At 31.0% G+C, this 57,742-nt stretch overlaps 7 protein-coding genes across 17 annotated transcripts in view; 4 read left to right on the top strand and 3 right to left on the bottom strand.

Annotated features, from left to right (window-relative positions):
• Nucleotides 1-2,537, bottom strand: part of LOC149516740 (F-box protein At3g44326-like) — a 3,873-nt gene extending 1,336 nt beyond the window's left edge. Inside the window, exons 1-2 of the mRNA XM_089765594.1 lie at nucleotides 2,085-2,537; nucleotides 1-1,443 (exon numbers count right to left, since the gene is read on the bottom strand). The exon at nucleotides 1-1,443 is cut by the window's left edge and continues 1,336 nt beyond it. The gene's annotated coding sequence lies outside the window, so the exon portion shown is untranslated. The remainder of the gene's footprint in view (nucleotides 1,444-2,084) is intronic.
• Nucleotides 2,538-11,546: 9,009 nt separating this feature from the next.
• Nucleotides 11,547-13,585, top strand: LOC111308185 (protein DMR6-LIKE OXYGENASE 2-like). The gene is made up of 4 exons (XM_022906507.2): nucleotides 11,547-11,804; nucleotides 11,894-12,141; nucleotides 12,242-12,563; nucleotides 13,223-13,585. The coding sequence occupies exons 1-4, from the start codon at nucleotides 11,586-11,588 to the stop codon at nucleotides 13,472-13,474; spliced, it is 1,041 nt and encodes a 346-aa protein (XP_022762242.2). The 5' UTR covers nucleotides 11,547-11,585; the 3' UTR covers nucleotides 13,475-13,585.
• A 1,336-nt stretch (nucleotides 13,586-14,921) lies between these two features.
• Nucleotides 14,922-18,180, bottom strand: LOC111308142 (metal tolerance protein A2-like). Of its 9 annotated transcripts, none has more exons than XM_089765590.1 (5): nucleotides 17,906-18,180; nucleotides 17,701-17,797; nucleotides 17,538-17,599; nucleotides 15,229-16,483; nucleotides 14,922-15,059 (listed from the first exon to the last, which is right to left on the bottom strand). In XM_089765590.1, the coding sequence occupies exon 4, from the start codon at nucleotides 16,481-16,483 to the stop codon at nucleotides 15,239-15,241; it is 1,245 nt and encodes a 414-aa protein (XP_089621716.1). In that variant the 5' UTR covers nucleotides 17,538-17,599; nucleotides 17,701-17,797; nucleotides 17,906-18,180; the 3' UTR covers nucleotides 14,922-15,059; nucleotides 15,229-15,238. The 9 variants fall into 9 exon arrangements, with proteins under 9 accessions (XP_089621716.1, XP_089621718.1, XP_089621712.1 ...); XM_089765592.1 differs by having other exon boundaries at nucleotides 17,761-17,797; XM_089765586.1 differs by having other exon boundaries at nucleotides 14,922-16,483.
• A 17,161-nt stretch (nucleotides 18,181-35,341) lies between these two features.
• On the top strand, nucleotides 35,342-39,750 carry LOC111308126 (beta-1,6-galactosyltransferase GALT31A-like). 3 transcript variants are annotated; one of them, XM_022906442.2, is made up of 11 exons: nucleotides 35,342-35,724; nucleotides 36,588-36,687; nucleotides 36,765-36,826; nucleotides 37,004-37,215; nucleotides 37,301-37,364; nucleotides 37,465-37,537; nucleotides 38,055-38,175; nucleotides 38,272-38,359; nucleotides 38,445-38,570; nucleotides 38,655-38,764; nucleotides 39,326-39,750. In XM_022906442.2, the coding sequence occupies exons 1-11, from the start codon at nucleotides 35,621-35,623 to the stop codon at nucleotides 39,472-39,474; spliced, it is 1,209 nt and encodes a 402-aa protein (XP_022762177.1). In that variant the 5' UTR covers nucleotides 35,342-35,620; the 3' UTR covers nucleotides 39,475-39,750. The 3 variants fall into 3 exon arrangements, with proteins under 3 accessions (XP_022762177.1, XP_022762180.1, XP_089621711.1); XM_022906445.2 differs by having other exon boundaries at nucleotides 35,376-35,724; nucleotides 38,696-38,764; XM_089765585.1 differs by having other exon boundaries at nucleotides 35,485-35,724; nucleotides 36,588-36,691; nucleotides 36,784-36,826.
• Nucleotides 39,751-43,507: 3,757 nt separating this feature from the next.
• Nucleotides 43,508-46,548, top strand: LOC111308116 (uncharacterized). The gene is made up of 6 exons (XM_022906439.2): nucleotides 43,508-44,092; nucleotides 44,350-44,512; nucleotides 44,606-44,782; nucleotides 44,870-44,953; nucleotides 45,500-45,581; nucleotides 45,829-46,548. The coding sequence occupies exons 1-6, from the start codon at nucleotides 43,740-43,742 to the stop codon at nucleotides 46,269-46,271; spliced, it is 1,302 nt and encodes a 433-aa protein (XP_022762174.1). The 5' UTR covers nucleotides 43,508-43,739; the 3' UTR covers nucleotides 46,272-46,548.
• Nucleotides 46,549-50,466: 3,918 nt separating this feature from the next.
• On the bottom strand, nucleotides 50,467-51,034 carry LOC149516739 (uncharacterized). Its single transcript, XM_089765583.1, has one exon. It carries the CDS (start codon nucleotides 50,899-50,901, stop codon nucleotides 50,653-50,655), a length of 249 nt encoding a protein of 82 aa, XP_089621709.1. The 5' UTR covers nucleotides 50,902-51,034; the 3' UTR covers nucleotides 50,467-50,652.
• Nucleotides 51,035-54,080: 3,046 nt separating this feature from the next.
• LOC149516738 (uncharacterized) lies at nucleotides 54,081-55,140 on the top strand. Its single transcript, XM_089765582.1, has 2 exons — nucleotides 54,081-54,343; nucleotides 54,846-55,140. Exons 1-2 carry the CDS (start codon nucleotides 54,227-54,229, stop codon nucleotides 54,954-54,956), a joined length of 228 nt encoding a protein of 75 aa, XP_089621708.1. The 5' UTR covers nucleotides 54,081-54,226; the 3' UTR covers nucleotides 54,957-55,140.
• The last annotated feature ends 2,602 nt before the right edge of the window (nucleotides 55,141-57,742 follow it).

Raw genomic sequence — 57,742 nt, 5'->3', positions numbered from 1 at the left:
TCTAACCTCTAAAATATAGTAGTTATTTCTCAAGTCTCAATATAGCAGCTGGGAACATATATGTGGTTGGTTGTTAAAGTACCAAATTTTTAATTTCAATGAGCTAAGTCAAGCACCAAAAAAACACACCTGGTAGCTTCGTTCTCTGAGAAAACTTGGTAGTTCCATCATGATATATATATATATATATATATATATGTATGTGTGTGTATATGCCCACATGCTTTGGCAGTAGGCGAAACAGCAGTTTGCTAGCTCTTTCCTCGCTACACAGTTCCATTAATTTATGTTATTAGGCTCGAGAGAATGGGAGAAGCTTACTTGATTAGAACTTAAACATTCCACAATTCTTCATCATTTATTCTATCATAGGCTAATTCACGTGGAATGGTATGGTATGAAGGTACATGCATGAAAGGGAAAGCTGCCTAACAATTGTATTAATTAATTAGAGAAAAGCGGAAAGTTTCCGCACTCGGTAGGCCTACCCCACCCCTTTTTTTTTCCTTTTTTGGGAATAACAGTTGTACATTTCCCTTTTTTAATCGTTAGCGGCACCACCATGGATGAAAAACGTGAAAGCAACGGCAAAAGTTCGTTGAAATCAGATCGCTACCGCCTCCCAGTGCCTAATGCATTAGTTTCATGTAGGATGGAGATGGGCCAAAAATTCTGCTAGATCCAATGGTGAACCTTTGAAATATTCTATCATGGTCAAGACTCAAGACAAGAGCAAAAGAATTTGGAACTCCCTAGTTTAATTTTAAGTAGTCCCTTGAAGAAAACAAAATTACAATAGGTCTCACAGCTCAATACTCTCATTGATTTTGCTTTATAAAATTGCAAACAGCTGTTTCCAATTAAACAGTGATGTTAACGAGCATGAGACCTATTCATCGATAAATCAAACATCAACTTTTTGGGTCTGGTTTGTCTTATATATATATAAATATATATATTTGTAAATATAATTCAATTGATTTATCATTGTACCATTCATGAGATTGATATCTCATTGGTGAATATCAGCACAGTTGAGCTTTGAATGTTTTCATGCTACAGATAGATTCAAGGTAAAACCCATCTCCAGTATGATTGTCATAGGTGTCAAAGAACCACCACAATAATATATCCAACGGTTGATCCCCCTGAATCTGAAATTTTGGACAGCTTAATAAATCCAATATGGTTGATGAAATGCAAAATGGAAAAAGTGAGATTGAAATTTGGATCACTAAACCAAAAGGATTTAACAAACCCAAAAAAGGCCCAAAGCAAATTAAACCACACGTGTGTCTAACTCGAATAAAAGTCGTCAAGGCATTATTTGAACATCTAAAACAAACCGATCCAAACCATAATCTCTACCTAACTGGCCTTGAAATTCATATCATCTACACTAGATGAATCACCTTGATCATGAGGTTTTGATCCTCGAGAACACTGGTACATGGACAACAGAAGTACATTCATTCGTCAGATCTTGAATGAAAATAAAAATGCGAGTACAAGATAACAATCGAAAAAAAGGTTCATGCATAGTGTCAAAAAATCGTGTTCATAATATATCCAAGCTTTCCTCTGCCCATGGTCCCTTGTTGAAACACTAGGACAACGTAAACTTTTGCTTTGTACATTGGGAAAGCCGATCGATACAAATCCCAAGGAAAAGCACCAAAAAGGAGAAAAATGGGAGGAAGAAAAAGAGATGGACCTACATGTCATTTTCATGCAATTGTAATATGCTCACAGAATGTACTATAGTTCAGAAAATTTTCAGACAATAATTATTGAAACTTGGAGCTCTTATTCCAACCAGCACCTTGTCCAGATACATTTCAAGAACATGAGATATCGATAAATTTGAGGCATTAAAAAAAAAAACCAGAATCATTAACATTACAGAATTGCACAAGGATGACAATAAATGCAAGCATAAACGTATGAAAACTTCCATTGTCTTAGAAATAAACAAAACAGGAATCATACAATTAAGTACCTAAAAAACATTGTTTTTGAAAAATATAATTTGCCTTGGAATCTAACAAAAGTATTAGCATCAAAAGTAAGATCCAAGGAGATACCATCAAGCGTGTCATAATCTTCGTCGTCGTCGTCGTCGTCATCGTTGTCTTGCTCCTTGATGAGTTGAGTTGTTGTTGATGGTCGTCTTCTTGGTCTGGCATTTTCTCTCTTTGCCGCCACTCCAACGATCTCAAAACCCTGAACCGTTTCGCACCCCTTTCTTTTTTGGTCTTTTTTTTTCCTTTTGCTGTGAGCTTTGGACTGGTGCTACGTGGACCGCCATGTCATCATACTCCAACAATAATCGTACCAAAGACACAGCGGGAGATTTGTTTTTCTTTTACTCTTTTCAAGAATTACGTGTGAAAGCAATAATGATTTTTTAAGTCCGCATAATGCTAAAGCGGGTCGATTCTCTTATCATGTCGGTGTGTCAATGTCACATGATTTAACAGTAATAGTACAGCTAAAATATTATGCAAAGTTGCAGAATCTGTCACGTAATTACTTCGAGTAAGATTCTTCTTTAGAATTACTACTAGTTTAACAAAATGAAATGGAGAAAGGCATCATGCTCTATTTTAGACTAGGAAGATGGCATTTTGGTTTTGTTTTTTCTTTATTACTAATAGTAAATAATCAATATTATGCACTGTCTAATCGGATCTGTAGAATTGAAAAAATATTGATTGAATCAAGTTAAATTATATAAAATTGATTAAATTATTTAAATAATATATTTTTTATTATTAATTAAATTTATTTAATATTAAAATTATATTTTTATTATAATTATTAAATAATCAATTAATAAATTAAAATATAATTAAATAATTAATTTCACAGGAAATAAAATTTAAATCTAAAATTTCAAAAAATTTTAATATTTTTTAAATAAAAAAAGTGAAATTGGAGTATAGTATTTAGGCCGGACTTGATAGTTTATATTCTTATATGTTGTACGACACCTGTTTTTAAGATTCAGACGCATCTTTATTTTTGTTAAGTGTGGGTCCAACCCGATGCGTTTTTATCAGGCCATGTGCCTTTACTGTTAATCGACATGAAGCCCTTGATAGTAAGGAGGTGGGGGCAGGTTTTTTGGCGTGAAGAAAAAGGGTATGGGCGCCGAAAAGAGGAAAAGGACGAACAGAAAAGAAAGAAAAAGGAGGATACAGAGTCGTCCACTAAACCGAAGTTTATCTGTGATTTTATCGAACTAAAATTTTATTAGTATATTTATGATTTTATGTTATATATTTTAAATGATGAAAATTGAGTTTAAAATTTTTTTAAAATAAAATTATAATATATGTATTAAGTTATTTATTTGATAAAATTATTTTAATTTTTTATTTAATTATTAATTAATTTTAATTTTAATTAAAAAATTATATATATTATTTAATAATGAAGTTTTTTTTGTGATATTTGATTTTTTTATATTAAAAAGTTTTTTTATGTAAATCTTGTTATATTTTATTTTTTTCATTATAAATTATTAATTGTTATTTATTTATTATAAATTTATTATGATATATTATTTTTATATTATTATATTTGTTACATCAAATCCAATAAATAATATCAAATTTATGATTATTTTTTAAATATCAATACGATAAAAATAAATTTTATCTCACATATTATTAAAAAATAAAATTAAAATATTATGTGTATATATAAATAATTTAAAATTTTAATAACTTAAACTTTTAAATTCACATTATAATCAACATATATATATAATATGATTTATCTCTTAATAATTTTCAATATCACAAAGAAAACATTGATGTACATGTTAACACTTAATTCTGGCCATTCATTAATTGTTGATAAGACGCTGGAAGACTAATAAATACTTACACATTTCTCATTCACCACTTTTTTTTAATTTTACTAACAAATATTTGAAGAGCATTTTTAAAAATTAATAGAAATATCTTCCTTGTAACATTGGAAGTCATGAACAAAAATATCAACTATTATTTTTAATATAAAATTATTATTATAAATAATAATTAATTAATTTTAAAAATACCCTATAAAATTCGTTAATAATTTTTTTTAAAATATTATTTGCGTTTCTTAACATTTGGATCAAAGATTATGTCAAAAAATAAAATTCATAATTTTCAAAATGCACTGGTACTCTAAGATATCTTTGATGAGACAGATAGTATAGATACAGATGTCAAGGCAATATTGTCACGAGTGATATAGGTTAGATATTGTGAGCGACGTCAGCATAGTGGCGTCACTAACGCTCAGGTTAAGGGTTTGATAAGAATAAGACAGATGGCACTGTCTCTGTGTTGTCATGATAAAGCCAAAGGGTCTACACTTACCGACTTAGGGGCAGATAGCGACGTCGAGTAAACAAATAACACGGAGTCCTACTTAGCTGCCATGTTCACACACCATAGTAGCTTAAGATTGAAGAAATCTTTACGTCTCATTACTCGAGGTCGACCTCCATAACTTTCATAAGGGTTTTCTAGGGGACCATAGAAGAGTTACAAATGAAAGGATTTTTGGATGCAATTATTGGTTTTGAGATATAAAAAAAAAATTTTATTATTGAAAAAGAAAATACTTCTTCTAAAAAAATCATTGGCTATAAATTTGTAAGTCTCAATTTTACATTAAATATTATAAAAATTCGTTATAATATTATATGTAAGAATTTATATTTATATTTATAAAATTCGTTTTAAAATGAAATTATGAAATTTTTATATAAAAACAAATAATATATCACATCAAATCTTTCCACCTCACCGACCGAAAATGAAATGACCATCACTCACACTAAAATTCAAAATGAGCTCTAAAGTCATTAATGTGAATAAACAAATCAAAGGTGATGAACCCTCTTCTTGTTTTTTAATGCTAAAAACAAATCATTTCACTGTTTTGCCATTGATTTTGTAAATAGCAGTGAAGAAAATTTTGATGACCTTATTTTGTCTTATGCTTATTCTATGTCATAGTGGACAAAATTTATATAAAATTATTTAAGTGAAGTTTATGAAAAAATTTTAAAATAATTTAATAAAAATTAATTAATTAATTAATAGAATTTGATGTAAAAATTAATAATATGTAAAAAAAATTAAAAATATTATTTATGATTTAAATTTGATTGATATTTATTTAATTATAAAAATTTTATTAATATTTTTATAAAAAATATCTATCTCAATATATATATCAAAATTTATTAAAAATTTTATACATTTAATTTATATAACAAAATTTATTAATATAATTAATTTTAATTTCTTATTTAATTATTTTTAATAAAAAATTTCACTAATTTTATCTAAAAAAAACTTCTGACAAATTTTATCTTGTTATAATTGCCAAAAGACAGTGGCAATATTATTTCTCTATAAAAAAATAGTTATACCGACATGACCTGATAAGGCCGAATGGATTGTTGATTTTGCCCTTTAAATATTTTATTAGAAAATATTGCTGTCTGATTTGCAGCGTTTTTTTAGGTCCATAATTCCCACTTCCAAATTCCAGTTAATAAGATATATTGAGCCGTACAAAATGAATGACAGTTCTCATTAGGATAATAATTTAAAATACATTTTTTAATCTCGATTCTCCTGGCACGGTGAACACTTTGTTCATTAATTGTTAAAATATCACACTAAAATCCCTAATTTCCTCCAGGCTTTCACCTCTTTTATTATATATAAATATAAAACATCACAAACAAATCGTTATAATCTTCATACACTACCGTAGTTCCTGATAGAGCAACATTAAAAAATTAAAATTACTACTTTCGATAAATTTAGAATCTTGAAAAAAAAAAAAAAAAGGCTCTAAAGCATATAATAGTATCAATTTTTTAAGATTTTATTTGTTTTTATTGTATTATTTATTTAGTATAATTATGTAAAAGGATTATAGATAATAAATTTTGAGAATATCATAAAGCTTAGTGACTAATTGTATTTTATATTAATGAAATTAATTTATCGAGTAATCATCAATTTATCACAAGATTACTGAACATTTATAAAAATTTTATGCAGCAAAATTTTTATAAAAGAAATCTGAAATTTGAAAAAAGAGAAAAAGATTCAATAATTATTTTTGAATATTTTTAGAAAAATAAAAAAGTTTTTTATAAACAAATAAGTATCTTTTTTGTAGATATAATTATTTATTTTAAATAGAAAAAAATTATTTATTTTTTAACAATTAAAACTATTCATTTTGAACAAATTTATCTCTCTATTTTAAATAGATTTAACTATCTATCTTTATTTTTTTTCTAAAGTGGGATTATTTCTCATATTTTATTTTGAGAATTTCTAACAATCCCTCACCATTTTCAAAATAATATAGATTTATAATGACCTTAGAAATCAATTATATAAATGAATGTATTTTCTGATTTGAACAGTCACTTAATGAAAATAAGTTAAAATTAATCGAAATCGTATGGTAGATTATAATTTAAATCAGTTAATCCATTTAGTTAACCGAACTTGTCTCACACAATGATTTCAACAGCTAATGAATGCTTGATATCCGATTACACATTTATGATCATGTATCTACATCCTATTTTCATAAGTACTGTTAGAGCCAAGCTCCTAAGCTCCTAGAAGTAGTCACACTTCACATTTACATAGGTAGCTCCCATCAAGAGTGTTTACATAACTATAACACTCTAACATATATATGTTATGAGTCTATTAAGAGTATATTGCTCATTTTTTTTTTACCATTACAAGTACCTAGCACTTTACCTGGGATGATATTAAACATTACTATAGTGCTAGCAATCACATACAAATTATGTACTTTATCTCATTGAACTCAAGATTTAACGTTATGTCAAGCATTAAGTCAAGTTTTTATTATGGGTGACTTTACTTCATGAGCTTAAGCTCCATCCCTATTAAGGTTTTTTTACCAACTTTCTAGCAAAACTTTTGATTAAAAGATCTGTCAAGTTTTCACTTAACCTCACATAATTTATAGTGATCACTCCATCTGAAATTAATTGTCGAACATATCTATATTTTAATCCAATATATCTAGACTTTCCGTTATAAACTTGTTTATATGCTTTTATTAGAGTTGTTTCACTATCACATCGGATAGAAATTAAGAAAATTGGTTTAGGCCATAAAGGTACTTCATATAATAAATTTTTTAGTCATTCAGCTTCTTTAGCTGTTACGGGTAATGCAATAAATTCAACTACCATGATAGAATCCATTATGCATGTTAATTTCTTGAAACCTTAAGAAATGGCACCCCTACCAAGTACAAAGATCCACTCGTATGTAGATGTATGATATCTCATATTAGTAATCCAACTAGCATCAGAATATCCTTCTATAACTGAAAAATATACACTATAACACAATCCATAATTGATTATTTTTTTCAAATATCTAAGTACTCTTTTAACTGCTTGCTAATGCAAGTTACTTGGATTACTTGTGTACTTACTTAACTTTTCAACAACAAATGATATGTCTAGCCTTGTACAAGTCATTGTTGCATTAGACAACAAATTACTCTTTCATATTACAACTGATCGATTATTCTACCAATATTATATGCTAATTTTAGTTGAAAATCCATGGGTGTAGATACTAAAATACAATTGAAAATATCAAACTTTTTAAGTATTTTTTCAAAATAATGTGATTGTGACAAGGTTATGCCACTATCATTCCAGATTATTCTAATTTCAAGAATAACATTTACTACACCTATATATTTCATTGAAAAGTTATTTGATAAAATTTTTTTTGTTTCCTTAACTTATTCTGAATCAATGCCAAATATTTGCATATCATCCATATATAAGCAAATTATGGCTAATTTGCCATCTTCAAATTTGCTATATATGCATTTATTTGACTCATTAATTCTAAAACCATTAGCAAGAATGATTTCATCAAACTTTTAGTGCCATTGTTTTGGTTCTTGTTTAAGTCCATACAAAGATTTTACAAGCTTACAAACTTTATGCTCTTGACCTAGAATGATAAATCCTTCTGGTTTTTTTCCATATATGCTTCATCTTCTAATTCACCATTAAAAAATACTATCTTTACATCCATTTGATATATAATCAAATTATAAATTGAGGCAAGTGAAATTAGAAGCCTAATTGTAGTAGTTCTAGCTACTGGAGCATAAGTATCAAAGTAGTCTATCCTTTACTTTTGTGTAAACCCCTTGGCTACCAACATTGCTTTAACTTTATCTATGGTTCCATCCGTATTTTTTTTTTTTTTTTGAAAATCTATTTACAGCCTATTGGATTAGAACCTAATGAAAGGTCAACTAAAATCCAAATGTTATTTCCCATTATTGAATTCATTTCATCATTTGTTGCTTCTCTCCAAAAAATAAAATTTTGATACTTCATTGCCTCTTCATATGTAACAAGATCATATGCCACATTAAAACAATAAAGAATTTATTGTTTATGCTTTCCCTAGTCCCTTCCACAAGGAATATAAAGAAATCTAATCCAAAATCTTTTACTTTCTAACCTTTTTACTTGTCTTTATTCTTGACAAGATTCATCACTAATTTCAGTTTGTTTTAATGGATTTGAAATTTCTTTTCCACTTATAGGATGAATTGCTTGCAGTTGTCTTGAAATAGATTTAAATCTATTTTCATCAAAAGTTGCATCTTTTAATTTAATAACAGTGTTAACTGAAATTGAATCATTTGGTTCAATAACTATGAACCTATATGCTTTACTATTTTGTGTATATCTTATAGATATGTACTCTATTACTCTTTCACCTAACTTTTTCTTTTGGGTTTTGAAATTTTAACTACAACTTTACATCTTCAAACCTCTAAATAATTAAGATCTAGTTTTTTGTTCTTTCATTGCTCATATAGGGTTATTTTTGCTTCTCTGTTAGGATTCTATTTAGTATATAACAAGTTGTTAATAAAGCTTTACAGTAAAATCCTTGTCTAAGATTAGAATATGATAATATTGCATTTACCATTTCTATTAAGACCTTATTCCTTCTTTCAACTACACCATTCTATTATGGTATATAAGGAGCAGTAACTTAGTGGATTATTCTAGTGGATTCGAGTAACTTGGACTATAATATTCCCTACCCCTATCCGACCTCAAGCACCCGATAACAGATTCACATTGAAGTTCAACTCCAAATTTATATATTTTAAACTTATCAAGTTTTCATTTTTGGAATATAACATATAAACGTAACAATATCTAGTATAATCTTCTATAAATGTGACAAAATATTTCTTTTAAAATAATGTAGGAGTGCTATGTATATTACAAACATCATTGTGAATTAACTCAAATAACTTTTTATTTGTTTTAACCTTAGGAAAATGACTTATGGTAATCTTAGTCAATATGCATGTATTATATTTTCTAATGTCTTAACTAAATTCAGGAATTAATAGAAGCTTGCTCATATCATGTAATTTTTTATAATTTAAATGACCTAATCTATAATGTTATAAGTATGAAGATTCAACTATGTAAGCAAAAATAACATTTTTATTTTTATTTTTATTAATAATATTGAGTTTGAACATTCCCTCATACATATACCTTTTTCCAACAAAAATTTCTTTCTCATACAGAATAAATTTATCTGTCTAAAATACAAGTTTAAAATCAAAATTGTTCAAGAGACTTTTAGACACTAAGTTCTTCCTAACTTCTGGTACATAATAAATATCATTCAATATTATAGTTTTTTTAGAAGTAAATTTAAGGTCAACAATCTCTTTGCTTTTGATTATTGCTATAAAAGAATTTTTCATGTAGAGGATACTACCATAATCACTTGGTTTGAATGTTGTAAACATGTTTTTGTCATTGCACACATGTTTTGTTGCCCTAGAATCAACCCACCAAGATTCATCATTTTCAAGCATGTTGATCTTGGAAATCATGGCAACAAATTTTTCAAAAGTATCCCCTTTTAAGGAATCATTTTTTTTCTGTAGCAACTGACATTCTTTCTTGAAATATCCTAGCTTACCATAATGGTAATATAAGCCTTTCTTATTCTTTTTGAATATGGGCCCATTAACAATCTGCATGGACTTGAATTTCTTTTTATCAAGCTTTGTAGTCTATATTTTCTCTAAAATATGAACTTTGGCATCACTAGAATTGGAATTCTATTCTTGCTTTTTGTATTCTTTTTCAATTCAAAGATGATTAACCAAAGTCTCAAGAGTGATTTTTTTTTTGTTTTATGTTTCAAACTTCTTTTAAAATCCTTTTATGATGGAGAAAGTTTATCTATTACAAAGGACACAATAATTGTTTCATCTATATTCATATTATATTGTTTAAACTAATTAAGCATTCTTTCAATTTTACGCAATTATTCAATCACAAAATGCTCATCAACCATATAATAATTATTGAAATAACTAATGAGAAATTTTTTACTTTTTGCATCATTGTCATATATTTGGTCTCCAATTTATCCCATAACTCTTTTGCAGTAGTCTCATTTTGGTATGTATCAAACATGCTATCAAATAGACCGTTTAGAATATGACCTTTACACATATAGTCTGCATTATCTCATTTCTACCTCTATCTTGTTGCAATAATAGATTCTTTTATTTTATTTTCTTTTAGCTTAGGAATAGTCGAAACATATACAACTTTCAAGGTTGAAAGCAGGAAATACATCTTTTTCTACCATCTTTATAAATTGCCACTAATAAAATGATCCAATTTGACAAAACTATAAGTCAATTACCTGAGCGTTGCTTCAATAGTTATTGTTGAACTGAATAAAACCTTAAGATTGTTAGAGCAACACTAAAAAACTTAAATTATTACTTCTGGTAAGTCTAAAATTTTAAGAAAAAGCTCCAAGACGTGTAATGATCCACTTTTTTTTAAGTTTTATTTGCCTCCGTCGTATTATTTATTTAGTATGTGTACAAAAAGGTTGTAAGCAATAAACCTTGAGGATATAATGAAGTCCAGTAACTTATTGCATTTTGTACTGACGAAATCAATCTACTGAACAATCCCTGATGTATTACAATATCACTGAACTTCTATAAAGATTTTCTGCAGCAAAACTTTTATAAAAGAAATTTAGAATTCAAAAAAAAAAAAAAAAGAGTTTCAAGAATTATTTCTGTATATTTTCAAAAAATTAGAGGAGCCTTTTATAAGCAGATAAATATAATTTTTTACAAACATGATTGTTTATTTTGAATAAATAAAAATTATTTATTTTTAAATAGTTAAAATTGTTCATTTTAAACTAATTTATCTTTTTATTTTAAATAGATTTAATTATCTATCTTTATTTTTTTTTAATATGTGATTATTTTTAATATTTTATTTTGAAAATCTCTATCAATTCCGAAATTAATAGATGATGTAAATCTAGTGATTTCAACTGGCAATGTTGTCCTCATCTAATTGTCATCAGCAAATGTAAGCATAAATAGGCGCAGAAACTCTAAAGTTCTGCAATGTAAGAAAACCAGTATCCCTGCATATTCCGTTTTCCATGGCCGGCAGCAAGCTATTACTGACAGACCTCGCATCTACAGTTAAACAGGTGCCTTACAATTACGTCAGACGAATTTCCGAGCGTCCAAATCTCTCTGATGTTCAGGTATCAGATGTTTCCATTCCTCTGATCGACCTGCAAGACCTCTACGGTCCCAACAGCTCCGATATTCTTAAACAGATTGCGCTGGCATGCCAACATGACGGTTTCTTTCAGGTACCGAAAAATTCCATTCTTTGTATTGATTGTAGTTATTTCTTGCTACCATTCTCGTTCTTACAGGTTTAGTTATTTACTCTTATCAGGTGAAGAACCATGTGATTTCAGAGGTTATGATCAATAACATGCTGCACTTAGCTAGAGAATTTTTTCAATTACCTGAAAGTGAGAGGTTGAAGAATTATTCTGACGACCCTTCCAAGGCTAACCGCTTGTCAACTAGTTTCAATGTTAGGACGGAGAAGGTTGCCAACTGGAGGGATTTTCTGAGACTCCATTGCTTCCCTCTCGAAGATCACGTGCATGAATGGCCTTCAAATCCGCCATCCTTCAGGTTAATAATCATAACAGACCATTTTGATTATACAGTGCATAAACCAATATTTTCATCGTTCTAACTATGATTGAATTTGTCAAATCTTTCTTTTTGACAGGGAGGATGTGGCTGAGTATTGCACTAGTGTTAGAGGTTTAGTGCTAAGACTGCTTGAGGCCATATCAGAGAGCTTAGGCCTGAAGAGGGATCATATAGAGAAGACATTAAGCAAGCATGGCCAACATATGGCTATAAACTACTATCCACCCTGTCCAGATCCAGAACTTACATATGGGTTGCCGGGCCATACTGATCCTAATTTAATAACTATTCTTCTTCAGGATGACGTGCCAGGATTACAGGTTTTAAGAAATGGCAAGTGGATTGCCGTCAATCCTATTCCCAACACCTTCATTGTCAACATCGGTGATCAAATACAGGTGAATTTTACATGCCTTGTTCATCGAAACAAAATATTCGCCAAAATTGGACTAAAAGTTAATGAAAATGGACTGGCTGAATTCTGATACATGTTAGACGGTGTCACTTAACATCCAGTTTAACAGCCCGGAAGTATACAAGTTTCCCTTTGATCTAGTATTTAACTCCATCATCCAAAAGATACATTCAAACTGCTCTAGTAAAAAGAAAAATCACATAACAGTTCCTACAATTAGGCATTTGGCAGAAGAGACTGGAGTACTCTCCAAAGAATGAAATCAAACCTCCTAAAACCACATGGTTGTTTGGCTTTTGGCCTAACGCAAAAAATCGTCCCGCTCTTGGAGAATATTATAGCTTGTGTGGTCAAATTTTTGTCATTCTTTTATAAAGATTCAAGTAAACAGAGTTCAACTTTGAATTTTGACACTTTTTTAAAGAGATACTACAAATCTACAATTAGCGCTAAATTAAATTCAAGCTATTTTCACCTTGGATTAAAAAAAAAAAAACCATATCTTGTTTGGTGGTCATAGCAGTGTAGGTAGATGCAGGACGTAAGGATTGAATTGTGACTCTGACTTTTCACCGAAACAACAGAGCGACCGCTGCCTTGGAAGGACATAAAGTAGTAATGATGTTCTTATTTTTACAACAGGTAATTAGCAATGATCGTTACAAAAGTGTGGTCCATCGAGCTGTTGTGAACTGCAATAAAGAACGAATATCCATCCCTACCTTCTACTGTCCATCACCTGATGCTCTGATAGGTCCGGCTACGGAGTTGGTCGACGATGAGCACCCTGCAGTCTATCGAAGTTTTACCTATGGTGAATACTATGAGAAATTTTGGAAGAGGGGACTTGCTACAGAATGCTGCCTAGACATGTTCAAAACTTCAATAACTTAAATCTGTTGTCAAGATTTCATATTTCACATTAAAGTTGAGATTCCAACAGGTTGTCTTAGTTGTATTTCGACTTTCAAAATATATTTTACTGAAGCATCTTTAATTAAGTTAGATTATGGCATTTCACCCTTTGGTATAAAATTCCATCTTTACAAAATGCAAACATCTTCAAACAGGAAAATGAATATTCGGATCCAATGAATTAGCGATAAGTAATTGATTAAAATATATCTAGATATACTCCTTGACAAAAACACCTTTGTTTAGAGAATAGTCAAGCAGTCAACCCGAACGTGGCCTTCAATTGACAATTTCACATTGAAACTGAACCAAATATTCATCATTTGTGTGCGGATGATGTCAATGCTCTGATGGTTAAAATTTAAGAATTTAAACAATCAAAGGTTGAATCTTCGTCTGTAAAGCAAATATTAAAACTCAAAACTGGATGCAAAAGGGTGTCAACTTCGGTCAGACAAGATCTTCAACTGACGTTTTCTTATCTTGTACTGCTTGAATTCAAGACATTATGAACTTCAAGGAAAGCCAACAAGCGAGAACCTCTACGGATGAAGAAGACAAACACGCCTGGCAGTATGCCATGAAACTGTGTAGCGCATCGGAGATGCTTATGGTGTTGAAGCAACTGTTCAACTTGGTGCATTTGAGATACGGAAGGCTGGTCCTGGTGTGTGTGCTTTCTCTTTTCCTGATTGCATCCCAACTTCCTTCTCAAAGTAATCAGTTTGCTCCTTTGATCCTTGATCATATCCACCGGCTTCTAGTCAGTCACTCTATCCTCACGTTCTCTCTCGAAACTAACCACCAGGAGGATGGCCGGATTGTTAGGCTATATAATTTGGCACCTGTTGCCAAATACTTCATTAGAGCCCAGATGGAGGACCTTGTCTCTTTGTTTATATCAGAACAAAGCCGTTATAGATATCTGGTAAAGCACTTCGATAATGCCTATTGCCTCCATTGTTTAAATAACCGTTTAACATGTCGTTGCTTCACTTTTCCAAAAACATCATGGTGTAATCGAACCAGGTACCCATTGAAAGATGCAGTCCAAGAGGGGGGGGGGGGGGGGGGGTGGATTCTATTTAAGAGGGCACTTATGGGTGAATGCCGTTGACGTTGGGTGTGTGGGCAAGTATACGAGATTTGGAGTAATCTTCAAGGGCTATGTGGAAGAGAAGTTGAAAAGCTACAAGCGTTTCGAGGACTTTAGTTCCCTGGCAGAGGGCAGTGGCAATGGTTCTATTCTCCACAGTCCACAGGATCGTTTCCGAGTGACATGCCTTTAAGGGTGTTAATTTTGATTTGCCCCGTATTATTGAGAAGTCACCCTCCCCTCCTGGTATGATCATGATACAAGTAACAAATAGTGAAATTCACATAGAGCAGATAATATTAACTGCTTTGCTTTCTTTGCACAGCTCTCTTCAAAACATTTAATAGAACCTTTAATTCATCATTTCCGCTGCTTACTCATATTTGCCACATCTATTTCCCTTAAACGGAGTCCGTGACTCCGGGCTGAGCTCCTTAAACAACTTCATTTATTTGGCTCTGATTCGAGCTACACGAATTAAAAGAAATAGGGAAAAAAACCAGAGTTTTCCCTCTACACATTTACATACTAGACTAAGATAAATCGGCAGAAGATACAGCTAATGCCATTTTTAATTGCCCATTAATCAATATCTTAAAACTAAAAAAGCAAACAACAGTACGCTTACAAAACTTACTGCAACGGATTTACTGGCGCTCTATCTGAATAGTCACATGACTTATATTGTATTCTCTCCTGATATAATCTATAACCTTGTTCAATACCATGTCAGCATCAGCTTCACGCTTAATTAAGACATGGCAAGCTAATAAAACCTTACCAACAGTTATGGCCCAAATGTGCAGTTCATGTACGGCAACAACCTCATCCATCTCACATAAACCCTTCTCAAGCCTTGTGGCATCAATTTCCCGGGGTGTGCTCTCCATAAGAACTTCCAAAATATTTCGCAGCATCCTGATGGTTGTTCCCAGCACAATAACAGAGAATACAAGGGTGCACATCAGATCAATATATTTCCACTCAGGCTTGTACCAAATAATCGCTCCACCGATCATCACTCCAAGACTCTGAATGGAATCCCCTAGGACATGAAGATAAGCTCCTTGAACATTGATGTTTCTTTCCTTCTTCTGAGGTGCTCCACTTTCTGATTTTTTTTCACAATCTGAGTAGGTCTTAAGCAGAGGCTCAGCATGGTCAGCTTCATGAGAATGATGATGCTCATCATCAAGTTTAGAGTTCGAGCCATGATGATGGTGAGAAGTTATACTTAGTCCATGATTATGTGGTTCACCGTCATGGCTATGACTGTTATCATGGTGGTCATGATCATTCTTGCCATGTGCATGATTATGGTCGTGGCCATGGTGATGGCCATGATCATGACCCAACAAAAGAGCCATAGCAATATTAACCACTAAACCAAATGCAGAAACCATGAACATCAGAAAGCCTTGAACTTCACCTGTACCATGGATAAGTCTAACTATGGCTTCATAAACGAGGATGCCAGCTAAAAGCCATATCATCTGAATGGAAACAAGGGCACCGAGGATTTCAATTCTGAAGAATCCATAAGATTGACGTGGAGTTGCCTCCCAGCCTGATGCCCAAAGAGAGAACAAGGAGATCGCAAATGCTGCAACATCTGACAAGAGATGAGCTGCATCAGTTAAGATTGCAAGACTGTTGGCTTTAATTCCTCCAGCTACTTCTACACTCATAAAGAGAATGCAGAGCACTACTGCCATCAAAAGCTTCCGCATAGAGGCTGTACGTTCTTTTGCATCTTTTGAACTGCTTTGAGCATCAGAAAACCCACATACTGCACCTCCACAGATTGTACTTCCACCCAGGTTTATCTCTGCAGCTGGCACATCTCCACATATTTCAATTATATGCCCTGGTTCAGAATTTTGCACTTCCATCTGAAAACAATATAAACAACCACAAGGAAGTATAATTTATCAAATTCACAAACAGTAGAACAAAAATACAAAATGAATTGAGTGAATCAACAAAGTAATTAAGACAGATTTAAAGTCTTGTGCCAACAAAATACTGCAATATTTTCACTATTACAAAACCTTGCCATATCCCTCGTCAACCCTTCCATTTTCTCTTAGCCTTCTCCTTTCCCACTCTTTCCCATCATATGATTAAATGGTACCTTGACCATATAGATGTTAAGTAAAAGTTTTCAGCACACATCCCAAAACAATTTCATTAAAAAGTGCCAAAAATTGCAATCCTACCCACAGATTTATGTATTAGAGGAATCAAAAAACAGTAAATCACCATCTTCAGCATCAAGTCATTGTAAATACTAAAGTTTGCAGGGAAAATTGCAGAGATGCAGGTGATAGGCAAAAGGGGTACCATTGATAGGAGAGTTGCACGTTGCAATGCAGATAATTTTTTATCATGGAGATTACTTTAAAGGGGCATTAGCCTGAATGCTTGACTTCCTTTAAAACTCTATCTGATTCAATGCATATTGCATTAGTGTTTCTCTTTCATTAAAAAGACAGCCATACATGTTTAGTCTTAAAACCCTTTTACTAAGACGGGGAAAAAAAGAGAAAAGACAGGCTTTATTGCAGTCTCTAGATTCTAGAATAATAAAGAATAACTTCTAAGAAACTCAGCAGCATGCATCACAATTGCAGTCCATACCTTATTTGGGTTAGCAAAAACTACACAAGACAATTTACTACACATTTTTACACACACGCATGCATGCATAGAAATGTACACCCACAAATATACTTGTATGTATACATGTAAACATATAGACGTATACTTATATTTATATATGATTGTAGCAGTTTTAAATTCTAGAATCAAACAAAGATAAGCAGAAATTCCAAAGGTGATTATTCAGAATCAATTGCAAGGGAAAAAAGTTACTTATTACTACATTAAAATTAAGGATTTTCAAAAGAATCAGTTGAGTAATTAAATAAAAGAAAATGGAATTACCTTCTGTATTTGCTGGTTCGTTCTCGCTTTCGATTACTGCAACCTACTCCGACGACTAAATCCTTAAACACAAGGTAAAAAAGGTTAAATTTTTGTCTTTTTTTTTTTCTTATTACAGAGATACGATAACGATGAGAATGAGAAACCGTTAAAAATTACTTACATAGTTTTACATCGCTGTTCTAAGAAAAACCGGTTTGTCCGGAGACTTTGAAAAACTTACCTTTAACACAATCGTTTTTTGTTCTTTTTTTAACGATCTGGGAAAAGTGGGAATTAAGGGGGAAAAAAAAACCAGATGCCAGACATATTCAACGGGAAAAGAAAAAACTTCAAAAAAAAAAAAAAAAAGAGAAAAAAGGAAGTACCTTTAATTGGAGGAATCGTTGAGGTTCTGAAAGAAGCAGTGGCGATGGCTCCACCAAATTGAGAGGTTAATTGCAATAAAAGTAAAAGGCAGACAGATGGAAGGAACAGTAAGTATTTTATTTTACAGATTGAAGAGCGGAGATTGGAGTAGACGTAGGTATCACAATCTTAGCTTCACAGATTTGCTGTCTCTTTCTCCGTCTTTAGGGTTCGACAAAAGAATTTGTATTGTTTTTTTTTTTTTGGGTTTTAATTTATTTTTCTTATCATGTTTACGATTTTGAGTATTGAATCCTTTTGTTTTATACTCATAACTCATTCATTGCCTATCATGAATTTTTCGGTTTTGTCCTTTTACCCCTCTCTTAGCCGCCTTTTCCTCTTGGGATTTTTTTGTAATTTATGTTGTAATATTTTTTTATTGCTAATTTTCTACGGTAATGTTCTTACTCTTACGATTACGATGACATAAGTTTTTAATTATAAAAAATTTTTAAAAATAATATTTAATAATTTTAAATTTTAAATTTTAATATACATTATTTTTTTTTTATTGTCAAGCCATAACCTTTTTGTAAAAATAAAATAAAATTTTAAAGATAGTTTTATCCTTTCTTTTTTTAAGAGAAATTTAGAAATTTAAATAAAATAAAATATAATTTCAACGTGATATCATAATAGAAAATTTCAAATTACAAGTTATTCAAATGACGAATTTCAAATTTACAAATAAGAAATTTTCTAAAACTCAATATAGGACCAAAGTATGTTTTGTATATTCATATTTCTTAAACTTTTATTTAAAAAAAAAAAAAAGGTAAAAGTTGTGCTCCTTTATCAAAAGAAGTAGTACTATTAATTAATAATAAGGTGGCTGAAATGTATCAATGTTGGTCAGAATAAAAATAGAAAATTTTTCAAGACCGGATAAGGAGAAATCGTGCAGAAAATTAAAGCAAACAAAATGACAAATTTGAAGCTTTTTCATTGATGGTGGCTGACACCAGTCATGTCATGCGGACTCCAATTTGGAAAATGGTCCAATTTTTTTTATATTCCGTCACATTTCCCATGTGTCTAAAGGTCAGTCAACAATGGTGAATCTGTCTTTGTCAATATGTATTAGCCACCTTGTGACGAGCTTCATATGAATGAAACTCCAAGTTTCTGCTCTCAACTTTCTTTTCATCTTATTTTGGCCTTACTCTTCTTCATAATTCTAATTTACATTTCAAATTTTACTGCTTACAATCCAATTAGTCTGTTACAGAGAAATGTTGGGGGGGGGGGGGGGGGTTTGAGGATAAGTTGATGGGTAAAGGAAAAAGGGAAGAGAAAAGTTAGGCGTTTGTCGATGTTTCTCGGACAAAGGCAAGACCTGAGATGATGGAAAGCGGATAAAAAGGATGCCATCGGGAGGGGGAGAAGAGGAAAGGAAGAGGATCAGAAAGAAAATTTTTGGATAAAACCCAGAATCCTAACCTCAAAGACTTCAATCCATCTTCAATTGGGCTTCAGTTTGAGTTGGAGTTGGAGCTAAATCATCAACGGTCTAGGCTTCACTCAAATCAAACTATCCTTTTGGGCTCAAGGCTGTTGAATTATCTTCAATTACAATTACGATACGTGTAATGAATGAAATAATTTCATTTATTTAATATGGATATATACATATAAATTAATTTTTTTAAAAAATTAATTTCAAATGTTCAAAATTTATAATATATAAAAAATTAATATATATTAATTTATCATAAAAATAAACATTTTGACCAAAAAAAAAAAGATATGTTTTCCTTTTAACTCATTTTTTTATAGTAATATTTATATACTTATAAAATTATATCAAATAAGAAAAATTATGTTTTTTTTAGAAAAAAAAATATATATTATTGAATGATGAATTAAATAATAAAAAGAGTATTAAATTACATTTATTTTGGTAATTTTGATAAAATTGTTGTACAAAATATAAAAAATATTAATAAATATGTGAAAAAAAAATTTAAAAATATTATTTTTCATAAGAAGGAAATTGTAATAGTAATAAAATATATCTTGAAAAGAAATTTTAAAACTCAAAAAATAAAATGCTATAGAAACAGAATATACCTAGGACAAAGTTACAAACGAAAAAAAAAATGATATAATACATTACATTTATAACTTTAAATTTGTTAAAAAACTCTTGAGTGACAATTAAGATGGAATAGATGATTGTCAAATTAAATTTTTTAATTTTAAAAGGGATAGAATAAGTGATTAAGATGACATAAAATTTTTTGCATATATTTAAAATATAAATTTAATAATTAGAGTTGAGATGGATATGATTTTTTTTATGATCTTATTATTTAAAAATTTAATATGAAAAGTTATTTGAATTTTCAACGCTCTAAAGTAAATTTTTGAACAGATAATTTTTATTGATTTAAATTAAGATAAAAAAAGTTGTTGAAAATTTTGAATAATCTTAATCTTTCTAATTTTTAAACATGTTAAAAGATTTTAATAATTAAATAATTTCTTAAATAATGTTATTTGATAAATAACTAAAATTATTTATTGTGAAGATAAAATCCATAATTTATATTTTTAATTTTAAAAAACATATCTCTAGATTGATTATATTTTCAATTATAATTTGAATAATTTTGATATTTGAATAAATTTAGAATTATCTCATTTGTAACTAAAAGAAGTTATCCTACTCTTTTAAAACATTATCTAGTGTCATTCAAAAAAATTGTTCACAAAAACGTCCATTTGTCGAATTTTATCGGATGTTTATATATGTTATAATATAATATACATATATATATATATATATATATGATTTGTTTTACCTTTTTTTATTGTTTTTATTTTATTTTCGTGAACATTTTGTCCGATAAGAGATTTTTATGCTTTATTCAATATATCCTTTTTCATTACTGCAAGTATATTTATTTATGTCGGATTTAATAAATTTATTAAAAAATATTTTCCCATAATGTTTCAACGACAAAACCAATCCAAAATTGATGGTTAAAGTTGAAAATTAGTCTTCCTATTATATCAATTTTAAAGATTTAATCTTTTTATCATAATTTTAATAAATTTAATTTTATATATTTTTATTAGATTCGATAATTTATATGTTTTATCATATTTATTTCATGTTATATATAGAATACGAAAATTATTATGTTAACATGAGAATATGAAATATATTTTTTAAATTTTATCAAATTTATATATGATTTTTGTCGTGTTATTTTTATTTCTTTATACTGTTTTTATGTCATCTATCATATCATGTCTAAATTTATCTGATGTAATTTTTATGAAGTATGAGATAGAAAATAATTGTTAACAGTGTGGATATCAATCCTTAAATTCAGTGCAGCATACCATATGGAGTTTTTCCTAACTGGAACCAATCTTAATCTTCAATCAAAAGGCACAGGCACCTACATCAGTATATCTCATCTTATTGTCTACAACCTAATTGGTTAGATTTTTATTTTTTTTCTTATAAAATAATTATTGGTTACATTTTTGGAATGGAACAGTTGGGTATACCAAAGCCAAGCTTAGTTCTCTATCTTATTCATTGAGTTATGCTTCTGTAGACACCCAATTGGGTCCGGCCCAGATCAATTGGGCCTGGCCCAAATGAGTAAGCTCAATTCAATTTTATCTTGTATTTTTTTTTCTTCTTTTCTTCTTCTTTTGTATTTTATGTATTGTATTATTTATTATTATTATGTATTAATATATGTATATATTTATTTATTTATTTTTTGTTAATATTTATGTGTATTTTATTATTTATGTATATATATATATTTTTTATCTTTTTTATTTAATTCATTTTTGTATTTTTACTTATCTAATTATATATCTGATATATTTTTTATTATTATTATTTTATTTATCCTATAATATCTGTTGATTTATCTTCTCTAATTATCTAGTTTTTTTTTATTATTATTTTGATTTTTATTTTGGAGGGTTAGGATTGAAAGTTGAAGAATCCCACTGGGAGTGAGAATTCAATCAGAAGAGTCCAGACTGGAGTCAAAGATTAAATTCCCGTCCAAAGGGGAATTGGGATTGATCAGAAACTCCTGATCAATCCCTATATAAAGCACCCCCTGGAACAGAATGAAACACACAGAAAACAGTAAACAAAGCTACTGATTTGAGAGAAAAAGAGGCGTATAGGAAGCTAGAAAAAGTTTAAGAGTGTTCTGAGAGTGAGAAAAATTTTTTAGAAATTTTTGGCGAAAATTTTTTCTGGAAATTTCTGGGAAATTTCCAGATTCCGACGAAAATTCCGGCGAAGTTTGAATTTTCCGGTGAAAATTTCGGCCAACCTTGAAGTTTCCGGCTACCTGCCCAGTTTTCGACGAAGAATCCTAGAAACCGGCGATCTTCCGGCCAACTTCCGACGAAATTTCTAGATTCCGGCGACATTTTCCAGAATTCGGCACCGGTGTTCTTTAGTTTTTAGAGAGAAGGGAGAGGAAAAGAGAAGAAGAGAGAGAGAGGGAGGAGCGGTCTGCCGAAAAAAATGAAGGGGATTGCCTTTTATACCCTCCCAAAACGACGTCGTTTTGGCCTTAAGTAACCAGAGGATCCGCGCGTTTTTCCGAACCCGACCCGAGCGTCGACCCGCTTTCCTGACCCGCGCGTGCTGCCCCTCCTCCGAGCCGAGCCGAGCCGCGCCAAGCCGCCAAGCCGCTCCCCCCGAGCCGTTTTCTCTTCCTTGAGTCGAGCCGAGCCGCGATCCGAGCCGCTCCAGGTTTTTTTTTTTTTTTCTTTCTTTCTTTGAATTTTTTTTATTTCTTTGTTTATTTTATTTTTTATTTATTAGATTAGGTTTATGTAATATTCTTTTTATTTATTTTTTATTATTTTATTTTCTTTAAATAAAAATAAAAAAATTTCAAAAAAAATATTTTTAGGGAAAAATTGAAAGTATCAATTTTCCTTAGAAATAAATTTCCAAAAAATATTTTTGGAGAAAAGTTGAAAGTATCAATTTTCCTCAGAAATAAATTTCGAAAAAAAATATTTTTAGGGAAAAGTTGAAAGTATCAATTTTCCTTAAAAGAAAAATAAATTTCCAAAAAAAATATATTTTTGGGGAAAAGTTAAAAGTATCAATTTTCCTTAAAAATCAAAATTTCAAAAAAAATATTTTTGGGAAAAAGTTGAAAGTATCAATTTTCCTTAAAAATCGAAATTTCCAAAAAATATTTTTAGGGAAAAGTTGAAAGTATCAATTTTCCCTATAAAAAAAAAAATCATTCTTTCCTTCCTTTCTATCTTAATTTTGATTTTGTTTTTTTCTTTAAATAATTCGACGACGGAGCCTCTGCAAGTGAAACAGTAGTTTTTCTTGCATACTCTTGAGGTGAGGAAATTTTCTCAATTTTCTGCTAAAAGTATTAGAGTCAATTGAGAATAATTTCCAATAATTAATTACTTGGTAAAATTTTAAGGCTTTTTGGATAACACAAATTTAAGCTGGTACCATTTTTTGATAGGCGTTGTGAGGGTGCTATAACCTTCCTCACACGTAACCAAACTCCCGAACCTTGTTCTGGTTAGCAGACCTGAACCTATTCTTTTAGGGACCCTTAAGCTTAGGTGTTCCCTGAAAGGACAGATTCTTTAGGTGGCCAATCGCACCTAGATAAAAAAAGATTGGTGGCGACTCCCTAAAGTCAATGTCTAGCGATAGATCCTCGGATCTAGACGTTATGACAGCTTCAATACGCAGGCACGGGGAAACTAGTTGTTTTACACTTTCTAATTTATATTTTCTCTTTAATCATTGTATTTGAAGTTTTTAACTCAATTGGAGTTCATCACATTACATCAAGCTTCTTTGGGTGAATGAAAATGCTTTAATTATCCAAAAAAATTACTAGAATGAAGAATCTTGGTGGAGGCTTTTGTTCAAGACTTTTTAAGGGGCGCTCGACACCTATCAGAAAATTTGATTGCCTGAATTAGCATCAAGCTTCAAGTAGAACCTTTTTTCAAATAGAATTTAGTACTGAACAAACAGAGTGGCAAGGGAAGGTTTGGGGATAATATTGAAGGAAGCACATGCTTATTCCCCAGTATATATATATATATATATATATATTAAAAAAAAACGAAGCCACATTGCCTGTATGTCTTTCAATTAAATCTAGTAATATATGTATATATGTCTATTTATTCTATATTAAATACGTATAAAATATAAAATTATCATATTACAGCCTGTATTGATAGGTTAAACATGAAAAATAATTTTTTTGTTAAATTTTTATATGATTTTTGTTAAAGTTTCAAATCGTATTATTTTTTTTTATTTCATTTTCCTATTGTCGTATGGTCTTAAAAATTTACGTATGTACTTTCATTTGGTAGCTTAACAATATCATTTGCTGAATTATTTCAGCCTTGTTGGTGCTCATAGTTTTCTCCAATCTCTATCTGGAAAGTCTGAAGGAGATCAATGGAAGGCGTGAGCTTTGCTTGTATTGTCATGAACACAACAAGTATTAATTCATTCGCTTTAACATTACTATTCAATCTTCTTACCCGATTCACATTTATGTTGGAAGAGGCAGTTGTTCACCTGGTTCTGATCAAACCAATAGAAGAAGCTTATTCTGCTGATCATCATTATCCCACAAACTATATTCTTTCAATGGACAGTACCCCATCTCCTAAATTTGTCCCTCGTTCCAACACTAGTCCAAGTGGAGACAACGTTGTTGATCAAGTTAATGATATTCTCGTAATATTATAGTAATATTATAGATTGATGATATCATTTTAGTAATATTTTAGTTATATTTTAAATTGATTTGATATTAATTTAGAGAATATTAGATATTAATTAGGTGATTATAAGATTTCATTTAGCCATTATTTCTATTTATTATATTTTTTATTTTATAACATTTTACTTCTGTATAAATAAGCTTTAAGCCTCATTATAAAACACAAGTCATTACAATAAAGTTTTCATCATTTTTTTTTCATGATATCAGAGCGATTTCATAGTTCATTCCAAAGGTGAATCATTTTAAAATAATCAATATTTTTATTCTCATTCTTAGTTGATTTTCATTTCTAACTTCATTTTTGCTTCCGTACTTCAATTTTTTTTTTAAGTTTCTCTTCCTATCTTTAAAATTCATCTTTTATATCAATACTCACAACTTCCCACATCTCTATTTCATTTTTTTTCAAGAGCTTAATGACAGGTATTAAATGAGAAAATGTACAACTAATTTCAATTATCCTTGATAAAAATAACTACAATAGGTAGGCTACGGCTATGCTTAGTTATCTAAAAGGAATGAAATTATGGCTGCTTGTTACTGGAGAACGCAAAGCACTAGAAAGAAAAAAAGAAGAATTCGATAATAAATTTGTAAATTGGCTAAAGGAATGAAAAAGTAAGAATCATCGAATTCTGACATGGTTTACTAGCACTACTGTTTACTCTATCAATGTACATTTTGGACGATTTGAACTTGCTAAAGATGCTTGAAATTTTTTTACCACACAGTATAACTCTATTACCTTTGCTTATCAATATCATTTTTTATCACCTTATCTCGTTTTGGTCAAGAACCAGGTTAGTCAGTTGATGATTTTCATTCTAAAATGCAACATTTATGGGTTATGCTTGAAAATTTTGAGCTAAAATTCAAGAATGAAAGTAATGCTAGTAATTTTATTACTTATCAAAATCAAATTCATCTTATTCAATTTCTAATGGTATTTCAAGATGAATTTGAGAATATTAGGTCTTCACTTTTGCGTTGACATCACTTACCAACTATGGATAATGCCTTTATGAAATTTATATATGAGGAAACTAGGTTGGGTATAAGTTGGAGCATAGTGTTGATACTATTATTGCTGCTGCTATTCAAAAAAGTACTAGCTCTGCTTTCCACAAGTCTCATTCACGATGTGAGAGGATTAATCATTTTGTTCAAAAATGTAGAGGTAAATATCATCGTAACGGTAGTTTAAATAATGACTCTAGCACTGACAAGACTGTTGCAGCAATAACCACTAAACCAAACATTTTTTAGTCTTCTTCTAAGATTATTACAATCTCTATCACTAATCTTTAAACTTTACTCAATCAAGTATTATCTCGATCTCATGTTCCTGCCATGTCTGCTGCTATATTAGGTAATGTTTGGTTATTTGATACTGTTTGTGAAAATCATATGACTGCTAATCTTTCTTTGTTCAAAAGCAAGATACATGTACCTAATGGTCCAATCATTAAAACAGAAAATTTATTCATCTTAAAAGCTAGCCATATTAGTAATATTAAAACCTCAAAACTATATATATTTAACACTTATCTTATTCCTAATCTTGTCTTAAATTTATTTTCTATTGACCAACTTTGTGACCTTGGCCTTGATTTGCATTTTTCACAACGATATGGCTATATTGTGCAAAATCCTTAAACAGATTAAAAGGTTGGGATAAGGTATAAGGTTAAAACACTATTTGAGCTTGAAACTTTAAAAATTTCACAATATTACTATTGCTACATCTTAAACAACCAACTCTTCAATTTTCTTTAGATTTATGGCATTCTAGAGTATGACATGCATATATTTCCTTAATAAAGTCATTTGCTTCCACTGGTGTCTTAGGTAATGTTTCTCATAATATTTTTTATTGTTTGTCTTGTCAACTTGGAAATCAAAGTATTTTTCCTTTTAATAAAAGTGATTCTATCTCATTTGTTCTTTTTTATTTAATCCATTATAATATTTAGGATCCAACTCCCACACTAACCTTAGGAGATTCACATTACTTTGTTATATTTATTGATAATTTCTCTCATTATACTTAGATATATTTATTCAAACAAAAGACTAAACTTTTATCAAATTTTCATGAATTCAATAACATGATACAAACTCAATTTTTTAAAAAAATAAAAATCTTTAGGTCTGACAATGTTACTGAATATACAAAAATTAAATTTCGTAACTTGTTAAAGGATGATGGATTCTTTCTTGTAAGTCTTACTCATATACTTCACAACAAAATGGTCGAGTTGAAAGAAAATATCATCATATTCTTGACACAATTCATGTCCTCCTTATTTCTTTTTCATTCCTGAACATTTTTTGGGTAAAGCTGCTCTCACTGTTGTTTACATTATTAATCGTGTTCTGACACCATTATTAGGCACACAGTCTCCCTATGAGTATCTATACAATAAGGTATCTAACTACCATTCTCTCAAAGTTTTTGGATGTGCTTGATTTATTTTACTTTTTACTCATAAAAGGACTAAACTTGAACCTAGAGCTAGATTGTGTTATTTTTTAGGTTATGATATAGAACACAAGGGGTATAGGTGTTATGATCCAGTGTTTAAATGTCTTCACATCTTAAGACATGTAGTTTTTTTGAAATATAAAAAGTCCACTAATGTGTTCTCATTATATTCACCATGTTTTTTTTCATGTATTTTTATAAATTTATCTTTTGATTTTTTTTTAAATGAATAGACTATTACAGGTACTTCTAACTCAAATAGTGATCTATTTTCTTTCACTCTACTGTGTTTGATCTTACTGAGGTTCTTATTGATATAATTATCCCTTCATCATACATACCATTTCTACTTTGTTGTTTCACTTGGGTAAGGGAACCCAACACTCAACTTCATGATTTTCACTATTATTATGCTTTAACCATATTACATGAACCTCATAATTTTCATGAAGCTGTTTTTAATCTTATGTGGTAGCAAGCAATGGTAGAAGTGCTTCAGGCTCTTAAAAAACTCATACTTAGATATTGCTGAATGACTTTCTAATAAGTCAATGATTGATTGTAAATGGGTTTACGAGATCATGACTTGATCTGATAGGTTACTGAAACATTACAAAGCTCATTATGTTGCTCGAAGATTTATATAAGAATATGGCATTGACTATGAAGAGACTTTTACCCTAGTTGCACGGTTCATATCTGTTTGTTCACTATTAGCTGTTGCTGCAACTAATAAGTGTCTAATTTTTCAAATGAATGTTAAAAATGCCTTCTTGAATGGTGATCTTGTCGAAAAAGTCTATATAAACCCACATTCTGGTTCATGTATACCTTCTAATATGGTTTGTCATATTTGACGTGCTCTATATGGTCTTAAGCAAGCCTTTAGAGCTTGGTTTTTGAAGTTTAATATCATTGTTTGAACAAGTTAATTTTACATCTAGTAATCATAATTCTATTTTTTTTTACTTGAATTATTGAAAATGGTACTACTTTTATCTTACTTTATATAGATGACATGATCATTATGGGTAATGATGCAAATGGTATTCAAAATCTAAAAACTTTTCTTCATTTTAAGTTTGAAATGAAAGATCTTGGTCTTTTGGGTTATTTTTTGGGTTTTGAAGTCACTAATAATTTTACTGATGTACATTGATCTCAAACAAAATATATTTTTGATCTCATTGCTTGAACAGGTTTAATTGATAACAAAATTGCATCATCACCATTTGAACAGAATTTAAAGTTTTTTTTTTTCTGATAGTACACCACTTTTAGACCCTTTTTTATATCGAACTTTGGTGGGTAGTCTCATATACTTAATAGTTACTCGTCCATATATTGCCTATGATATTCATCTAGTTAGTCATTTTTATCTACTCCTTGATCTACTCATTTTGTTAAAGGTACTATGTTCCATGGTTTGTATTTTTCCTCTAGTTCCTCTTTGAACTTGCATTGTTATTGAGATGCTGATTGGGTAGGAGATCTTATTGATCGTTATTCTACCATAGGTTACTATTCTTTTCTTGGTTTTTCCCTTATTTCTTGGTGAAGTAAAAGATAAATTGTAGTGTCCCACTTTAGCACTGAAGCTGAGTATCGAGCTCTTGTAGATGCCATATCAAAACTTTTATGGTTACAATGGCTACTTCAAGATATGGGTATTTTTCATCTCTCTAGTACTTTTATATTTTGTGATTATCAATGTACCATTCAAATAGCTTACAATGATGTTTTTCATGAATGTATTAAACATATTGAAATTGACTATCACTTTATTTGTTATTATCTACTTGCTCAAACTTTTAGACTTGTTTTTGTTACCAATGTTGATAAAAAAAAGTAGATATCTTCATCAAATCACATCCACCTGGTCAATTTATTATCTAAGTTTTCAAACTCAAGTTGGCATCTACATTATCATTTTGAATTTGTAAGAAGTGTCAATGATATTTTAGTAATATTTTAGTAATATTATAAATTGATGATATTATTATAGTAATGTACCAATAATATTTTAAATTGATTTGATATTTATTTAGAGAATATTAGATATTAATTTGATATTGATTTAAAGAATATTAGATATTGATTAGGTAATTATAAGAATTGATTTAATCATTATTTCTATTTATTATATTTTTTATTTTGTAATATTTTACTTCTATATAAATAGGCTTCAAATTTCATTATAAAACACAAATCATTACAATAAAATTTTTATCATTTTTTTCTTTTTCAGGTAAAAAACCCCCTGCCGGTCGTGGAATATGCCTATTTCATCAGAAGATTTAAAGTGCATGAGGAACAGGATGACGATAATGTGACCTGCGTTATATGCTTGAATGTATAGAGAAAGTTAAGAGCTGAGCAACTGTTCTCACGTGTTTCATCGAGAGTGCCTGGATGCATGGATTAACAAAGATCGGGTAACCCGTCCTCTCTGGCGATCCACACTGTAGCACTTAATGGATCATGTAGACTTGCATGTGAAACAGTGAATGTTGGTCCGATGGAAGCACAGGTTTGGTCGTAATGTTTCTTTTACCATTTGTTGATTTTTTTAAGTCAGTATCCAAATGTAATTCTTTTGTTTTTTGTTTTTAAATAAAAAATGAGTTAACATAAAAAATTACAAATAGCGAAAAAAAGAAAAAAAAGGGAGTCTAACTTCCTCATTTTATAAACATAAACTTCCTAAATTCTAGTAATTACTAGTGTAAATATTTTAAATTTTAGTTTTTTTTATATTTTAAAAAAGTTTTGTATTACTTCTGTCTCAAAATTGAATGTTCATCTTTGGAAATAATGTCCACTCTCTCAAAATAATCAATATTACATTTTATTAAAATACTAACTTTAGGTAGGATTTTTTTTTTATTTTGTAAAATAAAAAACCAAAATATCATATTTTTAATTGGGCATAGGTGGAACCTTCTTGATAGGCTCAATTCCAACCAGCAGCAGCCCAATCGAAAGATATAGAATTGGTTAAAAAAATAAAAAAACAAAAGGAACACTTAACAGGAATTTGCTCCATCTACAACACGATTCTATCATCAGAGGTTCGGCTACGAAAACACTGGCAAAAAAATGAATATTTTCTTGCTTTACGTAGCAAACAACAGGTGAGATGACCCTAAATTTTATGTTAAAGAAAGTCACATTATGTGAATAAGACAAAGTATTATAAGCACTAAATTTTAAAATTTAAATTTATTAAATTGTATGATTATACAATTTATCTGAATTGAACTTTGAATTCTAGGTCCTAATTTAAATTAACCCTATATTTACCGTAGAAAGGTTAAAACCAATTTAGAATTGGCAATGTTTTTCGATTCCAAACAAGCTTATAATTTGTGATGTAAAGACGTATAGCCTGAAGCATAATCGTCAGAAGCAGATTTTATGTCCCTAATTGTTAACTTTCCTATAATTTGAAATAGAAAATCTCTCTATTTTTTAATTTTTCTTGCTTATTGCTTTGCTTTGCACCAACGATAAGATGTTAATAGAAAGATACATCAACCGGCACAATATTAAATTACCCTAGTCAGCTTCATCGAGGCAATGCCAATAGTATTAATAGAATAATAGCATCGTGAAAAAGCAAAAAGGAAACGCCTAGCAGGCTTTCTCTGCCTCATTAAGCACTTCAATTGCACCTAGTTTTCTTCGATCTCTGTCTTAGAAGTCATATTCCCTGTCTTGCCTTGAAGATGAAAAATTGCATCCCTACTATGTTCTTGCAAAACCTTTTAAACTACTTCAAGTTCTTTTTGAAAGAGGCATTCACTCATCTGGGTCTGTTCAAGCCACTGCCCGAAGAGGATCATTACTCTGCTAATCATTCCAGCGGTTATGTTCTATTGATGGACAGTCGATCTCGTTCTCTAGTTCCAGTCCCTGTCCAAGTTCTGACAGAAATGATCAAAAAGAACCTACCAGTTCTTGAATATGGCGTCTTCATTGAAAGATTCGGAGATGATGAGCAAGTTGTGAATACGGTATGCACTGTATGCTTGGATTCCATGGAGAAAAGTGATGAGATAAGAGAGCTCTGCATGTGTTCTCACGTGTTTCACAAAGAGTGCCTTGATACATGGGTTAACGAGGGTCAGGTTACTTGTCCTTTGTGTAGATCCACCTTGTATCCAGAGCGGATAGATTGGACGGGCAGGGCAACAGGTTCATGGATCACGAATCATGATGCAGACTTTAATTGATTTGTGTCAACTTTTATTATGTAATAGAAATCAACTTTAATATAGTACATAATCTTATATCAAAACCACAAGCTTTTTCATGGGTTAATGTTTGCAAGTATTTTTCTCAACTCTTCTCCTTATTCTTATTTTCTAGTCATTTTTTCGGAAGTTTGATCAATATTTGCTTAATGAGTTAGCCAATCAACATAGCGTAATATATCCGTTACAGTGTCAGGCATTTTCAATTGTTATTGACTTCGTTTAATTTCCTCAATTTGGTGATATTAATGAACTGAACTCCTTGCATAAAGTTTTTCAGCATGGAGACACTAAACTGCTAAAGGATTAGTTAAACCCCAGCAACTGTTGTCATTGCCTTCCTCTCCAATGTCAAATTGATACAAATAGGAAACAGATGATGCATACAAGGAAATCGTGGGCTGCGATGGTTTGTTTTCAGAGAATTTTTGCCCAAGCAGTTGGCTTTCTTCCCTTTGTGTAAGTGATAGAGTTCGATATTCTATTTACAAATCTCATCATTATTGATAATTATATAAAGTAGTTGTCTTTAAAATATCCGTATACGGATAAATTATTTACTTACCTTTTTATAATAAAAAATCTAAATTTATTTATTAAATTTATCGTATGAAGGTTCCATTATATTTACGTATATTTTTCTTTAATCCGAATAGTTAATTACGTTACGTTTTATGAAAGATCCAACTTGTAGGTAGGTTAAAAATAAAACACGATTGTATCACCATGGCTACTTGGTTCGATGAAGGTTAAAAAATATTACTCGAAATATTTTATATATCTCATCATCAATCGTTAACATTTTGAATGCAAAGCCTATGTAAGCGTTGACTACGCGTTAGTTTTTAATATTGCAAAATGTCCATTGCAGGTGCACCCCCATCTGTCAGAAAATTTTGAGATTTAAGAAACAAATATTTATTCAATCAGCTCGATGATAACCAATACAATTGTTGGGAGGCCTACATAATGGGCCTGATGTCGTACAATGACCGACCTTGGAAGCCTCGTTCTAAAGTAGGCCTGGCACTATGGCAGTTTCACGTCCTGCTTGTGGGCCCATTTCTGTTCTACTTGATTGTTGTATCATAGTTGCAGTCCCAACTGGTCCAAGTCCTCAAAAGGTTCGCCGCCAATCATGCATGCTCCAGGACCAGGGGTTCATATTTCCATTAATTTTCTGCACCCATTGACTTGGAAATCATAAGCAGTAGAAATGTCCATAATCTAATAATCAATATGAACGAACACAATTCACGCTCTTTGCTTATTTATTCAATATCCTTTTTTTTTTCTCGCAAGATTTAGAGGCAACCAAGGTTTATAAATAAATAAATAGTTTGTAAAATCCCTTGTACGTTTATATTGTTGTGTTCTACAGAGTTTTACATCACAAAACAATTTTGACACTAACAAAAATCATCTAATCATATGCTCATAGCACTGATCTCAGCTCTCCCAAGTTTTTTTTTTTTTTTTTTTTTTGGATTCATAAAAGGCAAATCTCTTAAAGTGGGGAAGGAGGGATGGTGAGATTAAAATCTGTATCCACATATATTTTTCAAAACTTCTTAACTATTAGATGAAGAGGTGAAGGACATTAACTTCTACCTTTGAATATGGAATCTACTCACACAAAAGACCAAAAATAAAACATAATAGGAATTCGTAAAATGACACTTAATACAGTAAGAAAAAATAAAAAGGGGAACCAAATAAAGTGCTATGGATTACAGAGTTGTACTATTTACTTAATATTAGAGCCCGTGACAAGTGATCCTATAAAATTACGAAAAGATAGATTATTTAGATAAAAATTTAAAAGTAAAAAAAAAGCTAACAGTTCGGTTGAATTAATAAAAATTGAATATATTATTTAATTATTTTATTTTTAAAATTTAAATTTGACCGTCAATTTTTTTCTGGCAATCAATCTTTAAATTTAATATAAATCATTATTAAGATTTATTGTATGTTTTAATTTGATATGAGATACTTTTTGTTTAAATGTTTTAAAAAAGAAAATAAATAAAAAATATTTTTAAATATGAAAAGTTAAATTTTAACATTTGAATTATTTAAAAGGATTTTTTTCCATTATATGTGCAATTTTCGCACGCGATCTTACACAATGTTTTTGCACGAATATGGAATCAATTACTCGAAAAGAAAAAAATCCTGAACCAAATTAGATGATTTGATATGATCACGTCCTTGTTGTCTCACTCAGCTTTGGACGGACACCCTTTCTGCCTCTCTCATTCACCCTTTCGCTGCTTTTTCCGTGCGGAAGATGGGCACCGCTTTTGTTCCTCAGTTGACACGTTGTCACTAATGGACCTGGCCTTTTTCCTTACTGCTTAGCTTAGCTTAGCTGCCTTTCTGGCTTTCTGTTTTAAATTTTGAATTTTCCCATAAAGTTATGCTACAGGACAACCCAAGTTTCTTCTTTTTCTGTATGGACCAAACTGTCCTCTTCTCCTTTCGTAGCATTTGTTTTTTAAATTTTTTTTTTTTTTACCTTTCCCGAAGACAATATTGTTTATTTTAATTAAAGTATATCCGTCTTAATTGAGTTAAGCCTTAATGCTGCATTGGTGACTGTAATTTCTCTTCTTTTAAGATTTTGTAAAATTTTATAAATAATTTCCTATAAATTGCTAAGATTTAATTTTTTTTTATCATAGAACCCATCATTTTAGTAGTCTTTATTTTCTATCAAATAGTTATAAAAATATGATTTAAATATAGATTTATATTTGATATATTTTAAGTTTATAATATTTAAACATTGCTAATAAATTATAAAATATTATTTCATTAATAAAGAAAATTAAAAATATATATAGAAATGATAAATATAGAGTTTTTTATGAATTTATTTCTAAGATTTTTTTAATATTTTAATTTATTTATTAATGAAATAACAATATTTGATTGACTGAAAATTAATATACTAATAATATATCAAATATAAATTCTATAAATATTAAAATAAAAATTTAAACATACTTCATCAAATTAATTTAGCTTACAGGAATTATATAAGAAACAGAGTAGCTGACTAAGGCACCCCTCAAAAAAAAAAAAAAGGCATTGGCTAATTATATCAATCAGCAATACCGCAAAATTTTGCATTAGATTGCTGCACATTGTGACCATAAAAATTGATTGCAACAAGCAAATTTGCTACATTTGGCTGGAATTGTTGGTTGGAGAGGGCCTGAACCTGTAAGGACTAAGGAAGGTCTTGTAATATCAACCTCGAATAATGAAATGCCAAAAATTTTAAATCTGCCCCACGTTTTTCCACCTGAGAATCTTGAAAGATAGGCAGAGATCAAGAGAAAGAAAGGAAACTGGCTCTGGCTACCTAACATAACTATATCCTTTAAACAAGTTCAAGCACCTAAGAATAGATTTGAAATTTTATATAGTTATGTTTATATATTTTGTATTAAATATAAAAATTAATATATCATAATTCATGTAATACTTTAAATATTAAATATATATTTTAATTTTTTTAAATTTATATATAATTTTTAAAAAATTTTAAATCTAATAATTTTTTATTTTTTTAAATAACTTTTATATCATATTATTATATCAATTTTTAAATTATCAAATTTATTGAAAATAATATCTAGGAATTTTGATGAAAAAAAGTATGATATTGGAGATTTTATATCTAACTTGACCTTGAACAAAAGACATTAGGAGAATATTTTGTCTAAAAAGAAAAATAAAATAGAAGAAGACTTGAAAGAAAGAGGAAAGGGCAAGAGGGGGTATTATTGGAAGTTAAAGAGCTGTCGTGACTGCTATTTTTCTTGTAAGAAAACAACGAAATGGAGCATATAACATAACATAATTAAGAAGCCAGCAGCCCACTCTCTCGTGATTTTGATTGGGTTGAGAGAGAGCTGAGAATTGTTGCCAAATTTGAATACAAAAGTCCAATTGAATTCCTATCTATTTCAGTTCCCAGGAATTATTTTGTCGTTTTCGTTTTGTTATTGCCTGTTGCTGTTAAGGCTTTCTCTTTCTCATGGGTTCCTCTCCGTGACACTTAAAAAGTTTTGAGAGTAAAAAAGAAGAAGCTTCCTTAAAGCCGAAGCTCTTTAGGATTTTGCAATGGGTTCGAGTAGACCTCAAAAGACTGGCAATGGAGTGTCTACCAGATGGGTTTCTCTCTTTTGCATTGCCAGTTTCCTCTTGGGTGTACTTGTTGTCAACAGGTTTTTCTTTTCTCTCTCTTCTCTAAGTGGAATATGAATGATCAAGATCTTGTTTTGAAGTGCCAAACTTTAAGATTTACTGTTCATTTTTAATGGGTTTTTAAAATTTAAAGGCTTTACCCGTTAGAAGCTCTTTATGGTCTCTAAGATTTGCTGTTCCTTTTGAATGGGTTATGCTTGCTTTGCGGGTTCCATTGTTCTGTGGTAGCTCATGGAGGTTGGAGCAGATTTAGTAATGCATGATTCTAGGGAATAGTGAGATTAATCTCGTTGAATTTGGTTTTGTAACTTCTGCAGCACGAGGAGTTTGTACTTTGTACTTAGGAGCTGGATTGTTTGAAAGTTGATTTTATACTCTGGATCTAAAGCCAGGAGCTTGTTGATGGGCATGAACTAACTGTGATACTTAGTATTTGTTAGATTTCAAAAGCATTATCAATATAGATAATAGTAAGCCGGTGGCAGCTAGTGAAAGAAATATCTCTGAAAACGAAAACTGCTTTTGGATGATAGGGTAAACTGGTTCTTGAACTCTAATAAGCCGGTATATCACCAATAAACTTGAGCATTAAGTTGTCATCTGATTTTAATGCAGCTACGAGTTATCACTTTACTTAGGTTTCTCTTTTATATAATTTATTTTCTTTATGCATCAAATTTTGTTCTTATCAATTGTCGTTGCTTTTGTTTCTTGAAAGGAATTTGTCTCTTTAGTTCAATCCCTGGTAAAGGTGGGATTACTCCTAGGTTCCCTTTCATTATTGGTCTGCATTTCTTAATTCAATATGTTGTTGCATTTGTTTGTTAATGGTAGTTTTGTATGCAAGTGTGCATTGACTAGTGGTGTATGGCATTGTTTCCAGATTTTGGGCTATTTCTGATCCAGTTAAAATGGATGAGGAGGCTACTTTGGTACAGAAACATCAGAGAAAAGAAGTTCCCCCCATAGTTAATTGTGATAAGGCAAGTTTTGAGTACAAAGTTGTCATAAGGTATATTGCATGCAAAGAATCTTGATGATATTTTGTATATTATAACAGGATGCTTCTGTTCAGGCAGGTGATATTCTTTCTCAAGTTTCACAAACCCATGACGTAATTATGTAAGTTTCTATGTCTTGCTGGAGTATTCTTTAATAGGTTATGGATTACTTTTATGCTTTACAAATAAATTCTTATCTTTGTTTTGGTTTTATCTTTGAACTGAAGGCCCAACTTAAATCTTGGGTGTCTAAAATGTGTTTAAAACTTAAGATGGTTGGTGTGATACATACTTTCAGGACATTAGATAAAACAATCTCCTCGTTAGAGATGCAGCTAGCTGCAGCTAGAGCTGCCAAAGCAGATAGTGAGGAAGGATCTCCAATGGTTACAAAATCAGGAATTGAGAATTGGAAGGAACGCCGGAAAGTTTTCTTTGTTATGGGAATTATTACTGCATTCAGCAGTAGAAAACGAAGGGACTCAATCAGGGAAACTTGGATGCCTCAAGGTTTGATTCAATACTCTTTTGGCATTATACCAGTCATTTTCTGGGGTCTAGTCAATTATTTATACTTTGAGGTTGTTGTTCTTAGGGGAGGAGTTAAAGAGGTTGGAGAAAGAGAAGGGAATTATAATGCGATTTGTCATAGGACACAGGTAAATTCAATTGAAAGTTTGAAGCTTTTAACTTTGTCATGCTAGTTAGCTTTCTTAGAAAGATAGTTTTGATGAAACATGTTTTATCTGTGGTTCTCAGTGCAACCCCTGGTGGCGTTTTGGATCGTGCTATTGATGCAGAAGAAGAACAACACAAGGATTTTTTGCACCTGGTATGCTCCTGTTTATCTACCTTGGACCAAGTTGATGAATTATGTTCTCTAATTTTCGCGTACAAAGCTGGGGAATTTTTGGGGTTAAGACTAATTTTTGTAGTTTTCTTTTCCCAACAAAGATGTATTTATATAACTAGAGTATGGCTTTAAATCTGATGGAATGAGGAGAAAAAGTAATCTAGTTCCCAATTAGTTTGGGGTTAAGACTTACTTGACTTAAGTAGTTACCTCTACCACTTCTCTGGTCTCACTTCTTGCCTGGACCCTGTTTAGAAACTTCTACCTGTTTTTGATTTTGTTCTTTGCTTGTAAAATATTCCAAGTAGTTCCAAAAGTTATCTTGATGAGCACTTTGATGAAGATAGGTTGGATGGTGAGATTATTGTTTGAACATTGAAGCATTTGAAACTAGGATTCTATTATCAATATTTGGTGGATGCCAAATTATAGACAAAACAAAAGTTATTTATAGTTTCTGTGAAGCTTATGTAGAATTGCATTTTTTGTTCGGCAGAATCACATTGAAGGTTACCATGAACTGTCATCAAAAACTCAAATATACTTTTCCACAGCTGTTGCTAAGTGGGATGCTGACTTCTATATTAAAGTCGATGATGATGTACATGTAAACGTGGGTTAGTACAGTCGCATTAAGCTTCTCAACACTTTCATTTCTTCTTCATTAACAGATCTGTATCATGGTTACTAAATTGATATGGAATATTATATAGGTATGGTGGGTTCTACACTGGTCCATCACAGATCAAAACCCCGTATTTATATTGGTTGCATGAAGTCTGGACCTGTTCTGGCTCAGAAGTAAGGATTAAATTTTGTAAAATTTTCCAATTATCATTTGTGTTTTTCTTTCCCACCATAGTTACCTCTTGCTCTTTGTGTGCAGAGGTGTTAAGTACCATGAACCAGAATATTGGAAATTTGGTGAGGTGGGAAACAAGTATTTTAGGCATGCAACTGGACAAATATATGCAATCTCCAAAGACTTGGCCACCTATATCTCTGTCAATCGGTAAAGCCTTTTCTGTTAATATCTTGTTATTAATGTTATTTTTATTCAAGACCCTGTTATTATTATATGCTTGTTTCTGTCTAGGCACGTACTTCATAGATATGCTAACGAAGACGTCTCCTTAGGTTCCTGGTTTATTGGTCTTGATGTTGAGCATATAGATGATAGAAGTCTCTGCTGTGGTACTCCCCCTGGTAAGATGGTAGCCATTAAGCTTCCCTTTTGTGCAGCTGGGCTATTTTCATGATTTGATAGTTTTAGCTTTTTATAATTGCTGTGATGTGCCAAAAGCAATCTATTAGCCTTTCAAATGTCATTTGTAATTCATTGCTGAAAATTATCTAGCAACTTGACATAGGTTATCTCTGCTTTCTTCTTCCTATAAAGTTTCTGTATCCGATCCTTAAGTTTTATTCCTAGGGTCTGAAAATAATACTGGCTGATCAATTATGGAAACAGGAGAAATTGTTAGCCATGATTCTGAAAACTTAGGGCACTTTCTAAGTGCATGTCATATTTTGCTCTCAAACAAGATATTTAAGATTATCAGCAATTAAAGAAATTTAAAGAAAAAAGAGGAATGGAGAAAAGTTATAGTGCTCATGTTCTTTCCAAAGGAAAACTAAAAAGGTTTGAATCTTTATAGTTAAATATTAATTCCTTGAATGTGTGTTCTTGGTATTCTTAGTTCTCTCCTGCCATGGAGAGTGTACGGAAATAATCTTTTTGTGACAATGTTTAAATTTCCTTGATAGATTGTGAGTGGAAAGCTCAAGCAGGGAATCCCTGTGGCGCATCATTTGATTGGAGCTGCAGTGGCATTTGCAAGTCCGTGGAGAGAATGGAGGAGGTGCACCAACGTTGCGGGGAGGGTGATGAGGCCATCTGGCATACCAGTTTCTGAAAGCATACCATTAACCTGGTTGTAGTATTGTGTTTATTTGATCAATGCTGTGCGTCAAACAGCTCCGTCTGCCCCGTTTTTGCCTATCAATATCTCGGGACAGTTGGTACAGGATTAAATTAATCACTGCACATATTCTCATTTCTAGAAAAGAAAATGAAAATCTTTTAGTCCTAAAATGCCATTTGCCTATCAATGTCTCGGGACAGTTCGTACAGGATTAAATTAATCACCGCACATGTTCTCATTTTCAGAAAAGAAAATGAAAATTTTATAGTTCTGAAGTGTCATTCTCTTTAAGTGAAATTGACGACAGCTGGTTGGCATCGTTGTACAATGTATTTAAAGCACTAGAAGGTTGATCAAAACCATTTAAACGGGGTCAAGCACATCATGATTTGCAGCGATGTTTTCCTTCATTGATAGGCGGACCCATATCGCAATGTTAGCCTGGTGAAGTGGATACTTTTTGGGCCCACAAAATGGTGCTTTTTTAAGTTTTGATGTAGGCTTAAGGATGTTGACATGACCAAGTCATGAGAGCTTGTTGATCAATCGAAAGGGAAGTTAGACGACGGCAGAGCAAATGCATTGGCGGAATTCTTCAGTGTCAATGAAGAACAGTTGTACATTGTTTTATTGTAGAAATTACAATCTTTTTCCAAAATCATTTTGAGAATCCCCACTCTTAAAACGAAAGTTTTCTCATTCAAATATGAATAAAACATTATAATAAGTGACATTCGAAGAGAAAAAACATTTAGTAGAAATCTAACGACCTTCAAAAATTTTGATATAACAGAGTTATAATTTAAATTTTAACATTTATAATTTTTTTTTATTTCAAGATGCTATTTTCTTTATCAAAAAAGCATATGGTAGTATTTTTTTAATTAGACTTGAACAATATCATTTACTCATTTTCGTAATCTATTGGGATGATCTTGAAAAGTAATGCAATTATATACATCACAAGTTCACGAAAGTGGCCAAAAAGGAATGCAATTTTCATGCATCACAAATTTATGTTGGATTGGCGTTACCATGTGTTACATTTTGATTTGCATAGTCAATCACAAGTGTGAAAAACCAATTAAACGTGTAGATCGTGTTCTAGTCCTGGAAAATGAAGTGTGATTTGTGGTCAGTGTTGCCAGTCAAAATAGTATGCAAGATACATAGAAATCTCAAGAGATTTTATAGGTAGGTTTAAAATAGACCATCCCCCAGAGAAGATCAACAGCTTTCCATGAAAAATGATGAACATGACGAACACATACAAAAATTAATGGACCATCTTCACCACTGTTTTCACGTTCGAGTTCAGGGTCTGGCCCCTATTTAGGCACACAGTCAAAGAGCATTTTCTCCGTCCAAACAATGCCCTCCCTCATAGTCGAAAAAACATTGGTGTATTACAATTAGAGGGTCGAAATTCTAAATTTAAAAAAAGGCAGTTGGCCTGTTCCAATTCCACGAGAAATACAAAATTTGCATGTGAAAAGCATGGACTTCAGTCGGAGAAGATCTTCTCGTGTCCATGAGGCCTCAAGCACACTATGTAATAACTGGAAAAAGTCAGAGGAGAGTCCCACTTACCAGGCCAATCAAGAGAAAAGTACATGCTGTTGGTAATTTGACAAATAATGTTAATAATTCCATGGTGGTCGGTTCTTATCAGGAATCCTAATTTCTAAGCTACATTGGGTAGCTTTTACTAGTATTTTAGGAAGATCTTTTAAGTCATAATTTTCGAGATTATATACTTTATGTATACTGGAGCTTTGCCTAAAAACCGCAGCCTTGTCATTAAAAAGTTAGGCAGTCTTATTAATATTTTAAATTCAATCACTCGAAAGAGAAAAAAATTTTTTTTTCTTCAAAGGACACACGCATAAATAAGTTCAAATTATAATTAACAGGTCATGTATTCTTATTATATATATATATATATGTTTCATATCAAACAGATATAAAATATGATAATTATCATATTATAATTTATATCAATATATTAAATTAAAATGTAAAATTTTAATTTGAAAATTAAATTAAAATATTAAATTTTATCTTAGCACGAAATTTTGAAAATTTTTTAATATTAAAATTAAAATTTTAATACTGTATTACTTGTTTTGAATTTATATTTTTTTTGGCTAAAACAATAGGTTTGTTTTGGCGAAAAAAAAAGAAGTTGTTTTTACTGGATTGATCTATATTTAAGTGAGTTTCTTATATTTCAATTTCCTTTTTTAAGCAAAAAGAAAAAAAAAATTACATCTTTAAAATGGAAAACGAAAAAAAAAGAAAGACCATGAGAAAAGAGAAACTTCTACATTTTTACAAAACATAAGTACCACGTAAGAATAGGCGCTAGGCAAACAAGTAGGTATTGATTTATTTTTCTTGATTTGAGAAGGAAATTTGCAACAGATTAAAAAAATAAAGAATAAAAAGGACCAAAATGCTTGAAAATTAATTTTGATAATTTATATATTTACGTTATTTTTATTTTATATTTAATATATAAAATATAAAAAACTATTATCTTAAATTCATCTTGATATTACAAATATAAAATATTTTTTATTTAAGTCCAATTCATATATAATTTTTTATTAAAATTTTAAATTGTATTATTTTTAAATTTTTAATAAATTTTTGTTTTATATTTAAAATCATCAAATTTATTTAAAATAATAAAAAAATTACATTTTACTTGATCTAAATATGAAATTTTGCATGTTTGTTAGTACTAATCAATAACCATATTCTAAAATATTTATAATATATGAGCTGACAAAATTAAAAGTTTATGTAAAACAACTACAAAATACGTACCGCCAGCAGTAGCAGTTATAGATAGTGTCGAAAACTTAAAGCAAAACGAGCATAGAAAAGAAGAAAAGAGCGAGCAGAAAGTGAGGCATGTGAAAAACGTGGAAACGCGGTGAGAGCGCAAACAAATTAATAAAGGGCCAGAGGAGATGCCTCGGTTTTAAGAATATAGAGAAACAAGGCAGATGCCTACTCACTGTCAGAGCATTAGCAGCCACCTGACCCACCCAAGAAGGCAATAAGCAATCAGCGAGTATTTTTTTTTAAATAAAGAAGAAAATTCAGACGTATTTATCCAGGTTTGCCCGTTTATTATTACACAGCATTTGCTAAATCTTGTCCCTTTCTGAATTTTTTATTCAGCCAAATGTTGGAAATCCTTCGATCAACACAAGATAGATAAGAAAGAAAGATATGGTAAGAAACGTAAATAAAAACTTTAATAGAAGCATTATATAATAAAAAAATAATATTTAATTAACTTATATTTGATGTATTATTAATATATAAAATTTATATTTTATTAAACAAGTAGATTATATTTTTTTATTAATGAATAAATATTAAATTTTAAAATAAATATATAAAAATTAATATTTATTTTAAAAAAATTTATTAATGAAATAATATTGTCTGATTTATTTCATTAATAAATTAATATCATCTAATTTAATTATAATATATAAAATTTATATATTGATAATATATTAAATATATATTTATATTTAATATTTTTTAAATTTTTAAGTAAAATTAAAGATTGATATATATTTTATTTTTAATTATATATGTTTTTTATTAACTTTATTTGTAAAATTTAAGAACTTCACAAATAATGAATAAAATAATTTTTATATAAAAACTTTATAAGTATTTCAAAACTTTTTATGATATTCTTTCGGACTAAATACTTAGATAAGTTATATGATAATGAAGCTAGTGAATGACATTGGGTTTCAAAGAATTTATATGGTAATCCAATAAACAAAAGGGGTAGAAGAGTCATTTAGATTAAGAATTAAAAAAAATAAATAAATGGTTTTGTATACGGAAATATCATTTATAAAAAATCAAATAAAAACAATATACTAGTATGGGTCTCTGTTCTTTGATGGGCCTACGGTAATCCAGGGACACGCCTCTCTACCGCTTATCACGAATCCTTATCCTCAAATCTATTCATCACTTGTTGTCTGTTTTTTTTCTCTTACTGCAAATCTCATATCTTCATCTGTTCATTCCAGTCACTCTTCTACTCTTATTAATTTTCCTCTACCCCTTTTTTTAAATCCTCTTTTGTCTTAAAATTGGGCTTCTTTGGTCCGATTTTAGGGTTTTTCTCTTCAAACAAACCCTTGAGTAATCGCTGCGCTTAACTTTCACTCTTTCGATTCCATCGAGGGCTTTTTTTTAAAAAAATTTTGGAGATGGGTTTGATTTCAGTTTTTTTGGAGATTTTAAGGAAACCCACAATTGGGGATGTTTTGTGCGAGCTGATAATGTTTATAGCTCCTTTATGGGTTGCTGTAATTGTTGGGGTTTTGGTTGGATGGGTTTGGAAGCCAAAGTGGGCAAATTTAGGCAGAGAAATGTTGATGGATTGTTCTGGTTCTGAGAATTCAACTCCTGCATCTTCAGAGTGTTCTTCTACAGGTTTTGGTTCCATTCCAAGCTTGAATTTGATCAAGTTTCAGTTATCTAGTTGCATCTCTTGGATTTCAGACGATGGAGCTCCAAAGGATTCTTTTTCTTTGCCACCCACCCTTCATTCCAATTGCAGGTTTGCAACTTTATCACCTCCCTTCTATCTTTTTCTTTTTTTATAAATAAAAAATTTAGCTTTTTGATTGGAAAAAAAATTGGGATTGGAGACCATGGTGTTAATATCTGAAAGTTTACTTAACTCTGAATAGTTTTGAAAAGTTACTTTGGGGACTATGTTGTTTGTAGTTGTAAATGTTATATGAGATGGAATTTTAATGAGAATTGGGATTGTATTTGATTTTGCTAACACCTAATATTTGTGTAATTGGGCAGTTCGTCACTGATTGAGAAGGAAAAAACGGGTATTGTGACAAATGAGGATTTAGAGTATTTGTTTAAATTAGTTGAAGAAAAAGATGGAGGTCCTGCTTGGATTCACATGATGGATCGGGATACGCCAACTATGGGCTATCAGGCTTGGCGAAGAGATCTTGATGTATGTTTGTCCTCTTCTATATTATTTATATTTATTTTGCATCTTTTTTGTCATTCATTTGATTGATTGAATTATGCTTTTATCATTCATTAGATTGGTCCTACACAATATCGTAGCCGGACTGTTTTTGATGATGCCACTCCTGAGATGGTGAGGGATTTCTTTTGGGCTGATGAGTTTCGACCAAATTGGGATGCTATGCTTCTTAGTGCTGCAACTATGGAGGAGTGCCCCACTACAGGAACCATGGTGGTCCACTGGGTTCGCAAGGTTCGCAAAAAATTTCTAATTGTTTTTTTTTTGGCTGATTTTCATTGTTGTGTAACATTATTTTTTAAAGAGTACTATGTTTTTCAGTTTCCCTTCTTCTGTAGCGACAGAGAATACATAATAGGTCGTCGGATTTGGGAGTCTGGGCAGTCGTATTACTGTGTTACTAAGGTAATCATCGTATACCATTGCCTGGTTTTCAGCTTTGATTCAAAGTCCAGAAGTTAACAAGCCATTCCTATTTTTGCTTTCCAGGCTAGGGGATCAGCCCCTATCCCAATATTCTGTTCTCTTACAGCATTCATAGTAAGAAATAACTTGGTTACAAACAATATTTATATCAAATTTTAGTGTGCATACCTATCTATACCATACCTTCTAAGGTTTCTAAGATTTTTTATGTTAAGAACAAAAAAGGAAAACTGTTCTAACCTCGTTAGGGAAAGAAATTATGTGAGATTGTTTCCTAAGCTTTGAGCTGCAGTAATCTGATAATTGCTTGGTGGAAACAACATTCTTTTATGAATTTTATGGTTCGTTTCAACTGAGTCTTATTACCTAATAATAATCAGATTACTATAACAGTTCATGCCATGCCTAATAATAAGCCAATTACTATAACAGTTCATGCCATGACAGCATCATGTTGCTAACTCTGTTTTGTCTAGTTTTCGAAGTGCAGAAGTTAACTTCTGAGCATGTTTCTTTGCATTTCAGGGAGTACCATATGCCTCTGTGCCAAGAAAAAACAAACCTAGGCGTGTTGATTTGTTCTATTCAAGTTGGTGCATCCGTGCAGGTATTGGACTTCAAATCATGAATTTTAGTTTTAAATTATTTTTCATTTTATGCTGTGCTGTTAGGAATTTTTAAATTTGCTTTTTCCTAGAATAATAGAAAATTGATTTTGATTTGGTACCAACCATAAAGAAAAGGGAGACTATCTAACTCTTCCTTTAGATGGATTTCCTAGGAAGATCACGGACTATTTATGTTTAAGTTAATATATGCCCGTCAATAATTTCCATGTGTTACATTTCATACAGTTGAATCAAGGAAAGGGGATGGCCAGATGACTGCATGCGAAGTGTTACTTTTTCATCATGAAGATATGGGTATACCATGGAAAATTGCAAAGCTTGGAGTTAGGCAAGGTATGTGGGGAACCGTCAAGAGAATTGACCCTGGCTTACGTGCATATCAGAAGGAGAGAGCATCTGGAGTGCCCCCTCCCCATTGTGCTGTCATGGCTCATATAAACACTAAAGTAAATGCAGAGTACCTGAGATCCTTGGAAAGCAACAGTAATGATTCATCAGAGCTTCAAACACATAATTCATCTGAGAAACCGGTGGGGAAGAACATTCCCAAACTTCTAGTTATTGGTGGGGCTATTGCCCTTGCTTGGAGCCTTGATCGAGGGCTCTTGACCAAAGCTGTTATATTTGGAGTAGCCCGAAGGTTTGCCAAAACTGGAAGGAGGTTGTAATTCAGAATATTTTTGTCATCATTCCCTGGAAGCCAGCGAAGCTGATTGCTGCTGCAATGGAGAGAGATGCTTCCCACGGATGAATCTTGTCGCTTGCCTGCTTTTAAAGGATTAAAGTTCGAAGATTTGTATTAGTTTTGCTAATGTTTGGGCCATGTAGCAACTTTGGATCCGGTGAAATAGAAAAGACCAGATAGTTGAATTTTTCAAATGGCCATGTCAAAAACGGATCTCATGCTGCAAAAATAACAGAAGTCGAGTTCCCTTTCTTCTTCAATTGCTCATCTATTTGAACATTTATAATTTTTTCTCCCTTGATTATAGTCCGCAAAAAGTTTTAGGAAGCATAGAATGCAAGGTGAATCGCTAGATTCTGATTTATAGAAGCAGTTTGCCGTTTCTAAATGGAAATTCATGACAACAAAGCGATTCTTAGCAAACCAGTCAATGTCCCCTCTGTGATTAGTCATGTTTCACGACTGATGCTGAGTGGAAGATAGTTATCCTTTCATTAATTAACTCGCTGTTGGGCTTATTTACGTGCCAGAGATCAGTTGTTATCCACTTTGTTTTTTTTTTTTTTTTTGGGTTAGGTTGACATACTGTGATAGAAATATAGGCAGGTTGGAGGCTGGGATTGCCTTACTTACAAGCTGGTTAATCTTTATTACTAACAAATTAAGACCCTCGGTATCTTTGATAAACTAACACACTATTTTACAACTGTACTGCTGGTAAAACTGGGCTATTCAGTCATTGTTTTGCCTACCTCTGCGTTTTGTGCTGAGCCGGGCATCCGGTGGTTATTTGGGTTTTGAAAATTCATATATATGAAATACATGAAAAACCAGAGTCGGAATCAACAACGAACAGGTAGGACAGGGCAAATCTCATTAAAAGAAAAATAAAAGGAAAAAGTGTTCCACTCCGAATTATTAATACAAGCCAAGTGTCATGGTTAGGCCTGGTGTATCTCGATCCTGCCATGACTAATCCTTAATCGAGTAGTGGATGAGGCCTTGTGATCGGGATAGTTGTCCTAGAATTGTGCGTGAATATTTTAAGCACAAGAATATGTTATTGATAGTGTGTGTGGATAGTGTGAACCATAGGCTCTGAGATGCGTGAGCAAGTATGAGCCAGTGAGTGAGTATCTTGGAATCAAGTAGCCAATCAGGTGTTATCTGTTAAGTCGTATGTGAGCACTCTCAAGTGAGTTGGTGAAGTAACGAGTGAAATGTCAAAATTATGGTGGCCAAGAGACAGGTCACTGGACCTGAGTTGGTTGAATAAAGGTCTTGAGGTGATTGGGAAGAAAAATATCCTTATTTCAGATAGTCTTACGATTTTCTGATAAGATGATTGAAAAATTTGTTACGTTATTTATAAAAAAATGACTGATGTTAGCTCTCTATTATCCATTGGATTAACAAGTAAGCAGGGGTTTGATTAGTCTGAAGTAAACTAATTCTAAGCTCATGTGGTATCTAAGTGGACGGGCATCGTCAAGTCACAAGTGTGGCACAATATCTCCTCGAATCATGATAAATTTGATGATGATTGGGATCGACGAGCCTCGTATTGTGCCTTTACATTGAACTATAAGGTTAGACATAGAGCTCGTCATGTCTTTCGATTTTCCTTCTTTGAGCCGAAAGGATCATAAGATGATGTTTATGTAAAAAAGACACTATCAAGCTTGAAGGATGATCAGGCAAGCACACTGTTAGACCTTTATGGTCAATCGAAAAAGGTATGTTGCAGCTAGAATAGCACATTCGAGTCCTTAAAATAGGATCGACGTGATGTCGAGTGTCCATCTGCGTGCAGCAACCTATAATGAGACTAAGGATTGAAACCTTGAGATATAAGTTTCGTGAGATAAGATAAGCCTAGTGTAGCTTTAGGCTGATTGTGACTAACATTCAAGTAGTGCCTTCGGGTTATAGGTATGATAGCATACGAATGATTCGGAGGAGCATGGTATTGAGTTTTCACTATACCAAAATGAGATAATAATATGAGAACCAAGTGAGTATGGTATCGGTTCTCATTCTAGCATGGTAAAAATTAGGGTTGTACGTCCTTACAAGCAAAGTAAGTTAGTACTCAGAATCTTAATGTATGCAAGTAAAGATATGTATTTGAGATCGTTCTAAGATTTATAAATTAAAGATTATGATGAAAATTAAATTATTTTTTATTAAATTTAAAAATATTATATGCGATTTTATAAAATTCAAACAAAAACATTTCAACAATACGTGACTTGAAATATCGAATTATTTATAAAAAAATTAAACATGAGAAAGACTTACCTCAATTATAAATAATCTTAATGCCACACGGGTTATGTAATTTTGGTACAAAGAACGTACGGCCCATGACACCAAGCATAGCCGAATTAGTAAAACTCAATGCTTTTGAGCCATCGGAACTAAGCCTAGCGGCTGCTCTAGTGCATGTACTTGAAGGGCGGAGTTGTCAAGTTAAACATTAACATGGTAGGACTGACAACAAGATGTGCTAAACTTAAGTATTTACAAATTGATCTTACGACCTGTGGCATGATCGCATCTGCAAGTTGCAAAGCGTCCCAGAGCATCACTTCGTCATTTCAATCTGTTTTTGCGGTAGTTTTTTACTTAAACTTTTCTGGCTATTCCGACCGCGTATTTTTTCAAGGGTGTGATGATGGTAGGACCCGGACCCCTCACAGGCTTCTGCTTTTGTGACGTCATCATCATTTTTTTTTTTTTTTAAATCAGATTTGTTGGAATGTGCAGTACCAACGTCCATATGTTCAATTATATTTTTTATTTAATGTCAAATTAATGTAGCTTATTTATTTTTTTTAGCGCTTTTTTTTCTCACCCAATCCCGTGAGTCATCGTCTCGGTGTACATCTTACTTGCTCCCTTTTAAAGTATTTGGCGTAATCAGATTTTACCTGTTTTTTAGACCATGCTTTATTTCGGCATTTTATTAAGTCATTAAATTGGGTTATTATGTCTAATCCTGTTATTAAAGTGTTTAATGTAGAGTTGGATGAGTAAAATGTTAGTTTTGATATCTTTTGTTACATAATTTTTTTTTGATAAAATCGATTTATTATGATGTATAATATTAATATTTATGTATTTAAAGATGATAACGAATTAAATTGAGATAAATTTTTATTCATTTCAAATTTAGCTTGATTGTAAATTATTAATAATCGAATTTGATTAGATGATTTTTTAATTTTAATACCTGAATTAAATTCGACATTATATAAAATCGTATTTGATTCAATCTAATTCGAAATTAATAAAATATTATTTTTTAAAATATAAAATATTATTTTTAATATATATAAATTAAATAAATATATAAATATAAAAATTAAATTAAATTAATAATTTAAAATATATTTTTTTATATATATCAATTTGGATAGGATCGAGATAAATTTACTTAAAATTTGATCTCAATCTAATTTTAAAATTTTTTATTGTTACTCAATTTGATCTAAAATCTGATTTAAAATAAATCGAGTTTAAATGATAAAATCATATTGAAATCCATCGAACAAGGATTGATTTGCCATCCCTATACGTGCCCAACAAAATTTTTTGTCTATCCAATATAAAATTAGTACATCTTACTTTTTTGGAACGCTTACTTAACAGGATACCTACACTCAGCAATGCTAATAACTGATATGAAATTGTTGCATACTTTTATCATAACCAATAATCAAAGTTTTTTCCAGGTCTTTCTCCCCCCCCCCCCCCCCTCCTTTTTTTCTACTTGATTTTAAACATCCAAACAGTAAAGGTTCAAGTTTATCTACTTTCTCAATAAGTGAGATCAGTAGAAATCTCAAAAAGTAGAGAGATACTTCATCCTTCTCTTTGGTCGGCAATTTTCTTTTTCCATGTTCAATTGGGAAAAAAGAAAATGTAAATCAGAAAACAAACACGGTATAGTTTGGTTTTTTTTTTTTTCGAAAAGTGTTGAGATTGACAAGCACAAAGATTATGAACTTTCTCCAAAATCGTTGTTTGCAAATGATGGTTAATCCATCCAAAGACCAAAGATCGGGCCCAAAACGCGCGAAGGAATGAGAGCCAATTGCCCCTCGAAGCCGATTTTAAACATGAACAAGCTTAAAGAATATAAAAAAATTGCTTGGAAGTTGATCCAATAAAGCTAGACCAAATTTCAACCATGGATATAATTAAAGAATATCAATTAATCAACTATATAGTTGCAAATTTGTATATATACATTATGAATTAGTTTCTACTTTAAAAATTAAAACTCCTCTGTTTCAGACTCAAACTTGTATTACTTAAACCCGAATCCAACAGAAACCCGTGAATCACGATCTTAGCCGCTAATAGGAAACAAGGGTCTCAAAGCAGTTAAGGCCGTCCAGCTCCGGTGCAAATCGGGGAGGCTTCTGTTGCTTCTTCTCAACGTTTCCTTCTTGTTTTTTCTTCATGGTTTCAGTCACCTTATTCGTCACCCCTCTGCTATTAAAGAAGCTGCCATCTTTATTGGTTGTAGAAGCAAAGGAGGGCCTGACTGCCTGTCCCAAGAACTCAGCACATAAAGCATCAAACGAACTGAAGATTGAGTTCATGATTGCTTCACTATGAAATCCCAGGAAAGCCTTTTGCTTCTTCCTCCTTTTTTTTTATGGATTGCTGACTACCTGGAAGAGGATTTAGGATTTGCAGAAGTTGCTGTTTAATTGATGAGAAACCAAGGCTCAAAAGAGGCTATATATATAGGAAAATAGGGGGTTGGCTTCCAAGTTGTTTCATTCTTTATTTCTTTTTCTCGAAAGACAAGGACTTCAGGATTTTGCGAAAAAACCTGGACGATGGCACGCTACTCTTATTCAAAAGCGTGTAAGTCGGCTCTTAGTGGGACCCTGGGATATCCTTAGGACTAATCTAACCAATTCCTATTGAAATCAGAGCCGTCCGTTCACGGTCAAAGCCGGTTTACTTTGGGAAGGCAGGTACCCGACTTTGTCCACTTTGACTAGACAATTCCACGGCCTCCATTCATATTGATAATATAAAAATAGTAGCGTTGTAGTGTTGTATGAGGGGCCCGCCATATTGAATGGATGGTTCCAAATGGAGGGCTAAACAAATATATTGACGTTCATGGGTTGGGTCCATGTCTCGTTCCGCGTGATTGCTTGCGACTTGCGTTGGTGCTGCTTGGCTGTGATTGGGGTGGATCTAGATTTTTCTTTAACGTTGAACTTTACTATTTAAGTTACAGGAGTAGATAGATAGGTTAACTGACCAAGCAATTGGTAGCCTCATTCTATTGGGGAAAACGTCAATTGGCACTAAGTTGTTTTTGGTTTTCACTTAAAATTCATCAAAATTTAAATTTTAATCACAAAAATTATAAATTTAATATTCTACAAATAAATTACGTAATTCTCTAATCGTTTTTAATGGGAAGGTAGAAGATTTCAACTTATTACGTGCATTTATTATCATCAAGTTAATAATTGGGTACCTCTTAATCTTACCTTTTTCTTCATAAAAAGGTTTTCTTAGGTAATACTAACGCTTAGATTGTATGACAAATTCACAAATTATAAGTGCGGTACTGTAGTAGCTATTAACAAATTTATGAATAGTTATGTTTTATGAATAATTGAACAACTGGATTATGGATCCTTCAACACTTGTTTTTCACCCAGAGTTCAGTTAGTAACAAATTCTTTTACTGGGTTTAGGAAACATATAGTATGACTTGTATCACATATGTAAACATGTTTATCAACAATAAGCTGAATGAAGGGTTTCACAAGAAAATGTATTTATGAACAGAAAGAAGATCCAAAGGTTTTTTCTGGTTACAAATTTTATAATTAATTGGATCTTTCATCTTTGCATATGGATGCAGAGAAATCTATCAAGTAACATAAATCTGAAATTTTAGTATAATTTATTCATATTATATTTTTTAAAATTAAATTTTAATAATTTAAAATTCAAAAAATATTTTTTTTGAGAAGCTACAACTTCCCAAGTAAAAAGAATTACCATGACATTTGTTTCCACTTTCCAGCACAATTGTCGCACCGGTGTGAGCTATCCTTCCTGCAAACTTTGATGGAAAACTTTGTCCTGCAACGAATTTGGATAAGTGAATGACGTAGTAACGAATTTGCTAAGAAAATTGCGATTAAGCATGGTTAATTTCCAACATTGAAGGCTTTGAACCATTAATATTTAATAATTTATCGGTTGACTTTCATTTCATTTCTGATTCACACCACAAAGATGAGTGGATGACGCGTAAGTCACGACTGAATCCTTTGAATTTATTACTTCTCTGGTCTTTTTTTTATTTTTTTTTATTTGATCATTGTTTATTTTGCTCACTTGGGCAACATGTTTCTGTGTCTTAATTTCTTAGTATTATAATCTATAATGGAACGTTTCTATTAGTTTCCTAATGATATCTCTTGCTGACAAACCTTTCACTTGATGTTTTTTCAATAAAGGATATAAAGACTGTTATACTTTGATATTAGATAATATAAAAATTAAAAGCCGATGTTTTGAAGTTTCTGTCATAGTTAAATGGTATAACAAAAAATAGTGTGGCATGAAATTCTAATCAACAGAAGAAGAAATGCCAGACAGTGCTTTATATTGGCTTGTTAGAAGGTCAAATTCTCCGATATTTCATACTCTTCCACTTTCTACCTTGCTAATTTTTTTTAGATTGTTAGGCCGATCCCTTTCCAAAAGATTAGAGTCCTTTATCGGGAACTACATATCAAGTAAAAATAAAAATAAAATAATATATGGGATGAAAGATTAAAAAGAAAAAAAATGAGCGAAGAAAATTATTTATGATAAATGATTTATTGAATAAATGGAAAAAACATGGATCTTCGTTTGATCATTAAATTAAATAACAATTGAAAAAAAAATAAGTAATTATTTTTTTTTCTTTTATACCAAATATAATAAAAAATAATTTTCTTTGGTCTCCTATTTTTTTTTTTATTTTACTCACTTGTTTTTTCTTTATTTTTTCACTTAGTGTAAAACAAAATCCCCAATAAGAAGATTGCACCTTACTTCTGATTTTATGAGGTGAACAAATTAGTACAACCAAATGAATTATAATGATTGAAGCAAGAGAGCGATTCATCCGCATCAGCCGAGGAATGTCCTTAGAAAGTGCCATCCCAATTACTACATGACTAATAGAGCCCAAGTGTTTCATGTATGATTGAATGTTTCTAACACTCTAAGCCCATGTAAATTGACTTCGGTCCATATTCAATGCCGAATCAAAGTACGCTGAGACCACAGTGACATTGCAAATGCCTAGCCTGGCAACAGTGGCCCAACTTTCAAAAACACTACCCCTGCCCCCTCCTACCTTTCTCTGCAAGCAAAGCATCTTTCCATTTGTTAAGTTTGATTAATGTCAACATTGCAAAATTTATAAATTTAAGGAAAAAAAAAGGATATTCCGAGAAAAAGTATTTTTTGTCTGGGGGAGGGGCCACCGTCCCTTATATGTCATTAAACCGCTGCCGTCACTTTCTTACTGCCAAGCTGGCAAGCCGAAGTACACGCGGCCTTTTTGTACTGGCTAAAGAGAGTTGGGAATGCAGTGGACTCGACGTGGCAGAGAATCTACACGCAAATTATTTGAAGTGTTTAAGAAAAGAAAACCGGACCCAAGAATAAAATTAAATTCCTTTAATTGACGAAGCTGTGGCAAATTCGGAAAATATAAATGCTCCATCCAAAGGGAAGGATCAAATGAAAGGGAGAGAGAAAAGAAAACCGAGAGTTGTTGGTCGGGATCCGGCGAAGTTCGTCGGATTTCGCCCATTTGTCATCGGAGCTTGAAAGAAATACTTACTATCTAAATTTTTAATAGCAGAAATTGAAACGAATAGGAAAATGAAGGGATCTGTACCTTTTGTTGCGACTCTGCTCGCTGCTTCAACGGTGGCTCTCACATCATCTTCCTCCGCTGGAATCCACGATGTTTCGTTTTCTCCTACCTCCTCTAACCAGGTATTCTAATTTTCGTTTTTAAAAAAAAATTTCTCATTCAAAATTTAAAACTTTGCTTATATGTTTCCTTTTCGTAACAAATTTTAAGTGAATGTTTCGGCTTCGCTTCGAATTATTTAACTGAATCTCGTTTACAATGTCCAATGAGTCTTTTTTTAAATACAATAAATGTCAATTTGAAATTTTGATTGCTTCAATCTATTCATTTGAGTTGCTTGATTTTGGATCTAGATTTTTCTATTGTTTTAAATTTCCCCCCTTTGATTCGTTGATTGAGTTTCTAATTCGTTATTATCCTTCCTTTTTTTTTTTACTCTTTTATTCGATTTGACTTTCAGTTTTTCTTTATATGATATGATTAATTGTGCCTTTTATTTGTTAAAAGTATTTTTTTTCCCCAAAGCTATGGATTAATATATTAAAATCTACGATTTTGAAAAAGTTTTTTTTTTTTTTTTAATTTCTAGTTCCTGAGTCCTGATATTGTACATGGATTGTTTAGGGGGCAAAAAACGGTGCGTCAAGGAACTGTACGGCATCGGAACAGGAGAAATTCGCGCCACGATTTGATGGGTTGAGATTCATAGAGACATTGGTCACAGCTCACAGATAAGAGAGAATTAGAAACACAAAACGCCGTCCTTTGTCTCCGTTATTCATTTTCTTATTCTTTAAAAGGCCGCTCTAAACCATACCCCCTTCATTTTTAACCAAAAAAATGTTGGTTGTTAATTTAATTGTTACTATATGAATATGGCGTGAAATTATAGTGCCGTTTTTTAGGTTTTGTTTTATCATTCCATGTCGTTTGCTTACCCTTGTTATTATTTCTGCTGATTGATTTTGATGGTGAAATTAGAAACTCCAATTCCTGAGGGTTAGAGCCATTTTTTAAAAATAATTTTTTGGTTGTTTTAGAGCGTGGAAATAATAAATTTATAATGATAAAAAATTTGACAAGTATTATAATTTTTATCTTGAAGAAATCAGCAAGGTTATGGTCACGGGTGCATCGTGCATGTTGGTCTATTGCTTAGGTTTTCTCCCATCTTTCCTGGTTATTAGCTATCGTTTGTTTTTGTATTACTACTTGTCAATGCATTAACTTGGAAGTTAGAACAAAAAATATTGTTGGTATTTTTAGTTATAAGTAAAAAAAAAAGGTTCGAAATTTCTGAAGTTAATTCTACTATTTAATCAATGATTAATCAACCCGAGTTCCCATTTTGAAGGTTTTCCGTGTGAATTTTTGGACCGGGGGTTAGTTTAAAATGATGAGATGAGAGAAGTACTTTTATCTCTTGTTATGTAACCTATGTTTAATGGAGATTTAGAGAAAACAAATTTTGCTTAATCAAATCAATAATTGTTTTGAAAAGATTCATAATCACAAAAATTAATTCAATTGATACACAGATAATTAAGTTTTTTGATTTAACAAATGTAGTTAATAGAGTGATATATATATATATATCAATGTATATTTTAAAAAGTAAAAAAATTAATTTTAAAAAATATATTACTTGTTAATTTTCTTTATAAAATTAAAAATTTTTATAGACAATATATCAAATAATTTTACATCAACAATTAATTTTGAAATTTTTTTAGGGTTAAGTTTAATGGGTTTTTATTATAAATTAAAAATTATAAAGCAAAAAACCAAAGAATCATTGTCAGAGGAAGGCAAGGATGAATCAACAATTAATTTTGGAATTCTTTAATGTTAAGTTTAGTGGTTTTTATTTTAAATTAAAAATTATTAAGCCAAAACCAAAGAATCATTGTCAAGGGAAGGCAATGAGCAGGACAGGATTAGAAAACGATGGTGAAGAATGCGGGATGTTCCAAGATGGCAATGGGAATATACTGGTTTGGTGCATCCTCTGGGAACGGTAGGCGCAGCCTACTACTGCATCGGTAATTCAACTTGAAAGTGGTTTCTTTTATGCAAAGGCACAAAGCATTTCATGACACTTGTGCGGTGAAATTATAAGCCATAGGGTGGCTGATTTTGGCTTGATGGTGAAGGCCATCGGCCTCAATAGAAATGTAAGCAGCTAAACTCTAGATTTTTTTCGGTCGGTAAAACATGCCACTCCATTTGTTTAACAACTGTCTTTCTATAGATCAACGGCTATGATCACATTTTAAAAAATCACCATTTATTTCATAAAATCATCATATTGCGGTCCTGTAACAGCAGGACTTTGACCTATTAAAATCTTTTCAGCAATTGGATTTTCGTTTCTTCTTTTTTTTTTCTTCTTTCTTCTAAGCAATTGGATTTCTATTTCTTTTTTCTATTTAAAATTTTTGGCCACCAGAAGAAATTATAGCCGGGATTTTCTTAACACAATAGTAACATTTTAGCCTCACATGAAGATATAGTTCCATAGGTGGTTCTGCGAGGCATTTGAGAGTTAGTGGCTGGTTCCATTCTTGTAAGAGCAAAAGGTGATGAAAGGTACATGCCTGCTTTCTTGAACAAACAAATCCTGGCCAGAAAAAAAATGTAGTTAGTGTATAAATATTTAAGCTAGAGGTCCTCTTATTTTTTATTAAAATATTTACAGTAAAAAATAAAAAAATGTGATTTTAAATCATGATATATATTTTTTATTTAAAATAATTTATTATTAAAATTAAAACTTTAATATTCTATTAATAATTACAAGATTATTAACCTAAAATTGACGTACCAAAATACGAAATAAAGACAAATATGTAAATTACAAGGGCAGTGCATAATTTTCTTGAACTTGGCTGGCATAGCAGCTGTAATTTCCTCTTTGAAAGATACACAAATTTATTACAAATTAAAATCTTATTTTTTAAGCAAAACAAGAAAAAGAAAATCTAGACTTCAAATCATCCAAAATTATGGTATTCTACGTTTACACTTTTCTATTTCCCGAGTGATAAAATACAAATTCAATAATTTAAATCAACAATTCTGCATACCTTAATACTAAAAGCTTATCCCAAAACATTCATCATTTTTTTTTTGTGGATTTAAAATTTGAAATAGATAAATTTTTTAATCTCTCGTATTAAGATAAAATATATCATATTTGATAATTTAAAATAAATAACTGTTATTTAATTTCTTATTATTATTGCACTAAATTCTAAATACATTTTTTAAAATATATTATATTAGTTAGATCTTGTATTTGATATATTTATGTTATATAAGTTATTAATAATTTATATATTTATATTATATTTTATATAAAAATAATTTATTGAATTTTTATTGATATAAAATATAAAATATATTTTTTTATTTTATTAAAATTTTAATTTTATATTTTATATTTTACTATATTTTATATCTATAACTTTTGTATGGGATTTTCGAAGTGTCATAATTGATAATGATTTTCTTTCTTAAAT

Source organism: Durio zibethinus, chromosome 9, assembly GCF_047325235.1.
Source record: "Durio zibethinus cultivar Kanyao isolate XHJ-2024 chromosome 9, ASM4732523v1, whole genome shotgun sequence".
Classification (NCBI taxonomy): domain Eukaryota; kingdom Viridiplantae; phylum Streptophyta; class Magnoliopsida; order Malvales; family Malvaceae; genus Durio; species Durio zibethinus.
Note: the sequence above shows the minus strand (reverse complement) of the source record. Positions and strands in the feature narration are given on the sequence as shown.

Coding starts and splice junctions, on each gene's coding strand:
- LOC149516739 (XM_089765583.1), bottom strand. CDS start 50,901: ATGAACTCAATCTTCAGTTCGTTTGATGCTTTATGTGCTGAGTTCTTG.
- LOC149516738 (XM_089765582.1), top strand. CDS start 54,227: ATGAAGGGATCTGTACCTTTTGTTGCGACTCTGCTCGCTGCTTCAACG. Junction 54,344..54,845: donor CTCCTACCTCCTCTAACCAG/GTATTCTAATTT, acceptor TGGATTGTTTAG/GGGGCAAAAAACGGTGCGTC.
- LOC111308185 (XM_022906507.2), top strand. CDS start 11,586: ATGGCCGGCAGCAAGCTATTACTGACAGACCTCGCATCTACAGTTAAA. Junction 12,142..12,241: donor TCAAATCCGCCATCCTTCAG/GTTAATAATCAT, acceptor TCTTTTTGACAG/GGAGGATGTGGCTGAGTATT. Junction 12,564..13,222: donor ACATCGGTGATCAAATACAG/GTGAATTTTACA, acceptor TTTTTACAACAG/GTAATTAGCAATGATCGTTA.
- LOC111308126 (XM_022906442.2), top strand. CDS start 35,621: ATGGGTTCGAGTAGACCTCAAAAGACTGGCAATGGAGTGTCTACCAGA. Junction 37,538..38,054: donor ACAAGGATTTTTTGCACCTG/GTATGCTCCTGT, acceptor TTTGTTCGGCAG/AATCACATTGAAGGTTACCA. Junction 38,571..38,654: donor ACCTATATCTCTGTCAATCG/GTAAAGCCTTTT, acceptor GTTTCTGTCTAG/GCACGTACTTCATAGATATG.
- LOC111308142 (XM_089765586.1), bottom strand. CDS start 16,483: ATGGAAGTGCAAAATTCTGAACCAGGGCATATAATTGAAATATGTGGA.
- LOC111308116 (XM_022906439.2), top strand. CDS start 43,740: ATGGGTTTGATTTCAGTTTTTTTGGAGATTTTAAGGAAACCCACAATT. Junction 44,783..44,869: donor TGGTCCACTGGGTTCGCAAG/GTTCGCAAAAAA, acceptor TATGTTTTTCAG/TTTCCCTTCTTCTGTAGCGA. Junction 45,582..45,828: donor AAGTTGGTGCATCCGTGCAG/GTATTGGACTTC, acceptor CATTTCATACAG/TTGAATCAAGGAAAGGGGAT.